General features: G+C 27.7%; 5 protein-coding genes, 1 long non-coding RNA gene and 1 pseudogene across 7 annotated transcripts; 5 read left to right on the plus strand and 2 right to left on the minus strand.

Annotated features, from left to right (window-relative positions):
• The first annotated feature begins 13,177 nt into the window (after positions 1-13,177).
• LOC112601162 (cellular nucleic acid-binding protein-like) lies at positions 13,178-17,429 on the plus strand. Its single transcript, XM_025348621.1, has 4 exons — positions 13,178-13,300; positions 13,652-13,868; positions 16,388-16,603; positions 16,872-17,429. Exons 2-4 carry the CDS (start codon positions 13,654-13,656, stop codon positions 17,017-17,019), a joined length of 579 nt encoding a protein of 192 aa, XP_025204406.1. The 5' UTR covers positions 13,178-13,300; positions 13,652-13,653; the 3' UTR covers positions 17,020-17,429.
• A 3,403-nt stretch (positions 17,430-20,832) lies between these two features.
• LOC112601164 lies at positions 20,833-22,897 on the minus strand. Its single transcript, XM_025348623.1, has 2 exons — positions 22,742-22,897; positions 20,833-21,167 (listed from the first exon to the last, which is right to left on the minus strand). The coding sequence occupies exons 1-2, from the start codon at positions 22,782-22,784 to the stop codon at positions 21,004-21,006; spliced, it is 207 nt and encodes a 68-aa protein (XP_025204408.1). The 5' UTR covers positions 22,785-22,897; the 3' UTR covers positions 20,833-21,003.
• A 3,746-nt stretch (positions 22,898-26,643) lies between these two features.
• LOC112601163 lies at positions 26,644-29,572 on the plus strand. Of its 2 annotated transcripts, none has more exons than XR_003115035.1 (3): positions 26,644-26,949; positions 27,715-27,895; positions 28,786-29,572. It is a non-coding gene; the product is annotated as an uncharacterized LOC112601163 (long non-coding RNA). The 2 variants fall into 2 exon arrangements; XR_003115036.1 differs by lacking the exon at positions 26,644-26,949 and adding an exon at positions 27,596-27,637.
• Positions 29,573-31,805: 2,233 nt separating this feature from the next.
• LOC112601172 (lysosomal Pro-X carboxypeptidase-like) lies at positions 31,806-37,532 on the plus strand. Its single transcript, XM_025348640.1, has 9 exons — positions 31,806-31,886; positions 32,203-32,440; positions 34,287-34,427; positions 34,661-35,010; positions 35,719-35,876; positions 36,044-36,216; positions 36,423-36,587; positions 36,661-36,848; positions 37,179-37,532. Exons 2-9 carry the CDS (start codon positions 32,348-32,350, stop codon positions 37,432-37,434), a joined length of 1,524 nt encoding a protein of 507 aa, XP_025204425.1. The 5' UTR covers positions 31,806-31,886; positions 32,203-32,347; the 3' UTR covers positions 37,435-37,532.
• Positions 37,533-38,032: 500 nt separating this feature from the next.
• Positions 38,033-47,510, plus strand: LOC112601173 (lysosomal Pro-X carboxypeptidase-like). Its single transcript, XM_025348641.1, has 8 exons — positions 38,033-38,348; positions 39,552-39,692; positions 43,284-43,573; positions 43,886-44,043; positions 44,625-44,797; positions 45,177-45,338; positions 45,938-46,128; positions 47,120-47,510. The coding sequence occupies exons 1-8, from the start codon at positions 38,259-38,261 to the stop codon at positions 47,322-47,324; spliced, it is 1,410 nt and encodes a 469-aa protein (XP_025204426.1). The 5' UTR covers positions 38,033-38,258; the 3' UTR covers positions 47,325-47,510.
• Positions 47,511-49,202: 1,692 nt separating this feature from the next.
• LOC112601154 (serine/threonine-protein kinase GM11705) lies at positions 49,203-56,055 on the minus strand. Its single transcript, XM_025348607.1, has 4 exons — positions 55,855-56,055; positions 52,131-52,348; positions 51,198-51,951; positions 49,203-50,085 (listed from the first exon to the last, which is right to left on the minus strand). Exons 2-4 carry the CDS (start codon positions 52,309-52,311, stop codon positions 49,290-49,292), a joined length of 1,731 nt encoding a protein of 576 aa, XP_025204392.1. The 5' UTR covers positions 52,312-52,348; positions 55,855-56,055; the 3' UTR covers positions 49,203-49,289.
• A 205-nt stretch (positions 56,056-56,260) lies between these two features.
• Positions 56,261-59,568, plus strand: LOC112601156 (annotated as a pseudogene).
• The last annotated feature ends 12,521 nt before the right edge of the window (positions 59,569-72,089 follow it).

Raw genomic sequence — 72,089 nt, forward strand, 5'->3', positions numbered from 1 at the left:
TTAAAAGTGACGAAACGATGTAGTGTACTACGCACTTGTATACCTACGTGTACTTTAATATGCCAATAATTTCGTCCGATTTACATAATATTATAATATAATATACTAATAAACCATCAAGTCATCCAAAATTTCGGTCGCCAAACTAATAATTATTGGGTAAAAATGGCTAACAGGTGAAATCGTAATATTAAAAAAGTGTCCACGTGTCATCGTCGAGCAGGACAGAGCCGGTTTAAACGCGAAAGTATCAATTTTTGCACATTTTTATTATAATTGTTTTGGCAACATTTTTAGTCATGTGCGGAAAGAAAACATTCGTGACGGGAAGTGACGAGATCTACCGTATGCGTGTGACGAATAACCCTTTAGCCGGATATACAGTACATACAGCAATAATGTATAATATAATAATATGCACGCGACGGTGGGCGACAATGTGACGCCAACGCGTGCAGTTAGTACGAAAATAACTTAAACCGAAATAATTCGTGAGATTCTGCGAAAGAGAGATAGACGATTCGACTACATAAACCACTCATAGACTACATAGAGAACGAACCACTAGCAATAAAAGTAACGGATTATTAACCAAAATGCGAGTGAGAACTAAAAAGAGAGAGAGAGTGATAGGATATAGAAGAAACTGTACTTCAAAGAGTTGTTAATTTATTCATTTTAACACGTTTAATCGATTATTATTAAAACCTTCGTGACGCCCAATAATTATTAAATGCATATTTATAGTATTATAAACGCCAATTCACGTGCATTTCCGGATCCAGAAGTGCGGTTCCGCTATCCTCTCTCTACAAAAGTACACTCGCGATTATGACATAAAATATTAAAATATACTTTTTTATTATATTGTATGTTACTATTATTTAGTCAGTGATGTACGTGGTTTTTGATTAAAGCAATGTAGTTTAATGCATACGGTATAATATGTGTATTTATAAATTTAATATTCGATACATTCCTATAATAGTTGTGTATGAAGGAAAATTAAAAGTTCACGAGAATTCATTTTACACGGATTATTTTTTATATTCAAGTGAATTATTGATCTATTATCAAATTTAAAGGTAAGAATATTATCCAGGACACCTCGAAAGGTTTTTTTTATGATTTATTCTTTAGTAAACCCTTGGATTATTTACTAATCATATATACTGTATTTGCATTCGTATGATGTTTTTCGTATATAGATATTCGATTATCATATATTATCGTATATACATACGAATTTATGATGTACGTATTATATTACAATTATTTTGAATATTTTCTTTTAACATCACACACAAATAAATGATAATACCAATGAGTGGATGTACCTCAGTACCTCACTATATTTATATATCGTGTTGGATTGCACACATTCGTTGTACCTATGTATTGTTAAATTTCAAGCCTGGTCGTATTGTGTATGATATATTACTGCACACCTGTGAAGTATGAGATCGTGAATTACATATTATGTATATGTCTATGTAGCAGTGGTTGCATCAAATTTTGTTTCGTAGAATATTATATACCTTTTGGCTACAATTAATTTCATACTCCATACACGTGTGATGTGTGAATCGTGAATGTGTGGTTTTCGGCAGGTTGACGTCCACTCGTACAAAACTCCGTATATATTTTAACAGTAAATATATAGTTGGTTACCTATACTTAAAATGATTTGCATAAACTAAATAAAAACTCGCAGACGTGCAGCAGATGCGATAGAGATATTCGCTTTGTAAATATTTTCAATACGAGATGTGTGCGTGCGTTTATTAAAAAGAAACTTAATCCTTTAGATAACCGTTTGACAATGTTTAATGGATCATAACAACTATTTATACTTGATTTATTATTTTAAATCCTTCCCAGAAACTTATTACAGATTCAAATAAAAATAATAGAATAAATAACATAAAAATATTCAATGATTACGCCTATGCACTTAGTTATTTTTTTGTTATCGGTGACTGGTAAGTGGTGAACTGAAATAAATAATAATGACATGGACACAAAAATTTAATGATATATAGATACATGATACATTCGACGATTATTAACCACTTTAGAAGCTTAGATATAATCACTTATTCGTTACTATATAAGTTCTATATGTACCAATATGGCAATATGTATAGTATTTATAACAAATGTTAGTATTTAAAAAAAATTTGTTTAATAATTATTATTATTTGTTATAGATAAAAATATGTGACGTGATTTTAAATAGTTTGCTATGAATTGAAATCACTACTAGTATAAGCATCGATAATTACACATTTTATTTAAATTGTATTCTTACAGAATGATTAATAATTATTGTATCATTTTAAAAAGTAAAAATAATAAATAAATTTCATTATAATTAAATAATGAAGTAATACTTAATTAGCAACTATAAACTTTTATACATAGAAACAACCATGAAAATAATATTATAACTAATATTATATGAGTATATTCATATAATTACGTATCATTGTACTTGGTATACTCAATCTATTATCCATACTTCATAGTACCTACCAACTGGCTTCTAATCAGTTCTATCTATATAAATATTATGAATTAAAAAGTATAAGATAATAGTTTAAGAATTATAGAGCTTAAACCTTAAAACTTTTAAATGATAGAACGCATTTTTGTTTCTACTGTATAAAAGTTAATGTTAAAACATTTTAAGACAAAATATTTAATCCTATATTTCATATTATTATACTGTGTTATTAATTATTCCGCTGCAGTAAAACAGATTTACCACTTACGGTATATTAATTAATATTTTGCAATTTATTTTTTTGTTTCATCGTTATTTTAATGACAATTATAAACTTATAATATTATTAATATTATACAATTAAACTTTACTACAGTTTAATTATTGTACGTCAAGGACAGTTTATAGACACATGTACTATAATACTGCTATGCAGGACAATTCATAACCCCTCTCATTCTTATAAATTAATGTTGACTACTAATTATTAATAAGTAAATTATTCTTATTGAAAATTTTGATCCATCCAAATCGAAATTCTAATACAAGCAGATTTTGAGTCACTAAACTTGTATACTAAGGATAACATTCCAAGTTGTCTTTTTGATTATAGTATTGAATATATGGGGCTATGATAATTTAAAAATTATAAAAACTAAACGTATAAAAATATTGTAAAAATTTCCAAGTATGATATAGGTACTAAATATGTAAGTCTAGTTACATTTATGTTTAGAAACTATGTCTATATACCTATATTCTGTTTTTATTTGAAAAGAATTAAATTATTTTGCCAATCACCATCATCACAGGACATTCTATAAATGGTACAAAAATCTAAGTGATTGAAAATTTGGGTCTCTTTAGTTTATTAAAAAAATTTAAGAATCATAATTTAAATAAATGCATTATTAAAATTAATATATGAGTAATTAATGAGTCATTGTGTATTACATTATAATAATGCAAAACGTAAAAGAAATTCTTTATAAACCATAATAGTTTATATTTATTATTAATACTGTTTAATTTGTTCGATATATATAATGTTTTTATTAATAATTTTAATAATTGCAATTTAATATTCACTATTTATAACTGCATTAACATTAAATAGATAGTATACATAAATTATAACAACAATTTAAATAACGATTGTTTATGATTTGTGATGCTTATACTTACATAGCTAAAATTTAATTTAAGAAAAATGCATTTAAATTTTAAATTTTTGTAATTATTAATTAGTAATTACCTATTTAAAAAAATTACAATAGTTCTATATTTTTACATTAGTTTTCTAATAATTTGTTAATTACTATACCATAAATCAATGTATTTGTTATTATACAATAATTTTACATGGTGCATAAACCACATAAAGTATGTGCACAATTATACATTATATAATATATAATATATTAAATGTACCATAATATACCAAACTGTAAGCTGTAAGCACCTGTTTCCTTGTAGTTTGTAACATTTTACGTGAATATTTATATAATTATAAATAATTCATAGTTTATCCACAGGTGTGATGTGTAAAGGAACTGCTATCGTCCTTCAAATTTCAAAATATGTATTGTTTATTGTACAGGTAGTATTGTTAAGTATTTGAATACTTTTATTTTGTAAGTATTTGAACGGTATTTTAAATACTTTGTTTTATTACAGAATAACTACTATTTTATTATATTTATATATTTTTTTTATTCCTGATAGATTTTAAAATTGTTTTTATTAATTTGTAATCCATGATAAATAAAAATACACTGCCGCCATGTCTCTAAATACAAAGGTTAAAGTGATTATATATATATATATTTAACGGACTAATAAGATAATGACAATTTATTGCAACCTTTTGAGTAATACCTACAATTCACATCATTGATTGAAAATCCTCTGGTTTGAAACAGTGCAAGTAAGTCATTAGAGTACCTAAATAATACAATATAACCATTATATTGCTATCTCCAAAATTTGTGGTGCTCAATACAAATTGTCAATTAAGATGTTTTATATTATGTTTATACTATACTAGCTGTCCCGAAACGGCGTTGCCCGTGTTTTAGTTTCTTTTTTGGCATTTTCTAAGGCCGTGTGTTAGTGTTTTATAAAATTGTATTGATAGTGCTAATATTTCGTGGAATTCAGTATTTAATTGTGTGTGTGTATTAATTGTTATAGCACTATTAGATTAGGGCCGACGATCGACTGTAGATTGAGGCATGGACCAATTGCGCCTTAAACAAAGCTTTTGTTTAGGGTCAGTGTACTAATTGCGCTCCTTATATTTTTAAGGGTCAGTGTACCAATTGCGCTAGTAAATTCTATCTTCAAATATGAAAATATTGTTGTTCAATCTAATTCCATCAACATCAACATAAACAATCTACTCAAAAGAATGCTTAAAAATTAATTTATTGATCAATTGATTACTGGTTCGAGTGACTGGTTATAATATACTTTAAAACAGTATCGGGAATTTTATGAAACATTATTATTATTAGTTATTACGCATATTTGATCGTACAAGTATGAATTTGAGTGATAGACGAATATAAGTTTCCATTATCGTTGGATATTTACCAGCTTAATATTGTTTTGTTGCACAATATATAGGAAGTGTACTATATAGGATAACACATTGAAGACAGCCGTTACCTATATTTTGTTATTTAGTATTGGTTTGAATTGTAATATAGTTTAAATTTGAATTATTATGTAAATAATATAACTTTAATTTTGAATAATTAACTATATTTATTTATTTTTATTTTATCATGTATTTATACTCGCAAAACAATCGATGTGTGTATTAATTTATTGTATAATTATAACTAAATAATAAGTTTTTATTGAGTGTTTTATAATGTTTAAAGTGCAATTGATCTATCGACTCAAAAATGTATAGAGTGCAATTATTGATCTATTGGCCCTAAAATATTTAGAGTGCAAATTGGTACTTATATAAAATAGTAATTTTAGGCGCAATTGACAAACTCCCAACAGATGAACGTAACACGTTATTATTATTTCACATTATCTTTGGACTTAGACCTCCACCGCCAGTACCTGTTGTGTGTTGCAATTGCGGGTTGTCGATTACCTGCAACTGGTTTTATTACATATATAGCTAAAATAAAATCTATACAAACTTTTAAAAACCCCCCTTTTACCCCCTTAGAGATCGAATTTTGAAAAATTCTTTCTTAGCAGTGCGCCCTTACAATGCTTAAGGAACCTTTTTACAAAATTTCAAGTCTCTATAGACCCAGTAGTTTGGTCTGGGCGTTGATGAGTGAATAGGGGCGGTTTCATATATGTATATAGATTATGAAATGTTTGTTTTACATTTTTTCGCAGTACTATAATAAATAATAATAAGCATTAAGTTCAATATAATTTTTATTAAATACTCAATATAGTTTATCAAATTTATGTACACATAACAAAGCAGATACCAATTTTTCATTAAGCGTATTTATTTGATTGAGACACACTGATAGTTTAGTTTGTTACGTGAATGTCGTGGTACCTATTATATACTTATAATAATATAATAATACATATAATACATAATAAAATATATTTAAAATTAAAATTATATGAAAATAAGTAAATAAATAAAACGAAATACTAATTACGAAAACTAATAATCAATTTTATCTTATTTATTTTAAAACTATATCTATTATTTTAATAAAACACTGACATCCTATTGAAAGCATATTTTGTAAAATAATGTATGATTCTAGTGTTTCAATAAAGATACTATTACTATTACTACGATTGCTTTAAAACTACTACAGAAATGGTATTTCTAATAGGTTTCATTAACTTCACCCTGTTGGTTAGTATGCTATTATACAGTTGACAATCAGTCATTCCATTATCATTTTTAGTTTTATTAAACAATTACTTGTATTACTGTATTTGTTGACGTTCAACTTATCACTATAATCTCCATCGATAAAAGTCACAAATCTAACGATGATCGTGGAACTAGTTATAACTTATAAATTGATTTAAACAATTTACGATGGATTATATCAAATGCCCTCGTGTTAAAGACACAAGGTTATATTACTATTGGTATATAATAATTAATAAATAATGAATAATGATATATACCACTTATATTAAAATAAATTTTAATCTAAAAAACTGTTTTTAAAATATTACTGTAAAAAACCACGCAAGCTACTGCTATAGAGACCAAGTGTTGTGATATTTACCTCATTTTGATTATAGCGGTCCAGAAAATATTTTGAAAACATTAATAAATCATTATATTGAATAGACGATTTCGACTAAAACTGTATGTTTTATTCTAATGTTTATCATTTTGTTATGTATAAGATTAAGACGTTAGTACAGACAATTAACAAATAATTAGGTACCTAGATAGTAACTGTACCTCGTATAATACATAATATATTGGTAAATACTTCAATACTCCAATACATAATAATGTGGCTATATAAACGTAATACGTAGTATATTATTAATCACCTATTATATTATGTAAATATAATTTTATTTACAATACTGCGTTTCAATTAAAACCCAAACGTTTTTCATTTCATAAAAATAATTTAATGGATATTATAAGAAATTGATTAGGTAATATCTAATAGTGAAGTGCCAATACGAGTTCGTAAAATAGTTATTTTCGATGAAATTTCTTTTCGATTTGAATTTAAAACATAATTTACTTGAAGGCATTATTAAAAATAAATATTTACCGAATAAATATAGGTAACACTAAAATTGAACCCTAGCTAAATATCAATAATGTATTACAAAAATGAATAAAGGTTAAAACCTACCTAGATATGTGTAATTTGTGTAATAATTTATTATATGTATGTTTGAAAAATCAATCATTTAGCAAGTAGGTAATGTATAATTGAAAAGAGTACAATCATACGCACATAATATTATATTATATTCTTATACACTTAAGTATTTAATATTTAACATAGGTAAATAGATACTACGGTTTAGAACGGAAAAAAAAGTAAATAGATACTATAATATTTAATTAATTAAAAGATAATATTTATCTTTTTGAAATTATTTTACTTACAAAGTTTTTTCCGCAGAAATTATTATATGATATAATATTTTTATATGTTATTTTATGTGTTTGTGGTTATTACTAATAGGCTACAAGACAGCATTTTTGAAAAATTATATCTATCAATTTTGTACTTTTTTGATTGATAACATACATTGTAATTTATTATTCCAGAACAGAATATTTTTTGGAATGTTTTTCATATATACAAATCGAACTTTTGACGAGTAAATTATGAGTTATAAACTTATAACTGTTATAACTTATAAGTGTTTCAAGTTTTGATAAGAGGAGTAGAGGATTAATATTTAGCGGAGATTTTGGGTTGTCCTGTACTTCTTAAAAGTTTCAATTCTTTACAATTATTTGAAGTTTATATTACAATAAAATAATTAAAATCAAACGAGGGAAATCGTTATTTTTACATTTAAGTACCTATCTAATTTTATAAAAATATGTATTTCAGTTTTAAATTATCTATTTGAAAGTTATTTAAATTGTTCTTAATATTTTTAAAATGCTTTAAGACTAACTTGACTTATATATTACATTTTAAAGTTTTAACTTTTTAAATTAAAAAATGCAGAAAATTATAATCTATACAAAATAATTTTCAATTTTTAACGAATTTTAATTTCAAATGCGCATATAAAAACAAACGTGACTATGTATTTCGTTATTTTTAAATTTTTATAAGTGTAACTTATGAAAATCTTTATATTTAATTTTCAAACTATTTGACCCATATCTAACCAACATTTTATTAAACATAAATCAAAAAACTAAGTTAACATTTTAAATCTTTAAAAATAGCTTAAAAAGAGCAAAATATTTAATATTATAAAATTATTTAAGGAAAACTTATTATTTATTTTGAATAACTTAACAAAAACCTAAAATTAATTTTGTTGAAAAATGCTTTTTGAAATACAAATAGCTTTACCATTTTTTTTTTTCAATGAGATAATAAAAATACACTATTGATTTATTTATAATGCAAATACTAAAATACTTGGTATATGAAATATGGATATATCAAAGAATAGAGATGGTTTTAAGCATATGCCTCAATTTTGAAGGTTTATCTTTGTCCAAGTTTTGTAGTATAAATAGAATAATGTGATTCATATAGACATCCTTGACCTTCGTCTATAACTTGACCATCGCAAAACGAAAAAAAACACTTAAAATTATATCGGTTTATGGACTATTCAAACATTGAATACCTATTGATTTTGCTGTTTGTGAGCATTTTATAAAATATTTTTTTTATTGATTCGTTTTAAGTTTTAAGAATACATCTTATCAGCTAATCAAAATATTTTAAAAATAATTAGAAGGCAATAGTATAAACATTTGGTGAAAATTTTAAGTATCTGCGGCTATGCGTTTTCAAGTTACATCAAAAAATAAAATCGTTTTTGTAGAAAATTGGATTGACGTGAACATTTTTGTTTTTTCCAATTGTGAAGATAAATACCTCGAATTTTTGAGTATGACATCTCCAAAATAAAAATAAGATTCAATTTTTAAATTAAGCTCCCTTTTTTTGTATGAATTTCTAATTTTTATTTTCATATACATCTCTTATACATTCATTATCATACGCTATTATATATTCTATATTACAACTATTTGTAAAAAAAGCTTCAAATACGTATTCTTTTATATTTTTTCTGTTGGTTTTTCGTAACTGCATAAAAATGTTAAATACTTTTACATTATCATACAAATTGTGATTAATTAATAGAAATTAACAATGCATATTTTAAAATACAACTATAGAGTATTGTTTATACTCTATAGTAGTTATAGTACTAACAACAATATTATTTGTTGTAAATACATATTATATAATAATTGAATACTAATAATATAAAAATGCAATGTTTTCCGAAAAAAAAAAACAACCAAACGTATTATAATACTAAAAGTAAAATAAATGACTTAAATAACTATATCAAAAAACAATATTGTGGACTATAGTATATACTATATAGGTGATATAGTATATATTATATAATATAAGCTGAATGATGATAGACGTCTCCGTTCAGAACCTTTTTCGTATACAATTAATAATATTACTATGATATATTAAACCTATCATTTAATTTAAATTTAACGCATTCATTACAGTGATTTACTCGACACCTATACCGTACAATAGAGCGGTACTCACTTTGTTTCTCCACCTTTTTTTTTATATATTTTATTCCTATAAGCGTGGATACAATTGTTTTAGCTAGTCAAAAAAATCTTGAAAATTTAATATAATATCTCACACAAATTGTTTTATAGACTTATAAAAATATCTAAAATACATAGATTACATTTAAAGTTAAAATATTGACAAAATCAGGAATATTTACAAATTGTTTTTAGTTTGAAAATTTATAAAATGTTATATAATTATACATAACAATAAATAAAAAAAATAATAAATATTTACATACAAGCATAATTTTGTTTCTTTTAGACGTTTGGATTAGGATGAAATAACATTTTGTAACTGTATGGATAAGAATATTTATTATTTTGCTTTAATGCAAAAACATTGTTTTTGGGGACTGCAAACTTTTACATCTATGATTATTTTTTCTATGCACAATGAAATTTTTAAAATATGTAGATAGTTTCATAGATAATAATACATTTACACCGATTTATTTGTATTTATACTATACTTTAAAGGTATGAACCTATTTATACTGTTATGTAGTAAAGTGGTCTGTAGTATTGATTTAGAAATTATAATAGTATTATATCATGCCATGATAATCATGGTATTAATTTATATATTATTATAGTTAGTAAATACTAATAAGTATAATAATATAACAATTGTAATATTTTCGAAAAAAAAAAATTAATCTACTGCGTAATACTTAAAGTTGAATAAATGATTTTAATAGAAATTTGAAAAAAAGACATATAATGAAATACCTATAGTCCTATACTATAGTTATACAGGCCGACAGACCGTCTCTTCTCAGAATTGTTTTTTGTTTATGATGAAGTATCATTGTTTTTAAATTTAATACATCTATGACCCACTAGACACCTACTGTACGTGTCTGTTGTACACCAGAGCGATACCCTCTTACTTGAAAGACTTTTCTTTGTTGATTATGAATTTTCTATTAGACGCCAAGATTATATTTTCATTATTTATTATTCGTTATTATTTATTTGCCATATCAACGATGGTTTTCTTTGTTTTGTTTTTTTTCATTTAATGAGATTTTAACCATAAATTATCTATTATTATTATTATGCTTACTATATAGGTAACATCGGAATAATTCTTCAGTCATTTTTCATAAAAAAAACTTATTTTATATTAAATTAGCTGATACCTACCTATTGCGTACCTATTTAATAATATTGACAAAAATAAATAAATATTATATGCCATCAGGAAATCGATTAATCATCCGAAAACAAACTCCAATTTGGATGTATAACTTTTATTTTAATTGAATTTAAAACTTATTATTACTGCAGTGCTACGTGCAAATACCTAACCCTTTTCAGTTTATTTTTTTTCGGCAACGTTTTAACGCTGTACAATTTATCATTTAGTCTCGTCCCGCACACTCGACAATTTCCCTACAGGTATGTAACACGTTTATAATTAATTTTCAATATGTTCAATATTATTTTATCAAGCGTTATAGGTAATGGTTGTATACACATCACACATACCTGTGATGTACCTGTGACACTAGCTGGGATGTTCGGCAGACAACATACTATTATAATAATAATATTACACTACCAATATTAGACCATCGCGATGGGTATTGCACATAATTATTATGACTCATTGACAGTACTCAGTAGTATCTACTGACAATAACCGAATACCTAATTTCTCGTCGTGTCACAGTCACACAATCGAGTCATCAACGTACAGTCTATAAAACTACGGTTTTTCGATGACGTAGTCGGACGTCATAGCCGCTGTTAATGTCGGTAGACGTAAGACTATATTATTATGGAGTGGTGTACAGACTTGACACAATATCGCGTACGAGAAAAGACGAAGCGTTACGCGTGTACCTTTTGAGGGCTTAACAGCTAATTTGCGATGTATTTGTGTCAGATTCGGTAGCGTTCAAAATAGGTACATATTCAGAGGCGAACTGGTCAGGTGGGACAGTAGGAAAAGTCGTAGTGGGCCGCAGGCTTTCTAAGGCCGCCGGTCCAAACCGTGTAAATTCAAATTTTTAATCTTTAAACTAAAATAAAATAAAATAATAATGATTATCAAAATTAGCCGATCATATTTATCTTATATTATAAAATGGTTGTAAATACAAGTTTTTATTAATACAAAATAAAGACAATTTATATTTAATTCAGCTTGGTATACATTATACAGCAATACTTTTATTTATAACTTTTAATAAACAATAATATAATAATATGAATAATAATTCCATTTAAATGCGGGTGTCATCGTTTGGTCGCCGAGTGATGGCTGACGGGTCGGTTTTTTGTTGGTATTGTGTAATGGTTCATTGTACATTTGTGTAAAATCATATGAGTGTGGGTGAGCATATGATATACGTTCAAAAATTACTCGACAAAATTAAAATTGAAAATATTATCGATTAATGATTACCTAAAAGCCAGATCAACTGTAATGACAAAAATGTTTTCATTGTAAAAAAAAAATGACATTTGATTTTTATTAAATACAATTTAACATAATGTCTTTTCTCAACTTTATTGGTATAAATTTATTATAATGCATAGTATGAATTATGATTACACGAACAACATTTATTTGAGCCTAATATCGACTATTTGTTGATTAGCATGTTACAGCATAGGTATTTGCCTTCTAATATAAATAAAACGTTTAGTCACGAGATATTAGCAATAAATTTATCATAATATTATACGAGTGATTTAAAATTTAAAGAAAACACCTATATATACTTTATTTGAAAAGTGGGCCGGTAACCCCGTATTTTCACCTGGCTGGACACCTCTCAGTACGCCTCTGTACAGACTGTACATAATGATAATATTATTATCACGATGTCAAGACGCCGGGTCAACCGGAATTCAAAACTACGATAGGTATTTTAAAAACCCAAAACGGAACGAGATTTTGTCCACAGACGGCAGACGCGACAATCGCGAGGAGTCCAGAACCGTTCCGGCGATCCGCCGATAAAAATCGTTATCAGGGAAGCCGGAAGAACGAGATTATCCCGGGTCACGGGTACACAGCTGCTGGATCGCTGGAAGTAATCAGAATTTCAGGTTCCAGGCCGCCGAGGCGCCGAGCGCGCCGACACCGCCACACGATAGTTTTTACGGTAGGACGGTAAAATATTATATTGTCGGTCGTGCATCGTGTTTAATGAATATAACGATAAAATATTATATAACGTGCCATTATTATTGTGCGCACGAGTATCTACAATCAAACGTATTCAAAACCCGGCCGGCTCGCGCGAAAAACTATTGTCTTTGGCACACGCGTTAAATCCCCGGAACCGGTCACACTGACCAACCGTAAAAATCACGTTTCTCTTCCTTTTTTTTTTTTCTCATCATACTTGTTCGTTGATGAAATATTCTTTCTTTTCGACCCGGTGTCCGCCAGCGTTCTTTTCACGTTTTTTAAAATTAAATTTTTTTTACATTTTTTCGTTTGTTTTTTACGAATAACCTACCGAATTCAGGTATTTATGCTCGTCTTTCGTTTTTTCACCGCCTTTTGACGGTACGACGGCTGTGACGGCTACTATTGAGTCCTTTTTAAACGTTTTTCTCGTACCGCAAATGGCCGAGATGCAAGATACATGTCACAATAGCCACTTTTGTTCCACATGGATTTCCATTACACTTGTGTTTTCTATTTTCCCGTCACGGTTGTTAATCCGCCCAAAATTGTGACTCGTCAAACCTTGCCCCATATCACATATTATGTTTAAATTTCAGTTTTTTTTTTTTTTTTTATTTGTTTGATGTCCCAACAGTATTTTTTTGAAAATATTAGTTGTTTAATAATTGTTTTTGTTTTTTTCCTTTAGTCATGAGTGCTGGAGTTATGTGCTATCGGTGTAACCGGTCTGGTCATTTTGCCAGGGATTGTCGTGACAGTGGTTCTGTAAGCAGTGCTACATTTAGCAGAGGCGGCAGAGGAGGCGGAATTGGTGGCGGAAGTAGTGATCGTGAAACAAATTGTTACAAATGTAATCGCAGTGGTCATATTGCCCGTGACTGCAAAGACAAAGACAGATGTTACAGGTAATATTATTTAAAATATTTATAGTTGAGTCAAAGCTCAATCTATGTTTTACCCATTTTTTGCCCCTTTCCATAATCTACATTATGTTGTGCAATGTAATATCAACAAAATAATTTTTAATACAGAATCATCATATTATGTGCTTCTTTACCACAGTGTAGAAAAGTTGATCAATATATATTTTTGTATTAGTTTTTATTTTGATTAAAGTTTTAAAACATACTTACTGTTAGTTTAATAATTCTGATCTAGGTACCTGTCTTTTTGTTTACTATTATTTTTTTTTTTTACATATTACCTTAACTGTTTTGAATTCATCTTAAATTTATGCTTGATATATATATGTATATATATGTCCATAACAGAAATAAATTTAAAAACGTTTCCATTTGTTGCTATATTCATTATATTATATTTCATAATTGAGGTTATGTGGTCATATTCTTTTGAATGGGTGTGTAATCAATCAGGTTTTTAAAATTTAACATAATCTCTATTGTTGTAGGTTGGTTATATAACTTTTCGTTTTACATTGTATTGTTTTTTCTCTAATAATTTTAAACTGTATTTTGTTATACAATTTTATTTATATAAATTTCTAACTAAATAATAAGTAATATGAAAATACATTAAGTAAATATTTGATCTTGATATTTTAAAAACCTGTTAACTTTAGATAAATTAATAATATAATTAATGTACTTTAATATCTATAATTAATATGACAGTTGATCATAAATTCATGTCAGAATAATAATTATTTTAATGTTAGAAATGTAACATACAATACTATTGTAATTATTTTTCTACTATAGCATTATCTTTAAGAATTAATTATTTTAAACAATTGTTATACAAAATAATAAGTTTTAACTAAACCAAGTACCACGGTAAATCATAATTTTAATCTATTACTTTTATAAATTGAATATTATATACATAAAATAGTAATTATAAAGTGTATCTACTATGATCTGTTTGCAAAAGAATTTTTTTTGAAATAATTTATCTATAATTTGATTATGTCTTGTCTTGTCATATATTTTCCAAACAAGAAATTTTAAAATTATGTAAAGTTTTTGCTGAAGTTTAAAAACATTTTTATTATTCTTGAAATTGATATGGATATGATTTCATATTTTTAAAGTTTACCCTTGGCTTTAAATTTCTTAGCTAGTATTTTCATTCATGACAAGTATTAAAAAAAGGTCCAATTTAATCAAGTCATATGTGTAATGTTTTAGAATTAATATGCAAGGAAACAATTTTATTTTAAATTAATGATTTGTAAATTTTGAATAAAAATCATAATAGTTGGTACCTATTTTCACAAAAAATATAAGCTGTATAATCTAGCTACCTATGAAAAATGAATAATAATTAATAAAATATGTCGTGGTAGGTACATCTTGGTTTTAAATTGTAATTTACCTCAGTTTACAGGTAAATTGACATCTATGGTACCCCGTTTTGTTAACTATTCAATCAAGCTACATTCTATAACTCATTGTTTATTTTCAAATGGGGTTCAAACTAGACTTACAAGTTTTACAATATCTTTAAAAAATTTTTGATTTTTTTTTTAAAACCTGTCAAGTAGTTTTTGAATATTTAAGTTACAAACAAATTCATTTTTATACAATTGGATAATCTTGAAGTTTTATTTTTGTTATGAATGGCAACCCTATATTTAAACAAAATATATTTAATTTTTGTGAGCTATCATTTTATAGTTATCTATATTTGTAGAGAAGTAAAGCTTTATATATTTCCAGAGTCTCAAGAAATTTGAGTGCTATTTGGCGGTTTAGTAGTTTCTAAGTTTCTAAGTCCTATATTAATTTATATTAATTCATTTATAAATAACTACAATAAAAAATTTCATATGATACTTTTGTAAGTCACTTGCAAAATAATAATAATTTATTTTTATTTTTACAAGTAATATACAATCTCTATTATTAATACAATAAGAATATATGCTAAAAGTACATTCACATTAAATAGTTTGATAGAAGGAGCCACCTATTGATGACACTTTCTATGGTTATTAATTATTTACTTAATACATTTTTTTTTTTAATATAACAAATCACGACACCACTTGTGCTTTAGGCATAGAATCGTTTATAGAAACAAAATAATAATTGTACATTTATAATATTAAACTCATTAATGACCCTTGGATATAATGATTTTTAAAAAGTATGATCAAAGCAACAAGTAATTTTATAATATTCTATAACATGTAATTTTATGTTACGTATAGTAATGGAAATGCTGGTAAGAATAATTTAAGTATTGCTTAAATAAGTCAATTAATGTTAAACAGTCATTAAACCTGTGCTTACTTATTAATAATAATATTATATTATAAACCTATATAAATATGTATGCATTATAGTTAAAATCAGATGTTGTTGTTAAATATGATATCCAATAAAGTGTTTTATCATTTGTATTTTCTTATTAAAAATAAATATTAAAGTTAAAATTAAATTTACTATTACAATTTTAGATGTGATGGCGTTGGTCATATAGCTCGTGACTGTTCTCAATCTGCTAGTGAACCATCATGTTACAACTGTCGTAAAACAGGACATTTGGCTCGCGAATGCCCAGATGAACGCGCAGAACGTGGTATGGGCGGTGGAATGGGTGGTGGTGGTAGCAGTTCAACTTGTTACAACTGTAACAAAATAGGACATTTTTCCAGAGACTGCATGGAAAGCAGGTAATTATCATATACAACTAGTAAATAATAACTAAATTTTTACTATTGAATGAATATTTAATTTAAACTTGCCTTTAAAAATTATATATAATTTACAATTTATTCCTTAAAAATTATATTCATATTAAATATCTTATATTATAAAACATTAAGTTAAAAATGATAATATTTTTATTATTATTACATTTATAGACATATTTAAATCTAAATATGTTTTTATAATTCTGTATATTAACATTTATTTATTTTAATGATAATCTTGTTTTAGAAATGGTTCTGGAAACTATTCGGCCCTTTGTCGTAACTGCAATCTTTCTGGACATATGGCTCGTGATTGCCCAGAGGGTAACAAACAAAGTTGTTACAACTGTGGTGAACAGGGACATTTAAGTCGTGAATGCCGCAAGCGTAACTAGTTCCAGAGTTTTTACATCTATTATAATTATCACAATTTTCAAATTCGAAGCCAGGAAAAAAACAAGGATAAACATATATCAAGAAAAATTATAACAAAATCTTCTTGTTTAACATTCTTCTATTAATAGTGGCAGCATTTTTTTTTTTATAAACAATCATATTATTCACAATATATTTGTGAGAATTAAGTTTCTAAGTATGATTTTAAATTGAACAAAAAAAAATGTATATTAATAACAAACAAAAAATTAGAAAATTGTGAAAACAGTACATCTCAATGCTTATGTTTGTTCTCTGTCAGTGGGCCTGTTTTCTATATATAAATCAAACATTTATTGTATGTAAGGGATTTGTTATTGTGTATTGGTCTTATTTTTTTATTCAATAAAACCTGGCTACACCGAGTTTATATCATAGTGTTATCTTTAAGTTACATTTTTATGTAACCCACCAAGCATTTGTTAAGTCTTCTCCATATAATAGTATATACTTTTAGCCTTATTTTACTATTTCCTTACAAATTACAACAGTATGTTTATTACATATGGTGGTAAAATATCGGTCAAATTACTGAAAAACTAATAACAAAAAAAGATTAAATTTCAATTTTCAAAATTCCTAATAAAATATTAAAAAAATTTTATGAAATAATCTAATTTTATATTTTAACACAAATTAACAAAATACATTTAAAGTTCACATTTTAAATCTTGATGAAATAATAGTACTTGACTAACTTTTTATGGTTCTGTTGTTTTGCTTATTTTAAATATTATTACTTTGGTTAAGTATAATTTTGTAACATACATACAGAATATTAAATTAATATTTATTATTATGCAAGCATCATTACTATTTGATTAATTAATAATGAAATATTATTTTAATTTTGTTATAATTATTTATCATACACATATTAAACTACTTTGATGTCTGATTGTACCTTCAAAATATTTTGTTACTATAATACATATAAACAATAATATCTAATGATAATTGCCTTTTAATATGGTTATTAAGTTTGTTACAACTAATTATTTAAAATTCTATGTTATATCAATAATTACAAATTTAATTAACTAATCTAAAGGTAGAAGGTTAGAATTATATTTTGATATAAAAAAAAAATAATAATACTCTAAATACAAGTTTATTTTTATTTATTGAGAATATTATGTTAAAGTTAAAATATTGGTGATTGTTATTATTTTTATTTAAGTTAACAGATACAACTTACAAGTTGTTTATAAGGAAATAAAAATTATTAAGATATTAATTAATTTTCACACTTTTATAATCTAACTTTCTTTTACGTTTAGTTTTTTCATTTTATTCTTCAAATATGTTTATTTTATACCAAATGAAAAAAAATCAATTTGAACAAATAATTTTTGTTTTTATTTTAAATTTTAAATCATCTTAGTTAAAAATATAGATATGTGATTATGATAGTATTGATATTAAAATTAATGCGTATTTAGAAATCTGAGAATTCTTAAATTTTATAATTTTATAGAACTTAGTTATATTGTTTATCACACATTTTTCTATTCAAATATATATATTTTTTTACCTTAGATATTTATTATTTTTATAGTTAACTGAATTCATTACTGTATGTATTAGTAAACCAATGGTTAAAGATATCAAAATAGTATGTCGTGTACTCGTGTGTCAATCATGTTTTGTCCTTAACTCTGGGATAAATAATTTATTATTTGAAAATTTAAGTAACTCCTAAGTCATAATCTATATTTTGTGAAAAAAAAAACACTGACATTTCTTTTTATATCTTAAACAAAATTTAAATATTATAAATCTATTTCCATTTAATCAGGCGAAGACTGGCTATGTTAATAATTAACTCTGAGACCTTCACAAATAGTTTTATAAACTGCTTAATAACGTATCAAAACAAGAATGTGTCCAAAACTAATGGTTTAACAATTATTTTGCTAAATCCTATATGCTTTAACAAAAACTTGTAAGCTTTCCAACAATCTGACAAAATTATTAACCCTAGTCTTGTATATTTCTATGTTATATAAGGTAATTTAGGTAATAAAATTATTCGTATTGGTTTGAAGTTGGTACAGCAACGTACTAATATAGGTATTATGATATAAAATGTAGTTTTCCCATTTTTTAAAATAGATCTCCATCACGAGCTAAATACGATGATTGTAGGAACACGACTAGGAACTATAACGGTAAACTTTATGGAGGGGTGATAACAAACTAAACTAACGAGTACCTACCAAATGTTTTTAAACATAGTAGTTGGTACTTATTATATATTTTGTGTAAGATACTCGTAAGTTCAAACTTGATTTACCATTTGTCATTGCAATTAAGACTTTCTAAACAGTTTTACAATAAAATTAAAAAATCTATTGAAATTCATAAAATACCAGTAAGAGTTGATACAGCTTTTCGAAATAGTTTTAGTTAGCAATGTTGTTACGTAACGCATTTTTATATAACTTCATATAAAGTTAATTTTTACTCGGTTAACTAAACTTTAAAAATGATTAAAACTTGCATCAGATTTGTCAGTTTAGTACATTAAACAGTTTTTAGGGTTACATTTTTAAAGATTTTGGCTCGTCCATGTAAATTTATTACTGTTGTCAGTAATATTATAGTTTTATACATCAAAATACTATCACGACAGAGATATGAGCATTGTTCTTAGGTAACTGATATTTATTTGTTAATACATTTACTAATTCATAATCACTTGACGGAATTTAAGATGTTTTAAAAGTAATTATTTCAGGTATACAATACCTACCTAAATGTGTAATCACAGACCATAAATTTATTTTTATCATTTTACTATACCTATAACTATACAACTTTAAATGGAAGATGCCTATAGATTAATGTACATGTTAAGAAATTATTATTCGTGATAAAATAATTTAAGTTGTACAATATTAAATATTATTATCTAGCTGGTACTTACAGATTACAATTTAATTTGTATTTACTAATTTAAGATTTTTTTACACTGTAGTCTGTGTTAAAAAGTTTTCAAATTTAATACAAAGTTATCACAGTATCACCCATAAGTGGTTCATACTGAAATTAAAATATCTAAACAGTTTATAGGCATAGTCTTTTTTTTTTAAAACACCAGAAATTCAATTTTAAACGAAATTACATAGTTAAACAAATAATAACTATGTTAATTTTTTTTGTCGTCAATCGTCATTCATACATTTTATTCTTAAAATGTTTAACTTTATTCTGAATCTTACTGTGCACAATCAAATTTTCAAAATATCATGTAAATTAATTTTTAGTTATTACTACGGCTGACATTTTAATGCTCTAAAAAATCTCAAAAATGCTTTTAAAGAAATATGCAAAAATGACTTAAAAAACTTTAAAAAAAACTAGAGTAGTGTTTTTTTTTTTTTTTATGTTTCTATGTGTAGGCTATATTTAATACGAAACTGATACATTACGGTATCTCGTAGTTTATTTTTATTATTTCATCATTTATTTTGTCATTTAAAAATGATTGATTTTTTTTTTTTGATATTATTAAGAATAATTTAAGAGCATCACCAACATATTTAACAACAATTTATCACCCTTTAAAAAACTCTAGTTTTACCACGGGGTAAATTATAATCCTTACACTGTAGTTACACCACAATGTATTTCAATTAGAAACCACTAGAATGGTATAATTATTGTATAAATATTATATTATTATTATATTCGTTATTGGTACAAAAACTGAAAAACATAATTCGTGTTTATATAAAGTAGTTTTTATTGATTTTTTATTATTACAATTAGAAAAAAAAAAAAATTAAATGTTTTCGACACGATAATAATAATTCAATGATTGTTATTAATAGTATAATAGGTACATGTAAGCTTGGTAAGCGCGTCTTACTAAAAATCTTCGGTACAAAGTCAAAATGTATTAAAAAGAAAGATTGAGTTCAGCTATTGATGTGATTGCGTTATTTGCAGCACTGTTCGGATTTTCCCAACAATCCGTTACAACGACGCCAAGTTTTGACTCTCCAACCGGGTCCAAGTATGTTGCACCAGTCGCCAGATGAATGTGCGTGACAGTCCAACCAGCGGCACTCGGCATCGATCATTGTGGTTACGACCAGCAAAACTATAAGTCGAAAAGCATACGTGTTAGATAAGTATATAGGTACCTACTTTATGTTTTACTCTCACATTGTACGGAGAAAGTGTAAATAATTTTAAGTCTGATAAAATAATAGTTTGGCTTTTACTGATAAATGATAATACATCAGGCGTACATGCGTATATTATCATCGGCGCAAACGAGAGGGGCTAGAGAGGCCAGAGGGCCACCGAACTACGCGTATTTATTATTTATTAATTGTTAATTGGTATTATTGAGAGAAAAGTTCATTGAAATCAAATATTAATAAAAATCAATGTAGTTTGTATTATACATAATATCATCAAAACGTCTTGTCCACGTCATAGATATTATAATTCCTTTGTAATAGGGACAAAAAATTAAAACTCATAAAAATATTTAGCTATAGCATGCCCGTTTTGTCGTTAAGTATAACAAATTCATAAAACCCATAATATTTTATGATAATATGTATTGATTTGAAATTGTATTTTTTTTTTAATTATATTTAATTTAAAAAAAAAAATAATCTCATACTTTGAGTTTGGCGGTTTTTATTATAACGTACCTACTGAAAACAGCTTAACATATTTAAATGTTAAAGTTTTTGGATACGATTTAAATTTATACTGATGTGATGCCGTAAGAACTTTAGATGAACTTATAATCGAGTTGTGCACATGTTATTTCATAGTTTTAAATGTATAATCTTTAAAATGTTTCTATAATAGTCAAGAAGTAGCGAGCTGAAACGAACATTTTATTTATTACGATACCTATGTATTACCCTTACTTGAGTAAAGAAATTCCTAGGCCCCCAATGCTTAACTACACTTAACATATCTCAGATTAGTTATTTTTGAAATACTTATTGACTCGAATTTATTAATGTTGGATAGACAGATTTCTTAAAATGGTTTTTAAAATTAATATGGTCAAATTGTATTCAGTAGAATATTCATATATTTAAATATAATTTTTTTCATAAAAACAATGAAAAATATAACCACAGTACTAAATATTAAAATAAATTATAAATTTCCATTAATATTTCTAAAGCTTTAATTGATGTTTTTTAATCATAAATATTTATATTGTTGAAGTTATGTAAGTATAGTATTATTCTTTTATTTATAATTATAAATTCAACTATTTTGCAAGACAAATTTTAGATAATTATCGGATTATCTATCTACCTAATATATATAATAATTCTAATTTTCATAATTAAGTATAATTCTTTTTTTAAAAACCAAGTTCCTAATCGAGGGTCATTCTACTGTACCTATTGGTCTTAATGTAAAACTTAAAAAATAACTGCTGGCTATACCTAATTATTACTTTTTGAGCATTTATTAGTTACAATATGTGTGACATTAAAATGATTACATTTTTAATAAAAGTTAGATGTTAAAATTTATGATATGCTTATATTATATTATACACGATACACACTATAGTCATCTACGCATTAAAGTGGATATATGTATATATATATATGTTTAACTGTATAAGTACTTATAAAGTAAGAAAATTTACAAATTGATTTATATATTTTGTATTTAGTTTGTACTTACCCAACGCGACGGCCAAAAGAATTAAAGACAAGTTGCGATTCATGTTGATATTTGAGTTGAGTTTCAAGTGGTTAATCTTGGATTGTAAGTTTCAAGAGCTCTGTCGACAGTCGGCAGTTGGCAGTTGGAAGGTGGATTGTTTTTCGTAGTGTTAGACTTGGGTCTTATATAGTACTAGTACCTATAGATATTTGATTATTCATATCAGGCGTTGGTGGTAGGTAGTGAAATATTACCGGTTGTTAATCAACGATAATAATCATTTTTGACTTATGGTAATCGTAATAATTTATATGATTCTTGCGTCGCGTGTAGTTAAACGTCTAGGGAATCCCGATAAAAAAATTAATGATATGTAAACAGAATATTAAACGTTATTATTAATCAATTGAGATACTAAAACTACGTAACAAATTCCAAAGATCGCAGTATAGTAAATATTAACACGCATTCACGTGTTTATATCAATAATATTAATATTGTAGGTAAAACCCATAAGTAATGGTACTATTGACCTAATAGTATTTGAAAGTTATTATTTATAATTATTTTTAGTTAATAAGGTTAAACATCTACAGATTATGAGAAAAAAAACCATACAAAAAAACAGGATCATATAATTACCTATGCGATTTTCCATTATTTATTATAATATTATTATTATTAATAAGTAAGTACATATATATATATATATATATTTAATATTGTATTATAAGTTAAAATAATATTTAATAAAAATATGTTATTGTTTTATACATTTTTATTTTAATCAAAACAATACAAATATTTGAAGTATTGAAATATGCATAATACATTACATCTGTTTAAAAACATAATAAGATATTTAATAATTAGATAATTATTAATTTTTACAATTGATATTGCCATATAGTCATACTTAAATTATTATTTAATAGATACTCCGATATCTGTTGTAGCTGTTTTCTTAAAGTATTCCAGAGATGGGACAATAGAAGTGTATTTTATTAATATTAGGTATATATTATATATATATATATGTACATAAAATACTTTTTTTTATGTCTAAAGACACTTTTTGCAGCAAAAACAAAGATTAAATCTAAAATACTTAGATTGAGTTAGATTGGTTTCTAGTTGAAATTGAATTTAGCTTATACTTTTCATAATAATCATTTAAAAACTAAAAAAAGTTGAGGAAAGATGGGGACTTTTTGTTAACATTTATTTTAAATTAAATCGTATTTATTTTTTCATAGTAAAATGAATAACACTAGAGACTCGGATATTTGTAGGTAATTAAAATTTATATTATCGTTTTCTAAATCCCATTTTCAAAATATTTTTTAACTATTTACAGACATTTTTGACATTTTTGATTTTTATTAATTTTTTTCGATTTATGTAACTATTGGTAATATTTTCCATTCTAAATAAAACACTTGAAAATGCAATACTAGGTTTTACATAAGTTATTCTTGTAAGTTGTAACATTTGGAAAATGTCGAGAATTGATAGTCATAATTTTAATTTTTTTTATGCTTTAAAACATTTGACAAATTTCGTCAACACCACGTGAATTTGCATATTATTTTACTCTCAAAATTCATATATATGAATGTATATTAATACATTAGGTTTAAAAATTTAATACATGATTCCTCATAAGTTTTTCCTTCTACATTTTAACAGTATCAAAAATACATGTTATGTTTATTATATTGAAAATAATGTTTATAAAGGTTAGAAGTTAAATGTGTATTTAATTTATTATTTTGTAATTATAAACAGATTAGGAAATATATTGTACATAATTAGATATTTGAATAAAAAATAACTATTTTATTGTACTCGTAGTTAAAAGAATAGACTTGAAACTTTTCACCATTACATGTATTATTATTTTCTACGCATATTTTGTTAATTTTAAAATATGATATAGATAATAAATCATTTTATTTGTTATGGGTTGGTGGGTGGGTGTCGGGTGAGTGTCGGGTGAGTAGTAAATTAGAATACTGAACTTTTCAGTTCCTTTACTAAATGTTAGGAATAATAAGAATATAAATATTTTTTAAGAGTCTAAAGTAGGTTCAATCGAAATAAGTTTTATTTTGTAAACCATTTATTTATTTTTTATTTGATAAAATATAATAATAAACTACAAATAATTATCTAAATGTAATGTATAGGCGTATAACTAATACCTATTAGCGTTTAAGTTGATGAAGATGTGGATATAGAAATTTGTGGTTTATTGAATATTTTAAAATGTCATGGTGTTTAATAAAATAATAATATACATGCTACTACGTTACTAATGGAAAAAAGTTTCAAATTTCAATACGATTAGTATTTTTTGAATTCCAGTAAAATATCTAAAGCCTTTTTCGAAAAACTGTTATTTTCCGTTTAAATATTACAGTATTATACGTTTTCCTAAAAACATAAATTTCAAATTCAATTGCTTGGAAACAAAAAAATATTCCTATATATTTTGATATATTACTACCTAAATATTCCGACAAGAATAACTAATGAGTTGTTAAATTCAAGTTTGAAATAGAGTATTATATTTAATTAGATTATCAATGACTTATGAAATAATCGTCAAGTACATAATTACTTATTTCTTATATTTTAAATAAATCAGAGTGATTTAAATAATTAAAAAAAAAAAAAAATTAAACGTTTTTCCTTTTTTACAAATAAAATATAATTAATTTATCTTCATCAAGTTATCATATTAATGTTTGACATTGATTTTAATATAAAAATCATTGGTGTCACAATTTCAATAAAAAGTTTGAGAGTGTTGAAGTCACTTATTTTTTTCAGTTTTTTTATAAGAGTCATACATAATGATGATTATGTTATTGTAAAAACGAGGCATGCGCGCCAAACTGCGTTTTTGGAAATCACAAAAATCTACGTTAATAACATATTATTAATGTCTATGTGAAATATTTTTTTTTTGAAATTATTTTAAAACTTTTGATAGAGCTTTTTATTCATAGTTTTAGCGTATTATATCAAATAGGTAATATTTATACGTTATAAGTGACATGACCGTTTTAAATTTCCAAGCAAAATATGTCATTGTTTATTCTGTTTAAGGACATTTACTTATATTTATATTTTGAAATAACAATTAATGTATGTTTATCAAAGTTACCATTTAATGATTGGTCACATTTATTTACTTTACAGGTAGCATAAGTAAAAGCTTAGGTAAATTTAAACATCGGTATCTTCGTAATAAATAATTATTATTCCTTAGACAAGTGTTAAGTAATAACTAATAATTAATGATGTTAAACTTATGGAAGTAGTATTGTAGACAAACCTGTAAGCCTACACAAGTTTTGTTACTTAGAAATGATAAACTCGTTTTTGTACATGGTAATTATACTTATTATTTATAATTTATAACTACGTTTATTCATATATTGTATGGCGCGTGCCCTTCCGATGGATTTTTATGTAATATAAATTATAATAATATATAGTGGCGTAAATTCAATGAAAATCTGGGGGAGCTTTCAACCCTTCTATTTTTTTCATGTTATCTAGTAGTTATGAATACCGGAACCTTTAAAATTTCATATTTAATATTGACTATGATGTAAAGACTAAAGTGTAGGATAAGTATATTATAATTTAATTAATTAATTAGCGCAATAACTAACACACGAACGTTTATTTTTATATTATAATTTGAATTTATAGGTCACTCTAATATTATTCTCCTTCCAGTTTTAGCAAAAATATATATCGCTTCACTTTTTAATTGTATTTGTTAGGCAATTATTTATTATCATTATCTATAATAAAATTATACTAATAATATAGTGCATTGGGTTTTTCACATTGCAAATGCGCACTTCGATGTTTTTGCCGAATGGCAGTCCGAACGGGTGCTTATCGCCACCTCTACGTTAACATCAAATAATCTAAACTCAAATTGTTCAATTTTATTTTTTATTTTTATAAAAAGTGATTGCAGTATTACACGTTATTCTATTACCGTTTGCATACAGTATACACAAACGTTTCATCACACAATCAAATAAAATAATACGATAAAAACCCTGTTTTTCTATACAGATCAACTGACAACTACTTATTAAAATTAACATGAACAAATTTGGACGTGCTAACGCAGTTCAACATTAATCATCAACGCGAGCGAATTCAAGTATACAAATATTAACAGTCATCTTCATGTAGTTAAGTATTATTTTAAATAAATTGATAATTATTTTAGATATACAAACCAAACGTGTCTTTTTTATTGATATAAAAACTTTTTGCGCAAGCGCTCACACCTCCAGCTAGGGAAAACTTATCCGTAAGGAATAGAAATCCTCCCCTAGATAACTAATATCGTAATAAGGTTACTCAATAACGTTACAGTACCCATAAATAATATTGGTTCTATATTATTTTATTTATATATTGTATATTATTCTAGTCAGATAACTTATTTGAGATAAGTGAGGTAACCACTTAGGGTAGGCATCTTTGTCGTGGTTACCGCCATTAAATTCTACCCCATTAAACTGTTGTGTAATTAGTAAATGAATAAATTTAGATTTTAGCGAGAGTGTTTACTGGCAATATCATTAAACGTCATCGATTTCGAATCCATCATGATTCATGATAATATATTCACATGCAGTGTTAGAGTTTTACTGTAATACATCAAGACCATCGAACGTAGAGTACAATCTATAAAATATAAACTTAGGTACACCGTACATAATAAAAAAATAAAATAATACTATTTTACATTTATTTATGTATTAACACTAACGACAGTGATTCAAATATGGAAAATATATAAGGAAAATAGTTTTCAAGGACGCCTATATAACAATATTAGGTGTGTAAAAAAACTAAATGTTAATGAACCAAGTTAGTACGCAGTAAAAACTTTTATTATTAAAATATTAAAAACAAATAAAAAAATATTAAATTGTTTTTATTTGCAGTAGTTGGTTTTTCCAAATGATCCTAATGACGTACTCAATGAAAACGAGTTACTCCATTGATTATGCGCAAGTCGTCGAACTAGTGGCTTTCGATGTTTCTTGCGGCGACTACAACCTGCTAAATTGCATATTACGTGAATAGAATTTTTATCATTTGAGACCAACGATTTACTGCTTTAAGGTTTGTAATATTATAAATTATTATACTAAATTAACCAAAATTTTATTTTTATTCTATTTCTAAGAATTTTTCTTTTTTTAAGTAAATTACTTTAAATTTATCGGGCCATTATAAATATCAAAAGCTGCATAAATAATTAAACCAAGCGGAGTCTATAAATTGCATCTCCCAAAAAAGTTCATAGTCATATACTATTATGTAAATTGTGGCCCATGTACTTTTAAAACATATGCAAATTGCGGCTCGTGTATTTTTATGACATACGTAAATTGCGACCCGGGATATACCAATTTTCGGTCGGCTGCACAATTTAAAGATTGGTAATAACTAATAACTAATAATCTACGATGTAGATATCAGCTTTAGAAGTCAGGGAACAAAAAGCAAAAAAATGACTGAAAAGAAACATTTATACATGAAAAAATGTATGAATTGCAATAATAAAAAAAAAAAAAAAATTACTTGGTTAGACTAAGCGCGGAAATTATCTTACAAATTTTTACTAGTTTCTTAATTACAATTTTTTTTTAATATTATATATTTTAATGATACACATTTTTACCTAATAATCTATTAGTAATTGTTAATGATACATTTTTTGATTATAAACAAAAACAGCAAAACTAATATTACCATATCAATACTTAAACAATTATATTGTCAGTCCTAAGTCTGAAAAATGGGAAGGAAAATATTGATTTTAATAAATAAATTGACTTCGTACAAATTATACCTCGGCCGCAATTTACATTTACGTATGTATAAAATATACCCGCGTCGCAATTTACACAAAAAATTAAAAATGGAACGCAATTTACACTATTTACAGTGACCCAAATCAAGCTACACATCATACATTTTATTTTTACGTTTATTGTTTCTTTTTTCAGTAAAAAATATTACTGACCATGGGCATAATGAGCCATCCAAACGTAATTTTATAACATAACTGTTACATTTCATACACAGCTAGTTAACTTTTTTGGTACAGTTGCCGTTGAATGAAGTTTTTGATGATGGAACAATTGGAACATATTGTATTGTTAATTATGATGTAATAGCGAGTATAATAAGCGAAGTAACAACAAAGTTTAAATAATAAACATAAAATAGTAGGTATCAAAGTGGATAACGTATTTTACAGATACAACCCGTGCTAACGGCATAATATGCTTATGGTGAATAAAATAAATAGGTATTGCATTTCGGTCGAGTGTAAAGTAATCGTATTCGTTCTGTGTCAACTAAAATTAGTCACGGAACAAATTTTAAAACAAAACAATTAAAAACCGAATTTAACAACGCGGCCGTGCGACCTGTGAACATGACCGTTAAATTACAATTTGCTCCGTTATTACATTATAATATAATACTATATGTATATGTATGATATTATACACACAATCTCACACAGGAATACAGATTAATTAAGATGTTAGAGTAAATTTTTAAATTTTGTGTATAAAAAAAAAAAATAAAAAATAAAAATTTTATCGTACGTATGCTAAAATCATAATATAGCTTACAATTATTAGCTAAACGGGATGAATATATGAACATTAAAATAATAGATAATAAGGAAAAAACGATTTCTATTTTTACACGAGTACGATTACTACCACATATTATATTATATGAACATGTAGCGTTTAGGTTATATTATAACAGCCCAATACTTTTCAAGATCTTAATTTATTACAATAATTTATTCAAATAAATATTTGTATTTCTATTCACACGCAGGGCCGTTATTAGTTATTATTTATTTATTGTATACATATAAAACAAAACAATATTTTCGTATTAAAATTTGATAAGTAATTGTTATTCTATAATATATGGCTATCAAATATTATAATTGCCTATGCACATAATATATATAGTGTATAATATGTACTCGGTGCATAACTTATTAAATTTAAATTTAAATGTAATTATTCTAATTTATGTGCTGTTTGTTTTTAATGAAATTAATATTTTTATACCTTGTTTTGAAATTGATCATAATTATAGTAATTAGGAGGTAGACATATACTACTATTGCCGTAGATACCTGTTGGCATTTACTATAAATTAACTTTTAAACGTTTATTTTATTTATAAATACATAAACAAACAACTATGCCATGGCATTGTTTTTACTTCTAACACGAATTCAATGTAACATAGCAAAAATTATACTATGGTAAAAAAAACCTTTGCATAAACGTATGTTGACGATGATCACGGGTATCCGGCGTGTCAAAGACAATTTATTTACTTGACGGTACAGAGCTTCTGAATACCAGCGTAATCGACGCTTTTTTTTTCAGGCTATTATAACATTATTCGCATATTCATATAACAATAAAGTTTATTATAATTTATTGCTCTCTGGTTATAATATGTAAACGTGTCGTACAATATAAATTCTTAACAATAAAAAATGAATTTTAAATTGACAAATTGAATATAGAATCATATTTGTAGAAGATACTCGTATTTTTCAAGACCGCGATTATAGTTGTAAATATCTTCTGATTTCTTATGAAAATATACGCCAAGTAAAAAAACACTATCACTTTTGGATAAGTTCATCAAGTTGTTGTTATACTCGTGATGCCAGTCACAGTTAATTAATAATATCCTCCGTTTTATTTTGAAACAGCGCGTCAAACAAATCGATAATCTATTCCAAATACAATGTCCATGCTGAACTCGAGACAACAGTAAGCTGCGTCCAGCTTGGAACAAAAATTTAACAAAGTTCATTACTACAAAATGTCCATAGTTTCGAAATTAAGACCATACGATAAATTCCATTTTAATCGTCGTTTTAATCTCAGGTAGTTTTAAACTACCTACATTAGCTAGTATGTTTGGTAAAGTATAAAATGTACATCTCGTGATTTTTTGAACTAATTTTTTTTTTTTTATCAGAAATAAGCCTAAACAGCAATAGCTATTGGCTGACATTTAACATTTTTTTTTTTTTTACGTAATATTAGTTATCATAGTTATAATTTTTTTTTTTTACTGATGTAATGATATTGTACTTAATGCGTAATTATTTAATTAATTATTTAATTAAATTATTTTATGTAAAGGCATCAGTTTATTACCTATAAATACGGAAAAACTAATCAAAGTTGAAACGAGAATGTCAATTTAAAACCTCGGCCGGAGAACAGGATACACGAAAATCGGAAGATATTACAAGTCATCAGCTATTAGACTACCTATTTATACCAATATTTTATTATTAATAAATATTGCTGAGTGCTGACATTTTTGTTTATCCATTTGATATGCCGTATTTATCAATCTGTTATAATCAACTTTTACCAGTGTTATCACATTTGTTGAATATATACAGAGTGATCTATTTGAAACGTATATTATTTCAGAAAACAATGACATTTTTGAAAATAAAAATATCAAAAAAATATACTTTAGTGAACAAAATACATTTTTAATTTTATTCTCCTGAGCAGAATATTATTCTGAGTATTAATTCTATAAAAAATTTGGTCTTATTATAAAAAGTAATTAAAAAAAAAAAGTAATAAAGATTAAAATATTAAAATTTATTTTTTTATAATAATGTTATTTTTAACGACTTAAGATTTGGTAAAATAGATATATTTAAAAACTTTAATAGTTTTACACTGAATAGATTATCTGGTATAATATTATTATTATACATAGGTACATAATATATAAAAAAGAAAATAGCTCCAGTAATCCCGTATATCTGCCGATAAAATGTTATTATTAATTGATAAGTCACTGTTATCCAACAAACTATGATTCAATGATTCAAACCAATTATTTTCGTATTGATTAGAGTCTACAGCGAGATTAAAAATAATTTTGGAGAGGAAAATTGTTCATTGGTTTATTACCCTTTCTCTACATACAATTCGATTCACAGTGACCTACCGGCTATTACCGGAATAATATTTAGTACACAACCGTTTTTCAGTTTGGATGTAATGCAACTATAATACTAGTACGTATGACTTACACCAGTAAAATAATGATAATATTTGTATAATGCATGTACGTTCATGCATTACGATGTCAAAGTGCAAACTACGGACGATTTACAACATCGCACCGAGAAAGGCATTTGTGTCGGTACCTACCTATCAAATGTGACCGAGTCGGTTATACTAATATGTTATCTTATTATTATTTGTTATTACATTAATTTAATACGGACCGTGTGCGTCTCTATACGATTATTATTATTATTATTATTATTATTAATTGAGTTTAATCGGAATGGATATAATATTATTATTGTGCAACTATTTCGTTACCAGACGTGAGATGCGCTCGTCTCGAGATGGACTTTTAATATTGTGTACACATTATTAGTCTACCATTAAAGTGAAATCGACACGGAGAAAAAGCTCGTTTCACTTACAACATCTTATATAAATCAGAAGAAGTTCAGTTTTGTCCGGGATGTCGTTTACGGCGTATGTATCATGTTTGGCGATAGCTTTGCACTTGGCTAATGGAGGATACGTGTACAAAACTGAATATTTTACAGTACCGGTGAGTGTATATCATACGATTTTTACACGGCGATTGATGATTAATACAATTATGTAGTTGAAATCGTTATTGGTAAACACTTGATCAAGAGCAATGAATCAAAAACACAATAAATGGTCAAGAGTAACTGCGTGTTCCGTTTAAATACCTATTACATTAACACACGGCTTTGTATAAGTAGTGTTGTAAAGTAATAGGTAATTTAATATTCATTTATTACTTTCCACAGGTATTTCGGTATGATTTAAATACAAAAGCACTTGTGGAAAGTAATTTCTAAACACTCGTGAAAAGAAAAAAATTATAAAATACTATAATTGTTGTTATTTTTTCAAAATTATCATCACCTACTGACAACCATTAATCTGTCATATCTATTATGTGTTTGGTACTTTTATATTATTAATTTTGTATAGAATTTGTAGATCTTTCAAAAAAGTATTAACACAAATACACTTGTACGTACATTTATTATGTGTATGTCAGTGAGAAACAAAGTAGTTACAGGAACATGACATGTATATAAATTAAAATTCACATTTAATAAGAGCTAAATATTTGGTATAGCTTGTAAAATATTTAAATTTATAAAAAATAAAATATGAAAGTCAAAATACATAATAACAAAATTATTTGAAAAACTATTCAATATTTTTAACATTGAATATACGGTAAATACCTATATTGGCTAATTTACTTTAGGTACTTACATACGTTATAGGTAAGTCCACAATATCGTCGATAACTGGAAACGTACCATATATCGATGAAGTGTTATTTAATTTTAACCATTTAATTCTTTGTTCGTCTAGATTTTGATGTCTTTCAATTACAATCTAATATTCAAAATATACAGAAGTTTTTCCCTTTAATTGATAAAGATTTTAAATGTTTTCAACGTTAAAATTCATAAAAAAAAAAAAAAAAATACTAGAAAAATAAATGGTGAAAATAGTTAATATATATATTTTAAAAGAAAGTAGTACTGTATGTATATAAAACTTAAGTAGGTACCTAAATAAAATAAAACCAATAACTTAAATAAGCTATATTATGTTCCTTGTAGAATAAATCATTGCTAAAACTGATCCATTCTATAATTGTTTTCATTTATCACGAACAGTACAACTCCACTATTTTAAAGACGAAGATAAATAATGATTTGAGTTCCAGTTGTTGAAAATTATTCTTAAAAAAATAATAATTGTAATGAATAGTGTTATTGTATATTTCAGAGTTAAATGATTGACATTGAATAATATTTAAATGATAAATGAATAACCTTTTAAATGTTTGGTTTTCTTCGTTATCTTGAATAAATAATTAAAGTTTGGATAAATTGTCTAAACATTCTATTTTTTTTTTTTTTTTTATCAACGGCGTTAAAATGTAAGCAATCTAAAATTGTTCTGTTATGTAAATAAATACCTTTTGTACAATAAAATTGAAACCATTTAAACAGTTTTTATAATATATTTTGTATTGAATTACAAGCTTTAAATTTGCTTTAGATCACAAGATATTTATATTAGCATGAACTTTAAATGTAATTAACTAATGTATTTAATCATTGGAATGAATGTTATTTACTGTACTACCTACTGTAGTATAAATATAAATATTAACGTCGCGCGAATAGAAAATTAGAATGCATAATGCGTATAATAAGTAGGTACCAGCTATTATTATAAAACAACAAAACCTTTTTCGGATTCAAATGTGTTATACATTATTATTTTGGATAACAATATTTCGTGTAAACGTGTAATATAATAGTATGACATTTTTTTTGTGACTTTATTACAACTTTCGTGGATTCACACATTTTTAATTTTTTTTCTGACAGGTCGACCATTTTAGTTATACGAATAATGATACATTCCGTATGAAGTACCTCATCAACGACACGTATTGGGAACGAGAAAACGGACCGATATTTTTTTATGCCGGCAACGAAGGAGCTATTGAAATGTTTTGTGAAAATACGGTAAGCTTCGACGGGATCGATTCGTGTTTCAGACGAACGAAAGGAAAAGATAAAAAGTCATCAACAGACGATTATTTTTCACTCACGTTCCCCGCATGCAAATCTCCAAACGGTTTCAGACGCTCAATTTTTTTTTCTCTCGTTTAAAAAATGACGTACAGGCGCGTTTTGCGTTTTAGTAAAATAAATATATACGATGTATATTATACGCTCATCGCGATACCGTTTCGCAGGGTTTCATGTGGGAGATAGCCGCAGAGTTCCGGGCCCTGGTCGTCTTCGCTGAGCACCGTTACTACGGCGTTTCGATGCCTTATGGAAATAAATCGTACGACGACGCCAGTCGGCTGGGCTATCTGACCTCGCAACAGGCGCTCGCCGACTACGTGGACCTGATCACGTACTTGCGGCACAACGGGTCGTTTTCGAGCCGAGGCCTGGACGGGGCCGGCGATATCTACGACTTGGACGCCGATGACACGCAACCGTCAAGCAGCCCCAACCCCGTGATCGCTTTCGGCGGATCGTACGGTGGCATGTTGGCCGCCTGGTTCCGCATCAAGTATCCCGCCGTCGTCGAAGGGTTGGTCGTGGTTACATAATAATATAATAATATGGTTATGGTTATTTAAACGTCAGTATTGTCGTGGTGTTAAGTTCGGCTTGCGAGCAGCAGGAATGACCGGAACTTAAGTAAACTATATGTAACGACTCGTACCGTGTGCATTTACTCCCCGAAACTTCTACACAACTCACACTAAGTATTTTTTTTTTTTTTGAGAACTCATATTTTGAGGTTGATATTTTCGTTGGGTTAGGTAGGGTTTGATTTTTTTCAGTTTTCACGGGTTATCGTCGGTCTTATAATAATTCCTGTTTTCTGTGTGGAATGTATATAACTCCCTTATAGAGATGAATGAATATTAATATTAAATATTAATATATTTCTTCATGAATATCATCCATAGAAAAACTATTTAAAACATTTTCTTGATTAATTAACGCTGCAGTTATAGTGAAATTTCAGTTTAATCTTATATTCGATTTAATTTAATTTTAAATAGTTTTTAAGTTCTGATGAGCGCGCGATATACTGTAGAAGACGAAGATAATATATTTATCATACTTATTACTTCCTACAAAGTTTGTAAATAAATCATAACCGGAGGTTAATTGAGGAGTTATAACATACGTACACAAATTAAAAAATTTAATAACCAAAATATGTTATATATTATTAAGTTGGAAATTTAATAGTTGTTTCTTGTAACTTTGTCGTATGCTTTTATAGTGCCATTGCGTCGTCTGCGCCGATATGGCAATTCACTGGTATGACTCCGTGTAACGCATTCTACAGGGTCACGTCATCGGTGTATAAAAATGCAAGTGCCGAATGCGGTTTGACGATATTAGCGTCTTGGAAAGCTATTAACAATGTTACAAAAACGGGTAATGCATAATTTAATATTATAATAAAAAGATAGAGTTCAGCGTTAATTATTTAAATACGTATTTTACATTATATATGTTTTTTAATAAAAATGGATTTATTACGTGTTAATGTATACATGTAATGTAATACATTGTAATTTTGTTGAACGCATTTCTATTGCCAGTTGAAGGGAAGGCATGGCTGTCTCAGAAATGGAAACTGTGCTCACCGTTGACAAACGACAATGACGTTTTGACTTTGAAACAGTGGGTGTCTGAACTCTATGTGAACTTGGCCATGATAAATTACCCATATCCTGCAAATTTTTTAACACCACTGCCCGGAAATCCAGTTAAAGTAAGCGCTATACTTTTTAAATAATTATTTAACTTTGAATTACAATACTATTAAACCACCGGGGATACAAAAGGGAGAATTAAAAGCGTTGGGGGATTAAAAACTTATTTTAAATTGTTTAACAATGCTTAAATAGTACAAGGATTAAACTTTTTGTATATGTATATTAACTAGGTATTATTTATGTGTTCTAATGTATGTTACAGGAAGTTTGTAAGCCGATGAAAAACCATAAAGAAGACGACTTAACGCTTTTGGGATCAGTTTTTCAAGGGCTTAATGTATACTTTAACTACACCGGTACATCTCAGTGTTTGGACATTTTGACCTCTTCTGCTCCTACACTCGGTGAAAAAGGATGGGGCTATCAAGTAATATTTTAATTTTTAATACCTGTCCTATGAAAATACTACAATTAACTTAAGACGACAATCTATGTTTTAGAGCTGCACCGAAATGGTTATGCCAATGTGCTCTAATGGAGTTAAAGATATATTCGAAAAACAACCTTGGAATTATGAAGCTAATGCCAAATACTGTTTTGAAACTTATGGAGTCCTGCCGAGTATTTATGCAATCGAGAAGACATATGGTGGTAAAAACTTAAACGCTGCTTCTAATATAATATTCAGGTAATTATAAAAAAGTTGTAACGTTTAATGGTATTTTATTGTGCAAATCATAACATAATGAGTGCAAAATTGAAACTGAAAGTTTTATTTTAGATAGAAATATTATTGAAAGTTACAAACATTTCTATGATAATAATAAATTAAGTTGTTTTAATAAAACTTGAAAGATTAATTAAATTGTAATAAGTATTAGCGCTTAATTAGTCATCAGTAGATACTGATTTCAGAACTTCGCTTTCTCTCTTTTATGAGTATAACGTTATGTGAGCTTTGTATACAAAAGCATTTAGTCATAATAATAATAATAATCAATAATTATAATAATTACAGCAACGGTTTATTGGATCCGTGGTCGAGCGGTGGAGTGTTGCGAGATATATCGAAAACGGTGCTGGCTGTGGTAATACCAGAATCTGCACATCACTTGGACTTGAGAGCATCCCACCCTAAAGATCCAGAAAGTGTGGTTAAAGCCAGAAGATTCTATAAAAATTGGATCAAAAAATTGATATTTCACTATCAAAAACATCCAACACGAGAACCAAACAACTCGTTCGTCAAGCAACAAATAGTTCTAACTATTTAGAACGATGTTCATCGTAATAACAATATTGATTATGATTCACTATTATGTTGTGTTGTTTTTTAATGATCAACAAATTAAATACCTTAAATCGAAGTTTATACCTATGTGTTTATTTGACGTATTTAATTAAATATTAATAATTGTTTTAAGACAATATTTTACACAATTTTTTTGAGAGTTCAATGCGTATGATTGTGTGTTTAAGTACACAACATGCACTATAATAGTATAATCTAATTATTAAATATTCAATGTATTATCTTGAATTTGTTTTTTTTTTTTTTTTTTGGTTCAAAAATTGAAAATGTCTCAGTAAGACGTCTAAGATGAAATGCCTGACTTGGGATTATGTAATGGATTTATTTTTAGTGTTTTATTAGTAGCACATAATATGCAATTGTTAGAATAGGCCATCGAGTTGGATTTAACGTACTCACACAAAAAAGTAAATCTAATACATACATTGTTTATACGTCATATCATATTATTTTCGAGTGTTTCTATCTTGTCGTATAATATATTTACACAATTTAAAGAACTAATAACTAATCTAATCAGTTCTGTTATTTTTAAGTAATTGAAAAATACCAAACTTCTCGTTCAAATTTATATTGTAACTGTTCCGTGCATCACGAGTGAAGACAACTAGCTAGGACATAGACTTATAAGTACTCATATCTATACGTCGTCGAGCAAAACCACTATCAAATATATTATTATGGCTATTAGTTAATAACTCGAATTTAAATTTGATTTTCATTTGGTCCAAATTTGATTTTATATTTGTTAATTATTGCTGTAAGTTCATTTTTAACGATATCAATATGTTCATTCTTGCGTGTGCACAACTGTTGATGATAATTTTCCACGTCACCTGTGGCTATTATTACACGACTAATTATATAACCGTACCGGTAAGTAAAAACATAATAAATTAATAATAAGAATAAGAATAAAAATGAAAAATGATTGTCATATCTTAACAACAATTAAAATCAAAATTATTAATATTTTTTCATAATTATTATTTAGTGTTTAAAACGTTCTAGATAAGAAAAAAACACTCAACTTTTTTAAGATTTAAATCACATTGAATCTAAAAAATAAATAATAATATTTTTTGAAGTAGTTTATAATTTTTAATCATGCATGCGCATTGTAAATGTTGTACCATATAAAATTTTATTATGTTTGATTATTGATTATTTTTAAAGTATTTCTAAGAAATATTGATGTTTGAATAAACTTTTCAAGTTCAAAATGTGTTAAGTCGTAATATCTGTTTGAATTTTGATTTAATACGTCAACGTCATATATTTTATAGTTGAATGAGTGGTCTCTAATAAATTCTTTTCACTTATATTTTTAAATAAAGATCATCACCACATCCATATCAATCGATTTAGGAACAGAAATTCACTTTCTTAATTTTTTTATAACTAAAGGATTTTGTCTTAAAATAACGAACGAATGATAAATATGATAGAAAAAAACAAGGAATTATGGTATTAAGTAACTAATCTAACTAAAATCTCCCGAGTTCAATTACCTACTATTTAAACCACGAATAGTTGAATGTGTGTTAAAATAATCGATTATTTTTAAAATTTAAATAGATTAACTTTGTACTTTTATCAATAGTAACCTATATAAAATGGTGTAAAATTATACATAACCTATGTCCTAATTGATAGGTTATAACTAGGGCTCAGATTTTGTAGCAAAATAAATTAAATTTTCAAAAAAAATAAGTAAAAATTCAGAAAAAAGAAGTAAATAGGGGTAAAAACAATAAAAAACAAGTTTTGTGGAAAAAAGCAAAAAAAAAAAAAAGTAAAAAAAAAGTTTACTTCATTGAAATCAGAACGATTCAAAACGTATTTATATAATATAATAATTATCTTTCTATTACACTCCCCTCAAAAGAAGCATTTGTTACAAAATTCGTGCCTTAGTTATAACTAACATTATATTTTTAAATGTTATTAATAATTAAATAAAATACAGCAGTGTAAGAAAATAAAATACAAAGTATATAGAAATAGTTGAACTAGACACATAAATCATGATATGAATATATAATACATAATAATGTATTCTTTTTTTTTTTACCATAGGTTGACCATTTTAGCTATACCAACAATGATACATTTGAATTGAAGTATCTTATGAATGACACGTATTGGGATGTCATTAACGGTCCGATATTTTTTTATGCCGGCAACGAAGCACCAATTGAAAATTTTTCTGAAAATACTGTAAGCTTTTATTTTAACTCTTTTTAGAAACGATGCGGTACATGTTAATTTTTGATTTTAAGTGCATATATTATATTACTATACCCTCCTTTCTCTGGGTGTGCAAGTCGTGTGTTAACGCCCTATAACACTCGTGTGTGTTTAATACTTTTATGTATGTACATTATTTCATAATTTTATTTAAAAAATATCTTATTAGTTATCGTCTTAGAGATACTCTATTATCTATAAATACAATAATACAAATAATAAGCGGGTAAACTATTTTTAATTCAAAACGCGACCGTGCGCGCGCCGTCAACAGTTACGACCGACGTTAAACTTTTTCGACTCCGTTGCAAGGGCGGATCCAGCATGTATTTACAGTTGGGGCACTTTATAGGAAAATTTTTATGATATAGATAATATATCCCCCACAAAAAAAAAAATTTCGATACTAAAATTTTTATTTTTTTTTCCACCAGTGCCCCCCCCCCCGATCCGCCCAACGGAGTCCGTTGTGCCTAAAACTTAAATATCTGTAATCGTAATTTGTCGTGATATTGACGGTTAATTTCGGCGCGATGTTACAAGGTCTAAACGTTGATAATGAAATTAACGGGCAATACGGAATTGGTTCTCGGGTCAAATAAAAGTGTACGAATTGGTTCCCGAAAAAATTACATTAAAGTATACAACTGTTCGAATTGGTTCTCAAATAAAATTACTTATAAGTGGGGCCAGTATTTCATTGTAAAATGCATCTTTTTTTAGTTAATCTTAGATAATACTTTCTAACTTTATAATTTGATTCATGTAACAGAGACTTCAAAGGTGAAATTTTTATTTTGAATTTTTTTGCTTTTTTTTGCATATTTCAATATTTTTTCATTTTTAGAGCATATGTTTTAGCATTTTCGATCATTTTTTCTTTTTTAATGCATATTTGTACAATATACGAGTATAATAAATAGTATTTATACATATAACGGTCATAGATTAAATATACTTAGAATATTAAATCTATGATACGACTTATTTTTCTTATCATGAAAGCTTGCAGGAACCAATTCGTATGTTACCTGTAGATAACTCGGGAACCAACTCATAATATGTTACCTGTAGACAACCCGAGAACCAATTCGACAATTGGGAACCAACTCGTAGTCGTCCAAATTAACGAGTAGATAACGATTAGGTGTAGTGATTACTGATTAGGCACTATAATAATAATTAATAGCCATTAGCCGGCAGCCGATTGTCATCATTGTGCGCCCGTGTCAATCTATTTATAGATATTTATCAGTCCTTCTATACGTAATAATTGATAATTAAAAACTTATTTATTTTTGTATTTAAAAAACTATTATTATTGATGACAATACTATATTGCAGCGTAATGTATACAGCAGTATAATAAATAGTATAGGTATAAGTATTGTTTTTTTAAATTTTATATCGAGGTATTTTAATTAAAACTTAAAAGATAGGTAAGTATAATAAATAATTTTAGTAAAAAAATTAAGTATAAAATAAAAATATAAGTGTTGATATTGTATTATTATTTTCATAAACGATTTTCTAATGCAGCGGTTGTCAACCTTTTTTTCGTTCCGTACCCCTAAGTTTAATATTTTATTAGATTGTACCCCTCATTATAATTTTTAAACTTTTTCACATAGCTACTTTTAAAATATTTAAATAAAAAATAACAAAAAATTCTATGTTACATCCTATAATCCTTGTCTATTGGATAAGTTGACGGTTAAGTTTTAATTTTTGATACAAATTTTTATTTTTAATAACATATCATGAATATTTTCGAAATTAATTGTTTTAAATAAATATATTCAACATTTTCCGCCATTAGCCAATTTTTTTTTCACGTACCTCTTGAGATGATGTCGCGTACCCTAGGTTGAGAACCGTTGTTCTAATGCATCACACAATAACACTTAGTGTCTAGTTACCCAAGTCAGAAAACACCACTGCAGATATCTACTAATATTGAGTCATAGACTTGAGGGAACGTGTTACTTAAGGTATTGCTGTGAATCTAAAACAGATTTATTTAAATAACATTTTGAAATACGGCTTTACATTTATCTCGTATACAGAATTTACCAAATTTAATAAAATTAGTAAATAAGTTTTTGAGTCTTCTTATATAATAAAACACTTATAATTTCATATGCGAATTGCCTTACATGTAATTCGTATCTAACGATTTTCAACTTTTTAATTCTGGCAATTGTACCTCTTGTTGGAACCATCATTATTGCGATATCGACATATTATGGTATTTTGTATGTATGTACGTAATATGTATGAATTTGCGTATGTATTAATAATAAAATAATTGTAACACCCGGCGCCCTGAATAGGCAATTTAGTTTTAACAGTGCGGTCATGGATTCTTTTTACCGATAGTTGTCATAATATTATTATTAATTTCCTAATGCGTACAATAAAATAACTCAATATCATCGCTTAATTTACTGAGCGATTGTTTATTTTTATCGATTATTAACAATTTTCCGCACACCTACATAGTTCCACGATTTATTGAAATGGAATTGGTGTACGCAAATAGTTTGACGATTTCACACTCACACTTGTCATCTGACCGTCAGTCGCAATACGAACACAGACATAACCATCATTCTTTCATCGTTATTAAATACACAACTCATCAGTGTTATGTTACTCAATAGCTTTCGTTTATTATCATTATTACTACAACAATGAAGTTAAGTCTAAATGTTTTTTTTTTAGTTTTTCTTTTTTTGCTGAGGGATGAACATAAATCAAATTTTGTTAACCAACTGTATAAATGTATATCCTTATGATTCATAAAATTCAAACACAGGAATGTGATAAAGTTTAAGTTAAATTGATGCCATCGTAATATTTTGGAAACACTTACGACGTTTTATTGACTCTCGGTTGTAACACTCCGTGGCTGGCTGTCATAAGCCAAGAGTCTCCACCAAAGACTTCTAAGGATTTTTTAATCATATATGTATATATTTTAAATAATTATTGAAATCACAAGTACCTATTAGAGAATGAGGAAAAATAATAAAATTCGTAAGAGATAAAGAAAATAATTAATAATAAATTTAAAAAAAAAAAAAAAAAAAAACATTTAATAATGTTATTCAGATATCAGCAAAGCTATATTTAGTATCTTAATATTTTTCTGTAATTGTAGATAGGATAATAATAATAATAAAATTAATAATTAATGACAATAAACACGCATACCTATAGGTACATATTATGTAACATATTTTCGACTTAAGCATTCGTTACCACAGTGCAGATGTCGTGTCATCAGATTATTATTGACTTTAATATAGTTTTGGTGGGAATAGTTTACGATATGTCGTGATTAAACAGTAAATTATACTTCACAAATAAATCTACCTTACTAATTTAATATTCGATTATTTGGACGTACAGATAAATAACGATAATTGAACACATAAATACGATAAAATGTGCACAATAACGGAAAATATGTGGTCGTGATATTTTATCACATTGCATATTTAAATTTTTGTATAAATACTAAAAGCTTATAATTTATCTACACGATTAATAAAATAGGGCTTTATGTGGGAAATTTCAAAAGAATTAGAGGCATTGGTCGTGTTTGCCGAGCACCGTTACTATGGCGAGTCCATGCCCTACGGAAAGAATTCGTTCGATGACAAGGTGAAGTTGGGCTATCTGACCTCACAGCAAGCGTTGGCCGACTTCGTAGACCTGATAAAGTATCTGCGTAACGATCCACTGCGTATCGGTAGACGACCCAATCCGGTAATCGCTTTCGGAGGCTCATACGGAGGAATGTTGGCCGCTTGGTTCCGAATCAAGTATCCTGCCACCGTCGAAGGGTTAGTAAATACCAACATATATGCAGCCTGCAGATACAAACAGTGATAATAAAAGTTATGACAAGAACCACTTGTCTTGATTTTGATTTAAAAAATAAAATTTGATTGCACTATTGACTTCGAAATTTTAGAAAATCTAATAATAAGAAGTTATAATAACAAGTTAATGATATGTATTAACATTTATTACAATATTTGTATAATTTTTTTTTTTACACATTACATTTACATATTACTTTTAGTACTTATGACGTTATAATTTAAAAAAATATTTTTCATGGTTGTTTATTTTTTTTTTTATCAACAATTTAGAGCTATAGCCTCTTCAGCTCCAATATGGCAATTTACTGGAATGACACCGTGCAATGATTTCTACAAGGTGACATCGTCGGTTTACAAAAGTACTAGTGTCGAGTGCGGATTGACTATTTCAGCATCCTGGAAAGCCATAAATAACGTCACAGAATCTGGTAAACCATTTTCTAGCATGTCGAATTTTATAAATTAAAAACATCAATTCTATGAACATTAGTTTTAAAGTAAATAATACATCTCATTAAGACAACTACTAAACTGACATCAATTTTTCACTCTAATTTGTATAAATCTTTTAATCTGTATACAATATACATATAACACGTACAATCGACTCATTCTATTTTAGCCTCGTTGCTTTTTGGACTTATTCGATCTATAATTATTAAATTTGAATAAAATAAAAATAATTTAATGTTAAGAATTTTGTTAAAATTATAGCTTACATACTTACTTGTTTCATAAACTCACGAAAAAACAATACTTATATAAATATATTTATATATTAATTACGTACATAAACTTTTGTGATAGAGTCGATTTGCGCGATATACAAAACGACATGATATTTATTGTTCAGTAAAAACGATCAGATTCGTAAATACCAAACAATTTGAATCACACACGAATACACGATATACAAGTATAAATATATTTTGTTGGTTGTAGTACTCACTTTTATAATATTATGGTTTGTAAATTATAATAACCGAACTGCATATTCGGATTTTTGTAGATTCCGGGAAAGCGTGGTTAACGGACAACTGGAAACTATGTAAACCGTTAGAGAACACCGATGACGTAACACTGTTAAAATATTGGGCTGCTGATGTGTATATAGCACTGGCTATGGTTAACTATCCTTACGAGGCAGATTTTTTGGCTCCTTTGCCGGCGAATCCAGTCAAGGTATAGATATTTAATTATATTGTGTCTAAATAATACACGGTAAACCTTATGTCAAAGGCTTAAATCGAAACGCTAAATGAAGTTGAAAATGTATGTTAATTTGATTCGAGTGGCTAGATAGAGTAGTTGATAGTAGCTAGAATTACTGTGTATAAGTTATAACTTATAGGTATGTACCTATAGTTGTATGACGAGTTACTTATTTTTGTTACATTATAAGCTTTAAAAATGAATGCTATACATTTTTTGATTGTAACATGTTCATTAACTCGACGACTTCACAAATATTGTTTTACGTGCATAGTTTTGAATCCATGTTAGCTTCTCGGCTAGGGCGATATGGGATATTAATAAAAATATGAAAAAATTCTGTCGTCAGGAAGTCTGCAAGTCGATGACAAACCACACGGAAGACGACGCGACGCTCCTGATGTCGGTGTTTCACGGGCTGAGCGTCTATTTCAATTACACCGGGTCGGCCAGCTGTTTAGACTTGTCGTCGGCATTTGCCGACGATATGATGAACGGATGGAATTATCAGGTGAATATAGACGCTTGTAAATTATTCTGCTAAATTAGTAAATAAATAAATTGTATGCCACAAAAATGTCGCATTCTTTATAACTGTATACGAAAACCAATCGTTTAAATCGGTGTACAGTTCTAAAATATTATAATTTACAACAAACATCTGTTGAACAGTTGGGGGAAAAAAAGATCATATAATGATGATATGTACACAGTTGTATTATTTGTTGTTGACCATCGGTATATAGATAACTGTCTTCACACATATTTTCCTGGAAACTGTTATGGAATAATGAAAGTCTCCGAGCCGTTTTCCTCATCATGTCATATATCAATATAATAATAATATGTGCATTGTAATCGGTAGATAATAATTATCCGCATAAATCATTATGATAATAATATTATGTTGTATGGAACTCTAAGGTTTAGCAGATACTTATTTTTTTTAGTTAAGAATTGATACTACCATCATAAATCATAACAGCTAATGTATTAATAATAGTAAGACTCTGCATTGCAGCAGTTTTTGTACGATTATATCGTGATTATTCGAAATGAAACGTGAACGTTGTTTTACGATCACCCCCCCGACAAGGGGGTTTTTTTCAGGCCTGCACGGAAATGATAATGCCGTTTTGTGCTAACGGTGGCGAGGACGACATATTCGAAGCGTACCCGTGGGATTTCGAAAGATACGCGCAGTACTGTGAATATCAATATGGCGTCAAACCGACTACGGACGACGTCGAAAAACAGTACGGCGGAAAAAATCTCAAAGCTGCGTCCAACATAATATTCAGGTAATAATAATGTCGTATCTATAAATGGATGTTGGTGTATCCCAGATTAATAGATTCAAAAACTATCGTAACGATTTGTACGTGGTTTTTTTTTTCAAAATGGGGTCCGCATTGTCCGTAGAAGGTTTATAACCATTGAAATCTTTCGATGACTCCAACACCGCCTTCCCCAAAAACTGGTTTTTAAGTGTTAAAATATAAAAAATGTAAAAAACATTACGTTTATTTTGTGCGTTCAAATTCATTTTTGTTTATTTTTAGGCTTTTTTTTTAATATGTGTTGTATAGATAATCTCAATTACCTACTCCAGTCCATTATTTCATTGAAGAATTATTATGATTAATTGTTTACTCAAATTTGAATATATTTGTTTAATTTACTTCTTCAAACAAATTTTTACCTATTTTCAGTATTTTGTATAATATAAAAATGAACAAATAATAATTAAAATAATTAAAATAATTAAAATAATTTTTAAATTACATTTTTTCGCTTATTCAAGTATATGTTTTGATCATTTTTTTAGAGTTTTTAGATAATTTTGTATTTTTTTTTTTTAGTGAAATTTCGTGTATTTTTTAGATCATTAAAATCCTAGCTCTGTAATAATGAATATATATACGTAGGTTGACTAACAACACAGATGTGTCGACCGCCGTGTATACCTAAGTATTCTAGACCTCTCCTCCTAAGTCGGAAGTATAATAATATGGGAAAGAAACAGTTGTCGGTCGATAATGTTTAAAACTATTTAGTCGGAAAGTTAATTTTTTAACATAATTTTAAAATACCCGCAGTATATTTTATATCATAAAAATGAAAGTCTGTTCCGATCGATTTATCCGTAAGTCGTAAGTATAGGTACCTACGTTACTTAGACGGACTTCCCAGAAACCAATTCGTTAATCGTTGAAAACCACTTACGGGCATCCGTCCGCCAGCAGACTATATACCTAATTACTCGATTACGTTATTTTGTTCTCTGATCAGCAACGGTTTATTGGACCCGTGGTCCAGCGGCGGCGTGTTGAAGAGTATTTCGTCGACCGTCAGGGCGTTACTGATACCAGACGGTGCTCATCACTTGGACTTGAGGGCGTCGCATCCCAACGACACGTCATCCGTGATCCGTGCGAGGAAAACCATCAAACACTGGATCATGAAGTGGATTTTCGATTACAGGCATCGGAAGTAAACGGACTAGCACGGTCTTCAACATTCTTCGACGTTAAATACCTGCATTTCGTGAAGTCTTGAACGCACACGAGTTAAATTATTATCAACCAGTATGTGCTTACTTACGATGTGTTTAGTTAAAATATACACGTAGCGTTGTAGATTCGTGTACACAGAATAATATTTTTTTTCGCATATTTTTAAATTCGCGTTTGAGTTATAAAAAAAAAAAAATCGTGACGTGACCGTTCGCCGTCGTCCGTCGAATGTGCCACGAGGTGATATTAGGTACAAGCCGTCTGGTATTCGGTCGAGCGGTGATAATGGATAGGTACCTCCTAGGTACTCACAAGTCGCACCTGTGTGCGAAACCATTTTTCATTTCAAAATATCATCTTCATATCCGGATTATCGTACCATTGAAATTGGCAATGTCAGGTACTGCACGTGCGATTTAAAACCGACGAAATGTCCAAACACGAGATCGTTATAACCGGAATAGTTCTCGTTATAACTGGAATAGGTTCTCGTATGGTCTAGGGTTCATCCTGATTTCAAATTTTTAAGTGTAAGTAAAATATGCATTTTAAAATTAAAATGAAGAATTTTATTTATTTATTTTAGATACTGAACAGAACAATCTGTGTACGTACTAAGAAGTCGTTAAAAAAAAAAAAATGCTTCAATTTTTAACTTTGAAGAAAGGTCGTTTAAGATAATAAATTGAACTAAAAATGTATATTTATTCCATTTTATAATCGTGAAAATAAACAAAAAGTAAGGGAAAAACGGAAACCTTTTAGGTACGCTAAATCAGTTTTTGACAAAATTTATTTCTTTATTTTATTGTAATTCAAAACTAAAGAACCGCAAAAACGTGAAATTTTAACCAAATGTTTATATTATCATTGTCTGTATAATATGGTGTAACCTTAAAAATATTTTAACATACTTTTACTTATTTATAAGAAATTTTAATTTTTCATTATTCAAATAATCTACGATTCGTTTTTTCCGGGTTTTCAGTATTAATGACTTATCATTGAATTAAAAGAAATAAAACTGACATAAACTACATACATTACAGTGATTTACGAGAGAATCCATTGTAGATTTTAATCTTTAGTAATTTGACAAATGGTGCAATTCCACCCTTTTTCATGGCTTATGAGCACACTCGGTGCTCAGTATTGCTGTCAAAAAGTGGATGACCTTAATGATTTATCATTGAATTCAAATTTAACATAATTTTCCATTACAGCAACTTACTCAATAATGTAGTACACTCGACGTCTACTATACAAAAGCCGAATGGTTATATTTTCCCTTACTTATATTTGTTTTATTACTTTAATGCATATTAGAAATTATGGTTTTTTTTTTGAAAGTAAATTAAAACAATATTATATTTAACAAATAAATTATTTTTGAGTGTCTTCACAACTATGAAACGTTTACAGTATAAATAATAAATTAATATTATTTAACTATTTATTTAAAATTTGAATAATCAATGACCCAATTTATAATTTAATTTAGAAAATATCCATCAACACTTCAATAAAGTTTGATGAATAAACATTAAACATATTCAAAAAATAAGAACAACTTTATCAGCTAAAATTCAGTTTATATGTTATTTATTAAAAAAAGAAAATAATTATAATAGTATCACTTTAATTTTTAATTGTAATACCAAATAGGAAGAGTCTAATTATTTTGGCTTCATTTATATACTATTAATTAATACAAACAAATAGTTGATCAATGTCTAAATACATTGCCTTAAAATTGCTTAATATTAAATCACTAAACAAAATAAAATAACTATGCTTTAAAAATAAAAATAATGATAATAATTCAAATATTGAAACAGTTACATAAGTCTAATTGCATTTTATTATTATCAAAATGGAACAATGATAATTTTAATTAGCCAGTTACATATAATGGCAACGAAAAAAAAAATGTTTGGAAGTATTCATCACAGTTCAAATTCATCGCACCATGGATGATCGAGAACATCTTCAGCAGAAAATCTCAAACTGGGATTAGACTGTAACATTGAGCAAACTAAATCTTTGGCTTCTTCAGACACATTATCCCAATAAGGTTCTGGAAAACCATATACCCCACTAAGTATGTCATTAAACAAATCTTCTTGAACGTTGTTTTCACTGACAAATGGTGGAAATCCACACAAAAGTATATATAAAATCACTCCGGCAGCCCAAATATCGATTTTCACGCCATAACCATCTTGAGTAAGAATCTCTGGGGATACATAAGTAGGAGTACCACATACCATGTAAAGTGGTTCGGTAACTTTTTGAGATAAACCAAAATCTGCCAGTTTTAAGTGCAATACATGGCCATTAATATCATATTCAACTAGAAGATTTTCTGGTTTTACATCTCTATGTACAATGTCTAATCCGTGGAGATATGCTAATGCTGAAGCCAAATTTCTTGTCATTAATCGAATATCACGTTCAGAAAAGTCAGTGCACCTGGCAATAGCTTCAAATAGGTCACCACCACTAACTAATTCTGTGATGAGGTAAACATCAGTATTCGTAACTAGATCAGATATTAAATTGATTATATTTGGGTGGCTTATACTTTTCAATATAGAGAGCTCATTTTCAATCATTTGACCCATTTGTGGAACATCTGTTTTTTTAATTACTTTCAATGCATATTCAGCATTATTACGTTTGTCAAAACATCGATATACTACAGCGAAATTACCATCACCAAGTCGATCACCAATGGTATACCTATTTAAAAAATAAAAAAGATAACATTAATGTACATATAAAATAAATTCATATTTATAAGCTTATTACATAATTAATATTTTGTAAACAATGAGTTGTTTGATTTACATACAATTAGAAACTTTTGAATATGTATGTTATAGAAAAAGACTGCAATGTGGGAAATGATGTTAAGGCAAGTAACGACAATATTGATGTTATTCATCAATTGACTAATATGATTGAATCAAATAAATATTTTTAATTTAAGGTTTCAAATTTTAACTGTACAAATGTCAACTAATTAGAGTGGCAGTATTTTTCCTCATCGTTATTGCATCATTTTGATGAGTTTGGATAGTGGTTATCTTAAATACTACTACCATGAATTGTATCGCTTGTTGCAACTATAAAATTTTTTAATAGCTATAAGACTATAAATAATAATAAAAATAGTTTTTTTGGTACCTTCAAATACTAAATTTATTTGATATTATATTATAGATTTAACCCAAGGTACTTGTATTTATTTAATAAAAAAGGTAGTATTAATTACTATGAGCTTATAGTACATATCAAAGATTATGAAAAGCTACTAAGAATACACAGTAGCAATACTAACTAATAAAAGTAAATAAAAAAAAATTCATAACACATGGAAATCAACCAAACAAATTGAAGAAGTGAAATTAAGTGACTGATGTTCAAATATGATTTATTATGTAATTTAAAGTGTCATTATAGAACTCTGCAGGTTAAAATGATTAATAAAATGATTAATCTAATAAAAACTAATGAGAATAGTCATTAACTGTAACATTAACAATCTAAAAATTCATCAACCTAAATTGGAATAATTTATTTTGAGAAAGTTTATGTTGACAAAAATTGAATCTTTTTTAAATTTAACTAGATGAAATAATGTAAATTTAAAATAAAAATATATTTGGGTGAACTGAGGTTTTATAAACATTTTGGATAAGTGTAAATACAATTGTTTGTATAGAAAAAATAACAATTTTTAAATTTATTTTTAAGAATTGTAGTAATATTAGAAAATTAAAAATATATATATTTTTTTTTACCCTAATTTTTTATAAATAACCCATTCACAGTTTGATAAAATTATATACCTGTTTAGAACTTTGTTAGGTATAGAACTAGTTATATTCCGATTGGCTTTGGTGGTTTTTGGTAACTGAGGTACTCTTTTACCACTTTCGTCCATACAATGTGTACCATTTTTCAATTCATTAGCTGGTCTTCTTAGTCCACGTTTGTGGGATTGTACAGTTTTCATTTCTTCGAAGTCTAATTTCAAATCATCTGGAGATATTCGTTCAGAACCGTATACAAAAAACAAATCATCTGATTCAAAAAACTGTTCTAGTTGTGTTATTTGACATCCAGATGATACATATACTTTACGGACGGCACCAGTATCTAATTTTATAGATTCTGTTATTAATGTAAGAATGTGTTCAAATGAAGGAGAATTGCGTTTGTTCAATAACATTCTGATAATTTTTCTTGGTCGTGTACCACTTCTTACAACAAATATAATTTTAGGCCTTATATTAAGATGCGGTTGTTTACTTGGGCTGCTTAAGACTGTATGGGTAGATTGAAGTTTGGTCAAAGACCGAGATGGTTTGACATTGTTCAGGACGGCATAATCTAATTTTTTTATGGCATTATTGCCACCAGAACAAATATAAAATTTTCCATCTTCAAGATCATCTAGTTGAGATATTTTATGACCATCTGTTGAAAATAATGCCCGTACACCACTAGGAAGGTGTTTGTTCTCAGATAGCATGTTTGATAATTCTGCTAATAGACTGTCAAATGAACGATATCGTTCATGAGTTACTGCTACCACAACACCTAAAACCAACAGAAACGATAATATTAATAAATAATAAGTTATTAATTTAAATATTTTAAATATCAAACAATTATAATAATAAATTTAATTCTTTATTATTATACCACAACAGTTCTTAAGTAATATTTAAATAATTGATATGTTTATGATATATGAAAATATTAATTTTAAAAATTACCTTTACAAAATCGATCACCGTTAACTAGGAAACGTATACGTTTAGCTTTACGAGCAGCTCTTCCGACATCGGATTTTTGTCTTGGTGTGCATTCCTCATTTGAAATTGATCTTGATGTTCTGAGGGCTACAGCTTGCATTTTTATTGATTTCTTATTTTTTAAACATTCTTCTTCAACCATTATGATATAATTTTCATAATTATATTGTCATTCTCATCTAAAATATAAATATTAAAGTCAGTATAGAATAATTAACTACCACATGCAATTTGACCTTGAATTTAGCTTTTTATATAAATTAATTATCATATACTTTTAATAAAATATTATACCTATATTTAGCGTATGTAGTATGTACTAACTCATATTAATATTATTGTTAAATGTTATGATACTGTCACAAATTATAGTGTAATTATGCAATATAGTAAATGTTTTATTTACAATAGTTTTTAATTTTTAATAATAAATTAGTATACTTGATTAAAATGTTTTTATGTTTAGTTAATAAATGTGGGAAATTGCTGTCAATGCACAATATAGATAACCTATCTATGTTATTAATATAATCGAGGGCATATGCATGTATATATACATAAACAAATTATCAAAAGGAATAATAAAAAAAAAATTGTTTTGATTAACTAATATAAAATTTTTTGTTTTAAATAAAGGACAATTAATTCATGTATAACATAAAAAAATAGTGTTGAAATCAGATTAATAGTACATAATTACATCAAGACAGATCTTTGAACATCTATATTTTTAAACTATTACTCCTTTCAAATTTCAAACAAAAATCTACAAAATCTACAGGATCTATGTTACTCAAAGATTAAAAGTAAATAATACTGTAATATTTTTAGTTTTTTAATTATCATTAAGTTAATTATTTAATGTTAAATAATTTAATTACAAATATATAATAAGAACATTTATATAAAATAGTAAAAGTGACACATGATATATTTTACAAGCAACAATTGAATATAATTAAAAGTATACTGTACCTATGTATAGTAAAGTATTATACAGTAGGTAAAATAGTAACACTCAATTATGGATTCAATATATTTAATTTATCAGTTCCTAGAAAGAATTAAAAATTAGAGAAAATTGGGTTTAATTTAAAGCTGTGTGTAAAAAAAAAAAATAATAATATATCTATCAATATTAAAAGTCTTGATAGTGCCAATTTCAATTTCAAATGTATTATTTAAAATAAATACATTTTATTTCAAGATACTTTTAATCTAATAATGGTTAGTATTTAAAAATTAAAAAGATTCATTAGGTTAAAGTTTTAATTGCGACTAAAGATAACCATTAATAATTAGAATAATTAATTGTTAAATTAACTTGGAAGATAGAGTATATGATTTTGAAACAATTAATTCTAAAGTAGTAACAATCTAAAAATTATACAAATAAAAGTGAAATGTATAAAAAGAAATTCTGAATAGGTATACAAAATAATGGCCTCATTTCTTGGTTTCAAATGTATGTACAATTAGGTGTAAATCACCTAACTGTAACATTTAATTATGATAAAGAGAAAGAATACACACATACAATATGATAGTAATATATATAAATATATTTTTAGATGTTGGGTAGATATAATATAAATAAACTCTGAGCAAAAAAAATTGTTTTTATTTATAATTAGTCAATTTTAAGCATTAAGTATATTTAAACAATATATATTAAGAATTTCAGATCAGTATAACATGTCTTATGTTACAGTAGGTTATAATACAATATTTATATTTGCTATTTTAATAAGAGATAATAGAATTTACCTTTGAACTGAATAAAATACTGATACATTTTGAAATAAATAATAGTAAGAGATAAGCATTTGACTACTAAACTTACAATTGGCATAATATAGGTATACGATGTGATTTCAATGAACAGTGAAATAATAATTTTGTTAAGATGGTCAAGGTTACAGAAAATAATAGTTTACATATACAGATGTTGACATTTCAAACATTACCAAAATAGGAGAAAAGTTTTAATATTATTTAAATCTTTATAGTATAGAATAGTTCAAAATGTTAAAATAATGTATAGTAAGCAAGGTTTTCGAGTAATGATTAATTTAAAAATCATAAAATACTTATAGGTTATAATTATATAAAGACTACCTTATTTATCATTTTTTTTCCTAAAAATGAATACCTACAATCTGTATATAATTAATATAAAAGGTAATACATAATATAACAAAGATAAAAAAGGCTTGAGTAAAAGTGATGGATGTATTAGTAGGAAGGGTTTCATAGACAAAACTTCAAACTCATATTTCAAATTTTTTTTTTGTAGAACTTATTTTTAGAAAGGATGGTTTAATTTATTTATGTTTTATAGATTGTTTACACTCAAGCCAACAAGTTGGATTATCAGAGTGACTATAATTTTAATAATCTTACCTATTTGAATATAAAAGGTTGGAATACAAATAGTTTCCTTCTTAAGAATAGTTTAATAAATGTAATAACACTTAAGTTGAGAGAACCCAAAAACCTTCATAACTAAAATTATTTAAGTTCTCATTGAGACTTGAGCAATTAAGACTCAAGTGTTGAACTAGATTTATAGGTACCTAAAAATAAAGAAAGATATGGGTATCATGAAAATAATACTTGAACTTGAAACAACATACTTGATTACAAATGTTGGAGTTAACGTAAAATCTCATTATAGCTTTTAGTATAAATATATAAATAGTACCATCTTATCAATATAATTTAACACATGTCAACATATTATTATATTAGTAGGTATTGTATAAAATACTTTTCTTACTCGATAATAAATTAATATAAAAACATATTTATTATTAAATTGATTTCATAAACATTGTAGTTCTATAACAGGTGTAGACACAAGGACTTTTAATTTGAGGAATAGTGTAATAATAGATGTGTTTTGCATGACAAATGTTCTAAAAATCAAGTAAGAAAAAAAATATATACTTTTTGTTCTTAATATTTTGTTGGCTTAGTAAGAAAATAAAATGTGGTTGTTGGCAGATAAAAAATAAGATTAACACATACCTTGAAAGTGCTGATTATAAGGTTTGGTACAAAGATACCTAGTGCCAAAAATTGCAAGTTTTATTTTTTATTTTTTTTATTTTTACAAGATATTTACAATCTATTCAAAGAACAATAAGTAAATTTGATAAGAGTAATAAAACATGAAAAGTATGACGGAAGAAACCACTCATTGATGACACTACATTTTTGTTACAGTTTAATAAGGGGATTTTCTAGGATTCATGCATTTAACAGGTCACGAAACCAGTTACGTTTAAGACGTATAGCGAGATTACCTGGAATCGAAAAATTTGCAAAAGTAAAAAAAGAAATATCTGTTGGACGTTGTTGAGTTTCTACTTTCTATGATTATGAATTATGATATATGTCTGGATAATAGTTAGATTACAATAAAGCAGTGAGGTAGGTGGTAATTAAAAAAAAAAAAAAGACTTTATTCTGAATTCTGATATATTATTGAACACATCCCTTGAAAGTAGTATGAAATAATAATAAAAATAACAATCACTTAGTTGCAACGAGCCTAGTGACAATGTGACCTATCGTTGAACGTATCGTGTTATTATTGAATTCCAATTAAACGGAATATAGTTTAGCGGTCAGTCACGACGTCTACATGCACTAGCCGTACAAAATAAATGTGTCCACTTACATGAAATCATCGAGTACGTGATGGCATTATATCCGAAGTCTTACATTGAACAGGATAGTCTGTCGTTCGGAGACCAAGGTGCTAAATATAGAGCGACCGGTAAACGACTTTGGAACTATAACTTTGGACCTCCGAAGACTTTCCGCGTGAACGCCGCGAAAAGAAATAATAAGAACTATTAGAATGAGAAATGAGAATGAAAATAATAATAATAATAATAATAATTAAGAGGAGTGAAAAAAAAAAAACGATAAGGTAGAGATAGGATAAGCGGCGAGATAAGTCCGGTGCTACCAACGACGACACGTCAGTTGCGCCAACTCAGGGAAAACTACAGATTATCACCGAAGGAAGATAAAGAATCGTTGTGTATTGCCGTACAATAGTACAATCTCAATACACTTAAACATACTACTCTGAATATTCTGATTCTGTTTTAAATAAACAGATAGAATATTTCTGTGTATTAATCATCATGATCTACATGGCTAACGTTTCAGGCATCAGCGATCAGCCCATCGAAGACCGAACGAGTAGCTGGATTTCAGTGTCTCACCAACTAACTAATCGTAGTACCTATTTAATAATTATATATTGTAGCCGCGGCGGTGGAAGGACTGGCTATATAAACGGCAACCATTAACGGTAGTAAAACACAAAGGTAAAATCCTTAATGCCGTGGACAAGAACTACCTCTGCCTTTCCACCGTCGTCGTCGTTAAATATGAAATGTCGATAAAAATGATAACACATCACAGACCCACGTCCCACACACATGGCGTCGTGCGCCCATGGCCCGACGTCTGATAAATCTTTTATCTATGTAAAGACCGCCATCGTTTGCCAACTACCGAACGACCATTAAATTCGTCTTTATTTAATATTTAGTAGTTTTAGTACCTGCTTTGTCGTTGTTTGGTGAACACAATTGCATTTGAATGATTGTATTCTATTCTTTCGATCACTGTTGTTACTTTCGGATTTCGATTTACCGATTCGTTAATCCGATCTTTTGACTGGCGACGATGATTGCCGACGTGTTATGAAGCTGTCGCGCGGTTCGATTGTTTTTCACACGGTGACGAATTATCGCTCGCCCGCTACGATATGGACATCGACAATGACGATATGTTGTTCTGCAGATTCTGTCTGCGGCAGACCCAGTCGTCGTTTCCGATCTTCATGGCTTCCGACCCAGACTTGGCCAGTGACATAATGAATTGTCTGCAAATTAAGGTACCAAGTGGTTAGATGCATCGATAATTTAATGTCTGCTGTCGTTCTTATTCCTTTCCTTTTTTCTTATTTTCATTACCTTGATCGTGTCTTTGATTTTATTGCAGATCACAGAAGATTCTATCGGTCCAAAACACATTTGCAACGAGTGCTATGACCGCGTACAAGATTGGGTGATGTTCAAAAAACAGAGCGAAGATGCGCTCAAGGAAATCAATTTCAACTCAGGTTTTGTTGAAAAAGAGGTAAGTCGGATAATTTCCACCCCAGATTTATCTAACATAATATTTTTGACATACTATTTGATTTCTAGCCAGTATCAACTGTAAATCAAATGTTAGACCTAATCGATGAAGTGGACTACCATTGCTGTATATCTTGTGATAATATTTTTCCTAGTGAATATGAGTTGTCAATGCATGTCAGCGAAGTTCATCAAGATATTGTGGATGCAAATTCCAAATTTGGCAGAGATGAAACCATAGACATTCAGTCAATTATAATTGATAACAATGAATTTATACAGTGTGATGATTATTTGGAGGTATTTAACGACAAACCTTCATCTCTGAAAGTAAAATATTTATATTATTATTGATTTTTAAACTTAAGCTTAAAATACCTACTAATGTTTTGTGTTTTCTAAATAATATCATTCATAATCATTAGATTTTTAATGTTATATATTATTAACATATTATGTTATATTTTGCTAATAAGTAGGGGAGAATAGTCCATGTTGAGACAAAAACCCTATTATTTAATTAAATATAGGAGAGAGGTAAAGTATTTCTAACTATACTAACGAATCAGAAAGTATAGGGTTTATTATAGCGTATTTGATCATTATTGAAAACTATTTAAATTATTCAAAAAAAGTAGAAAGTGTCTCATTGTAGACCATCTATGGTCCACTATGAGATCTATATTATTCTTGGTATAGAATAAAATAATGAACACGAAAAACTCATATAATACATAGGAAAGATAAATTGTATAATATAACTTAAATTATATACATACACCATATGAACAATTTATTGAAGAAAAAAAAAACAAAAAACTACAGGTAAACACCACATGTATTTGTAACATCTCTTTATAATTTTTTGTCATTAATGACTTAATTTATAGCATCCTGCATGGCCTCTTTTTTAAAATTGCCTTTATTAGTTTTTTGTTTGTAAAATCGTCCCATTTTAACTTAATAAATAATTAAATTATTTAAATATACAATTTTTACTATAATATTTTAAATTTAATCATAACTTATTTCTATTTTTTTTTTTTTTTTTTTTTTGGTTTTATTTTTATGAAAAAAAGCCAGTTTTCATAGAAATTGCCATTATTATTAATTTTTTTTTTCAGGTCATCAATGATGAATTTAAAAATAAACAACCCATTGATGATGGGGAAGAAAAATTTCAATGTTATTATTGTAGTGCTAAATTTGATGAATTTGTACACTTAAAAGAACACTCAGTCGCTAGACATCGTGATTTGAATAAAAAAACTGAATGCAATCAATGCAACAAAATATTTTTAACTGTATCTGATCTGCAGCGACATGTAAAGCAAACACATCCAACTAAAAAAGATAAAGAATTATTGGAGCCTACACCGTTGCGAACATCAAAGAGGTCACCTTACACATGCCACTTGTGTGATAAGACATTCTCAAGGTTCTGTGATCTGTTAGACCACGATGAAATACAACACGATGATTTACCAAAAAAATATAGGTGTGGCGTATGCAGCAAGATGTTTTTGATGGAAGACAGGGCTAAAGTCCATTTTAATTTTTATCATACTAAAACAAAAGGTTCAGTAAATTTTCAGTGTAGCTATTGTGGGATGGAATTGAAAAGTGCTTCAGCTGTTGCTAACCATGAACGAATGCATATGACTCATAAATCTTCCAGAATAAAATATAACATAATTAGAGACTGATAGACGCACATAGTTGTTGCATATAGAATATGATACCTTATAGTTAATCTATATATTTAATTCTTATATTATCCTTGAATATAAGGTGTCTATTGATTTTAATGTGGCTAATGGTTATAAACAATAATCATAATTTTTTGTCAATACTTAGTGAACTTTCATAATGTTTGTTATAATATTACTAGATAGTTATAATGTAATAAATTTATATTAATTTTGGTTAATGATTATCTCTTATGTATTCACAACTAAATGCAATTGAGTCATTAGTTATGTGAATTATTATTAAACTATATTTCAGCAGAATGTTTGGTTCAGGTTGAATGCATTTTTATCATATTCTGCCTGTGTTATAGTGGTTTTATCATTTAATCGGCTGTAAAAATAATTGAGCTTGTTTGTACATAAAAAAAAAAAATTGTAAATTTATTCATTATCATATATATTAGTTATAGAAATTTCTAAGAACTTCTGTACTTACTGTTCATAAGTAATATTTTTCTATGTGTGTAATATGTTAAATATATTTTTTAAAATAAATAATGTGCAAGATAAAACTAGAATTTTTATTTAATTATGTAAAAATAAGTAATTGTAAATAAAGTTTTACTTAGGAAATGATGAGTTTAACATGGTTGCTTGCAAAATTCACAAATTTTCAAGTACAATTTATACTAAATATATTGTAATACTTGGTTGATATTTTTTTGTTTAACATTCTCAAGTAAGTTGTTACATGGGGCTTATTAGGTAATAGGTATACCATGCAAATCACATATTATTCAAGTTTCTACAAGTAAAAATTAGATATGATAATATGTTAATTTTTAGTTCCTTTACCATACAGAAGCCACTGCACGGTAGTAAAATCTCCAATTATGACAAAGTCTAAAACTGTTGTCACAATGAGTCATTTTATGACTTTTGGTGAAAACAATTTTGGGATATAGATTTAGTAATGTATTTCGTCCAGCGTTTATATTGTATACAGAGTGGTTTACAAAGCATGATCATCTCTCTCTTTTTAATAATTTAGTTACTCAGTATCTGATTTTTGAACTTTTAAGTACCTATACTAAAATATATTTTAAATAAAAATTCTAAGGTTTGATTTAATTTATTGTGTGTGTTTCACGATTAAAGGTCTATGATGATGGGTTTGAAAGATATGCGCGTGATTTGAAAATGTTGTAGTAATTAATATTAATTTATCAACATTTCTAATTTTTTTAAATGTAATGTTAAGTAAAAAAAAAAAAGTGACCAGATCCAATATTACAATACCTAATTCATGTACCTATTTGTAAAACCATTTTTAAGGACTATGTTATTTTTACTATGTAAATATTTCAATAATTGAAAAATTACTTATTTGAATTTTGATTTGGGGTACATGTACCTACATCTAAATTTTCAAAATAATTATCCGTTAAAAAATTTATCGTAAAATTTTGGGAAGAAGGACAATCAAATGAAAAATAAAAAGTTTGTGTCAACACGGGACACTCGCTAAGTAGTATCTACAAAAATTCTCAAGAATTTGAAAATGTAGTCTTTAAGAATATTTAAGAATTTCAAATTTGTTTGAATCCGTTATTAAAGAAGAAAAATGGGAACGAGGAACGAGCATGTTCGATGAATCTACTGTTTAATATTAGACAGTTTGCGTCCGCTCATGGCAATATCGACACATCGTTCTGAAATTTTCGGTTTTCATAGAAATTCTGTGTCAACACGTGACACATCTGAGACGACGGCGGTGGGTTAACAATAACGAATAAAAATAATCTACTGTCTTCTACTGTTTTGTATTTATTTTGTTCAAAAGTCTATTTGGATCAGAATATTAGATCAATAGACAGATACTTGTACTTGTAGACACTTGTAGTACGGTAGTACGGTACGTATAGTACAGACTCTTAACATTTAATAATAATTTTTGAAGATTAATTATTGGTAACTATTATATTATTCACAGTTTTTTTATTTTTATTTTTTGAACGTCATAAATCACAGTTAAGTATTTTATTGTTTTATGTCGTATTTAAAGAAAAAAAATTGTACAATGGTTATAATATTCAATTAGCATTACGATGTATGCAGGGTTAATGGTTATTCAAAATCATTCATTCGATTTAAAATGCTTACTTATATATTTTGAGACTTCATAGAAATATAATGCCATACATTAAATAAAATATCAACATTTAAAATTAATTTAAATGCACCTAAATAATTTCAACTCAGTTTCCTGTATTTGGACAGGTGTCAAGCACTGGATATTATAGGTACTATTATAGTTTTAATTATTACCTAATACCTACATAAATAAGTTTCTAGCGTGTAAATAGCTATTTGAATTATATTTGCTCGTAAATAAAAATAAAAAAAAGAAATAAATGATAGGTACCAACGTGGCATATGAGTCTACTCGTATGCTATATTCAAATTTTGCTGTAACAATAAAAATACGTTGTCAATAGTTAAAATTTTAATTAAATTATTAATCGGTTGATAACAGTACAAAATACCTTTGATTAGAAATTATGAATACATATTACCGATAGTAAAATTATAAAAATAATAAACTTTTTTTTTTTTTTATAATTTTAGAATTCGTAAAATGTATTAATATCTTTTTACAACGAGCACAAACAATGTTTATAGTGTTAATATAATATGATAAGATAAAAATCTGTTAGTTACATTTAAAAAAAGTCTGAGGATTTGAACGGAGGAACTATCCAGTGTTGGGACTTTGTGACGTGGAGTGAGAGGGTAGTCAATCAGAAGGCCATGACATTCAAATCCGTTTTAAGCGATTTTTGGGGTTACCTGCAGGAATAATGGGGATGAACAGTTTTGATATCAGGGTGTTAGAATGTTATTCCTAACCACTTATTGATCGATGTATGTGTACTTTACTCGGTAAGCCAGCTTTAGTACAAGTTTGCTTTATTTTCGATCAAATAACATTGGATTGATTCGTTTAATTAGAATACATTTATTATACGTCTAAAATTATAGTGCTGGACACGAATATCGCTGTGGTGGACGGACAGATTTTTTTCGGTCAATCACAGTAATGATAATATTTGTGACTTTGAACAACTTAATCGTGAACGGCGCATTGTAAAGGCAAAATCGCTACATTGCTGTTACTGGATCCAAAATTCAGGTATCTCGTAGCCCGTAGGTATGTGAAATACCTAACTGAACATGTGGTGATCGATAGACAATATTATTATTATTACGATAATAATGTAATGCAAGTAATGTTAACCAAATAGCAATATACATGTAACTATTATTATTTTACGGAATATTTATAACATTTCCAACAAGACGTATTGTTTATTTTTGTCAACTGAATAAACTAATAAACGATAATTTAACTATAAATGATGATGCATCGACAAACACGTTAAATTTGTATATGAAATATATATATATATACATACATTATATGATAATGAAAATAAATTTCCTAAGAGTATAACGATTAAATATTAAAAAAATAAATGTGTATAATAAAAGTTCGGTAATTTATTAAAATATACATAATAATATTATGTAGTATAAACATACGTTATGTTATTTTCTAGAAGCCCGTATAATCAACAGTTCCTTGTAATTAAATTCTAGAGTATACCATTATTGTAATAATAAAATATCATACAGTCATTCATTGTGTATGTATTTTTTTTTTTTAATTTTTTTAACGGGTAAGTAATAGTGTAGTATTTATAATAAAACTATGCTAAAATGACAAAACGCAAATACGGAGTAACGAATTACTTAAAAAAAGTAAATTAATGTAAAACCAAAGTTACAAAATACAGAATAATTTACGAGAGTACAATTTTGATTCAAACTTGGAAACATTATAGATGTTACATAATGTACGCTATATGAATAGCATTCATTGAAATACGTAGTTCTACTCTATTGGTAGTCTAAAAAAAAAAAAATAAAAAAAAATAAAATAAATTAAAAACATTATAAGGAAATTACATTTTACTGAATAATTATTTTATGCTGATACAGCGTATTTGTCTAGACTCACGTCAGATTATTTTGTACGATGTTATAATAATATATAGATGTGCCCCACTAGGAGACGAGTTTTATAAAAGTATTCCATTTCTATTGTAATAATATAATGTATTAAGCATCTGAACGTGTACATTAATAAGTCATAGTTTCATAAAAAATAGTTTTACACCAAAAAATATAAAATAAGACTTATACTGCAATTTTTAGTTAGCCAACATACATTCTTTTATATTACAGCTGATATTTTTGGAGAAAAAACAATTTTTATAATAATTGCGATTCTTTACACGTATCCTATGTTATAGTATCTATTCACAAGAAATAATATCGTGTTTTAAGTATATTGTATAACTACTTATAAGTATTTTAATTTTTATACATTTTTTTGCTTGAACAATGTTATTACCTGTTTAGAGTAGGTACTTAATTGATTTTAGGACGAATTCTCGCCAAACGGGATTAATAACACTTAATAAAATTAATCAAGTATTGCACACTTGATACCAAGTTTCAATCAATAAAGAGTAATTTTAGTTTACCGGATCAATGGATAAAATCTATAGTTACTGTACCTAAAGCCATATTAACTGTATCTAATATTGTTTTAAATTAAATTTGCGTTTATAATTTTGTGTTATTAGTTAATACGATAATTAAAAGAATTCACAGTAATTAGGTTTATTTAATTTATTTATCAAAATAAAGGCACAAAGTTTAAAGTTGTAAAATATATTCATAATATCTAGTGTAAATAAAAAATATGTTATCTATAATTTACAATTATGTAATATTCAAGTATACCTATAATAATTCGACATCAATACGCTTAACCATACTAGAGTTTTGAATGTTTGATTAGATAGGTCTCGTCGAATAGGTAAAAATATGTATTTATTACTGATAATACCTCATCAACAGGGATTAAGCTTATTAAAGTTATTATTTTTAAATTCAGGTGTTAATTATTTGATGACAGTTGGTTTTGTTTGATCTGAATGAAAATGCACTGTAATAACACAAAAATAAGAGAAATTAAAATAAAAAGAAGTAAAATATTCAAAATTATTATAAAAGGGTATTTGTTATGAGTATGACGTGGCCGGACTGACACAAGGGACACAAGCCTTATATGTAAGTCCGGTATTAATAAATATTGAATGTACTTGTTCTTGCGCTATTACCTTCCTCCTGTTCTTCGGAGGGTTCTCGAGATCGTGTTTCGAGAATATGATCAAATACACCGTATGTAAATTAAATAGTAAAATATTTCGTACGGACAATAAGTATGTAGGGCATGCACCTTACCTGGTTCGCCGCGGTGTATACCTGTAGTACGATCCTCAGAGAAAGATATAAGATAATACAAGTTGCGATATGACTTAAGGAAAACTTAAATTTAAATAAGAAAAAACAACACTGATTTTATCTTAGAAAAAGAAAGAAGTCCAGCTGTCGCCCGCAGTCTTGAGTTGTAGGGTGTGTGATGGGTCTTGGGAAGAGCTCCTGCTCGTTTGTATAATGCGCCTGCACTGCAATTTTGTCGGTGCTCATGCACTCGATAGTTTGGCTGGTGCTCATGCACTCGATGGTTTGGCTAGTGCTCATGCACTGACTAGAGAAGACGACGTGATCAAGACAGCCAGGGTCCCCGATGACAGAGAGCCTCATTGGACCATCCCTTGTCTTTGGCGGCACACGAAAATAGGTCAAACGCTTTGTGCCATATGGTCACAATAGCGTTTGGGTTCCCACGTGGCCAAACAATGTAGATCGTCTCTCTCGTCAGTGATCAATAGGGATTATAGGTTTTTATTGAAGGCTATCTGCGTGCGACAACTTGACCGTTACTTTATTTAACGAAATGATAAAATATACAATAAATTATGATGTGTGAGCATATCATTACAGCACTATTATGTGATTCAAGTGATGGAAATTCGTGGAATTAATTAATGGAATAAACCCAGCTACGGAGTTTAAAAATTAATCATTTTAACATATTTGTGTAAATTGCTTTAGTAAAAAATCGAAAAATTTTTGATCAATAATTAAAGCAACTGATCAAAATTACTCTATCGTCATTTGCATAGTATACTTATATATGCTATGATAAATATTGTTAATTATGTTTAAAATAATTTTATTATTTATACTACACATTTGAGTAACTATTTAAATAATAATTATTGACATTGTTATTCATATTTAAAGACTAATATACTTAATATCAACTTGAAAAATTGAGTAATTGGTCAAAAAAGTGAAAAAAATGTGAATTGAAAAAAAACGAATTAAAAATATCGAAAATAAAAATAAAGAAACTGAATTATAGCGAAAAATAATATATCAAATGTTTAGGGGAAAATTGTTGTTTATATAGTGAATAGTGAATAGGGAAACTATAAATAATAATATAATCTTTATTAGCCTGTCATTATTATTGTGACTCAAAGTAATATCCGTCATCACTTTTATTATGAATAGTGTACACCGTGTGTACTATATGAACATAAAATCGTTTCGTACGACTTTCGACGACGAGACGATCAAGTGTAGTGCTTATTATTCTATTTGAATTATATTTTTTAAATTTGATTTTTGAGTTGAGGAATTTATTAGATCTAATAAAAATAAGCTTTTATTCGTGTATAATAGTTATATTTATGGATAAGAAAATATGTACAAGGAATAAAAGTATTGGAAATGTATGGATGTGCAATATAAAATTCGATTAACGACTACAAATAATAATAAAATTAAAAAAGAGCCTTCAGAGCATAACCACGTCCCAGACTTATGCAAATGAAGTAAAAAAAAAAAAGAAAAAAAATAAGTCGAGAGAATAAAATCCCAAGCACTATCGTCACAAGATAACCCTCAGCAAATAATCGCTTCATCACAATTAAATCCATTTATATCAGGTGCATTACCCGAAGTATCTAATTTAAGACACACTTTAAGAAAAGTACGCGAACGTAATGATCGCGCACCGTCGAATCCTCAGTCACTTTTTAACCTCGAAATACCTGAAAAGTGTACTTAAACTAAAGATGGGAGGCAATTCATGCAGCACGATAGCGGACTATCAGATGATCGTATATTAATATTTTCTATTAAAGAAAATCTAGAATTAATGGAAAAATGTAATAATTGGTTTGTTGATGGTACATTTAGCTATTTAAGTACTCTCCGACACTTTTCACTAAAATGTATACCATACATGCATTGACAACCAATTCGTTGATACCTGCTGTTTACGTCGTATTATCAAACAAATCACAAAAAAAACATATGTACACCTCCTTAGTAAATTAAAAAAAATTAAATCAAAAATCACCAAAATTAATTTCGTTAGATTTTAAAATGGTATCAATTAGTGTATTTTAAGAAGTATTTACGAGTTTAAAACAAAAAGTACACCATTTCCATTTTTCCCAATTTATTTGGCGTAAATTACAACAAATTCAATACACGACCCGAAAATATATATCACTATCAGATTCGAAATTTTTATTAAAGATACAACTCATATTAGCATTAGCTAATATAAAGTTTTTATAGTATCTCCTAGAAAATCATGTGATAGATGCGTTTGATGAATTAATAGATTTACAATACTACACAGATAACGAAAATATTTTACAATCATTTATTGACTACTTTGAAGACACTTGGAATATGCCGCTCGATGTGTCGAAGAAAAGGTCGTAGATTACCAAAGTATTCAATTAGTTCGTGGAATTGTTATGAATAGGTAGGTAAGTATTACAAATAATATCTTATTACCAAGGACTTGGCCAAGATAATTGGAATAGAGGTTTTAGTTCATTAACTTGATTAGTTTTTTAAAATTTATTGTAAAAAATATTTTGTTTAATTCATATTTTAATTCAATATAATTAGAGTGTCTAATCGTAAGCTAAAACCTTTTGTTTGGAACTACTTTCGTAGTCTCTATGTTCTGCTTATTGTTCAACTTGATGGAAAATTGATCGATACTAAAACGACAGTCATTAGCACACATATCAATAAGATAAAAATATAATACAAACTTTAATAAAGATAAATTGATATTTATAAATTGTAAAATCTACAATTCTAGCGAAACTTGAAATTATTGTTATACGTAGAGGTATTAAATAAAATATTACTTAGACATTTATAGATATTCTGTTAAAACTATTTTCATGTACATTTTAATTAAAGGTCGCGATTGGCCACCCATAAAAAAATATTTCATGACCCAATTTTGGGTCGCGGCCTATATATTGGAAAACACTGATTTAGAGCCTTAGAGGACAAAATTAAATAGGAGCAGTTCATTCCTAGTGCAAAATAGTAATAATAATAAAAAAAAAAGTATAAAAATTGTTCAGAAAAAATATGTAACCTAATCATTACCTTATAATTATACTAACGACAATATTGTAATTATTTAAAAGGTATCGCTTATAACTTACCCCTATAAAAATGTAATACTCGTATTATGATTTTGTTGATATTTTTATTTTTATACTTTTATACTTATTATAATAATATTTTTTCGTTATTTTAGATTTCGTAACAATGTAAAATTTGCTTTTATTTTTTTTCGCTGTTTTGGTTTCGCTTTTTTTCCCCTCTAAAATAATCAAAAGTTTTTGACGGCAATACCGCGTTTCAAGGTTTCATGCATTACACACAATACGCAAAACAAACATTTTGAAATCTTCACACTTGAATAATACGTATAATATTATGATGATCATTGAAATACACGTGCCACTGATCGATTTCGATTAAATACACACTGACGTAGCCATTTCCTCCAGAGATCGCACCGTCGATATTTGAATTCCCGTGTTATTCGCCCCGGGATTCAATAATACACTATATTGTGGCAAAAATTCACAGCAAAACTTGTCGCACGCGCTTCTCGTTCGATTCGACGGCTCTCGTATCGTAATAACTCACTCACGAGTCGTTGTATCTGCACCCCAGACTCCCGGAGACGAAAATAATGATAACAATATAACAATAATACGTTTCGCCGCGACGTTACCGGAGACGAAAGCGTATCCGCAAGAAAAACAACAAAAGGTCGCGTGTAAAACATAATAATATTACAATAATAATAATAATAATAATAATAATAATGTACAACACAAAACGAAAACCGGACAACGCGCATGACAAAAGCCGCGCGTGCAATAATTATATTGTTTCCGTATGAGTATATATACCTACCGTGTACACACACACACATATATATATATAAACACACACACACATATATACATATATATAAACACACACACACACATATATACATATATATATATAAATACGCAGCGTGCGCTATAATATAATATAATGATACGTGTATTGTATATAGTAATACAACGCACGGTGCGACCGGGCCAAAAGTTTTACGCGCATCGCATCCCCTGCGAATAATCGTCGCGCGCGAAAAATATAGCGTGAAAAATAAATGAAACTCGCGTTACCCCGTTCCGACGGTCCGCCGCACGAGCACGCTCCGTCTTCCTCTAGACGAAAAAAAAAAAAAACCCATTCCGGCGAGTAATACGTTTCGAAATGCGATTGTCGACCGTTGCGAAACGACCGTATATTATATTATTTTATACAGAGCGATTCACCAAACACGCGCTCACCTTCTTCGGTTTTTTTCCCCCCGTTAACAAAGCGTAGGTATCTATGATGCACAATTTTTATTCGCCAGATTTCTAAACACACCGCTAAACGCCAGGTTTTCAAAATTTTTGAGATTTTTTGTACTTTGCTCGACGTCGCTGCTGACGTCCCGCCCGTGGCGATATACAAACTCCTGTTTTTTTTTTTTTTAAACTAGAACGCACTAGGTCTCGCCTAGGATCTCACTCTCGCCCGTTTTTTTTTTTTTTTTTTTTTTTAGTAATTATTTAGTAGGCATATAGGTATGAGTTTTTTGAAAATTTTGATGTACGTATCTAATTCAAAATTCCAAAACAGTCGTTGTCAGTAAGTTGTTTTTATAGAAATATATTATGTTTATACTATGGATAATATCGTCCTGTGAAAATGGTTTTGATTAAGTATAAAATAAACAATATTGAATCTATGCTATATTAAAATCTTTAAATCACCATAATACACATATCATTCATATATACTATGTTATGGACTTATTGTCCTTAACGCATAAAGTTATAACTTAAAAACTATTCGTTCACAATTTGATTTTGAAACGCTTAAATTTTCAGAAAAATTTCCTTTTAAAAATATACAGTATAAAATGAGGTTTCTCCATTTTGTATTTCATACGCAGGACACTTCTTAAGTAATATAAGAAAATCTTAAAGACTTGATAGGACGGTATCAAATAATATTTAAAATTTCCAAAAATTAGAATTAAAATAATTGCGTTATTGAAGATAAAAAAAAAGGGGTGATAATGCTTGGTGAATCATTCTGTATACATATAGTACGTGTTGTAAGTACAGAGATGAATTATTATATTATTATTATTATTACACTTTTCCAAATGGTCTAAACGCGCACGAGGTCAAAGTTGAGCGCGCGCCTAAGGGGATTTTTTTTTTTTTTTTGATGCGATTGCAACGCGAAACATTTTGGCGGATGCGTCTAGGGGTAAGTTGGTTGCGGTTAGGTGTATTATTATTGTTGTTATGAGAAAAGTTGACTGAGGTATTTTTTTATTTTTAGAGATTATATCTCAGAAAACCGAAATCATCAGTCACGAGACAGAAAACGTCGAGTTTAAGTACAGTATAGCTTACTTTTTACTCGCTATGCGTCTATATAACGTGGAGGTAAACATATTTATTTTTGAAATCTAGTCTCAGCGGTACCATTCGAGTTTTTTTTTTCAATAAGGGACGTAGGTACCAACATTAATTAAGCATGTTGTTATTTTTTTTTTTTTTATCATAAAAACTATATATGTATTTTTTTTTTTTTATTTGAATAAATCCACAGCAGCAGTAATAATCATTGCGTGACGTCGACAAAATAATTAAATTAAATATCTATAGATAACGTGGTAGCGTTTCACAAACAATATTAAGACTGCTTGAGTACTAAAAGATATGTCGGGGACAGTTATATCTCGTCGAGTAGATTGACGGCGATGTCGAATTCGATTGAGGCGGAAATAGAGTTAAGGTCCTATAGTTGAGTGATGAAGTTTAACGATTACACGTATTACGCGCATATTAATAGGAGTAAAAAAATAATGACCGCGGCCATACCGGTATTTATACTGTCTTAATAATGAATTAAAAAATTGGAAAGTCAATTATTGATTTTTCGCGGATTCCATTTCGATATAAATTATTAGTTAATACTTCCATACGCGTATTACATATAGTACTACGCATAATAGTTTTCATAGTATATTTTAACTCTTATGCATCAGCCATTAGCGCATTTGCATGTGCGACAAGGAGGGCTAGTAAGACGCAGCTGACAAAATAGTGGTACATAAGTACAGCACCCTGCCGGCACGCCATTTCCCAATAATGGCGCCTCTGCAGGATTTAGCACACGCTGTACTTACTTACATATTAAGAGCATGTTATTCTATCTCAGGAATTTTTTTAGTGCGGTGCGAATACGAATAAAAGCGGAAAAATATTATACGCGTAGGTATACCTATACTATACCGTCGGCGCGGTATAGTCACACACATTTCACTCGAGTGCGCCGGCCGCCGACCTACACGCGCGTAATATGTTATTACGCGGTCAATATTATCGACTTTGAAACACACCGAGGTGTACCCGTACTTAGCCGTGTAATATGGAAACACGAATAAGTATTAAAAATATATATTTATATAAATAAAAAAATAAAACAAAATTACGACCCACTACCGTGCACTCGTAAAGTTGGAGTAGAAATCGTTTACTGCACTTTATACACGAGCGGCACATCGCGTAACAATTTACTGGTGTAATAATATAATAGTATATAGGTACGCCGATTATATTAGTGGCAAAAGTATGTAAATTTTCAGGTGTACATGTATAATATATTATACAATAAACGTAGAGCGGGTAATAGTATACAATTTTTGCGAAATATAATACGTTTGCGCGTCGAGAATTATTTCACGTGTAGTACGCATGTATAATGTATAGTTGTTTATTTACGCTTTCATTGTGTAATATAAGTCGCACACGACGGTTAAGAGGTGTTTTTTTTTTTTTTTAGCGTCGAGAAAACGCGTCAAAGGACATCCGTTCGATCCAGAAACGATAATAATAAAAGAAAAAAAAATATTCCAAAACGTATATAGGCAAACCGTCACCCGTCTTCTGACGGAGAATTGTCGTCAGACGTACGCTATCAGCAGAGGATCCAATCTTCATAAATCTCAAATGAGAGGAGATAATAGGCATTGAGACGTGTGCAGGCATAATATTTTAAACTATTTATAGTAATCCGTTCGAGAAAACCGTAAAATGTGTCGGAAAAAAATTTGAAATTCAATAATCAACGACCGATCAATAATTATAGTTGAATGATAGGAAGTCTCATGATATATATTTAATTTATTTTTGCTAGTTGAGATTTTCTATTCGTTCAAATTATATAGAACATTGAGATAAATTAAGAAACATATTAATAGCTTTACAGCATAGTACTTAATCTTATTGCATTGTCGTCGGCAATCCTTTATTTTATAACATAGCTGCTATGACAGGATTACCAATTAAACCACATTACCGGATGTCCTAATAAAATACATTTTTTATAAATTTTTATCCAACTTCGGCATAACGAATAATACGATGACAAAAACGGGACGTAGACAAATATCTGAGTAAATACATTTGATAAGTTTTTGCTTTTCGTCTTTTATAAAATAAATGTCATTCATAAATTGTAATATAATAGTAATATTGTCGACATTGTTGTTGATTATGATTTATCTTGCCTTAAGGTTCTTATAGATTTAGTCGATGACGTAAGATTGAATTTTTAAAAAA

The sequence above is a fragment of the Melanaphis sacchari genome, unplaced genomic scaffold (assembly GCF_002803265.2).
Source record: "Melanaphis sacchari strain LSU unplaced genomic scaffold, SCAv2.0 Contig75_pilon_pilon, whole genome shotgun sequence".
In the NCBI taxonomy this organism is placed as follows: domain Eukaryota; kingdom Metazoa; phylum Arthropoda; class Insecta; order Hemiptera; family Aphididae; genus Melanaphis; species Melanaphis sacchari.

Excerpts from the sequence above, each read along its gene's own strand:
- LOC112601154 (XM_025348607.1), bottom strand. The coding sequence starts at position 52,311 with ATGGTTGAAGAAGAATGTTTAAAAAATAAGAAATCAATAAAAATGCAA. Across the intron at positions 51,952-52,130 it reads CGGTGATCGATTTTGTAAAG|GTGTTGTGGTAGCAGTAACT; the intron begins GTAATTTTTAAA and ends TGTTGGTTTTAG. Across the intron at positions 50,086-51,197 it reads CCTAACAAAGTTCTAAACAG|GTATACCATTGGTGATCGAC; the intron begins GTATATAATTTT and ends TTTTTTAAATAG.
- LOC112601172 (XM_025348640.1), top strand. The coding sequence starts at position 32,348 with ATGTCGTTTACGGCGTATGTATCATGTTTGGCGATAGCTTTGCACTTG. Across the intron at positions 36,217-36,422 it reads TGCCCGGAAATCCAGTTAAA|GAAGTTTGTAAGCCGATGAA; the intron begins GTAAGCGCTATA and ends TGTATGTTACAG. Across the intron at positions 36,849-37,178 it reads GCTTCTAATATAATATTCAG|CAACGGTTTATTGGATCCGT; the intron begins GTAATTATAAAA and ends TAATAATTACAG.
- LOC112601173 (XM_025348641.1), top strand. The coding sequence starts at position 38,259 with ATGTTCATTCTTGCGTGTGCACAACTGTTGATGATAATTTTCCACGTC. Across the intron at positions 38,349-39,551 it reads CTAATTATATAACCGTACCG|GTTGACCATTTTAGCTATAC; the intron begins GTAAGTAAAAAC and ends TTTTTACCATAG. Across the intron at positions 44,798-45,176 it reads TGCCGGCGAATCCAGTCAAG|GAAGTCTGCAAGTCGATGAC; the intron begins GTATAGATATTT and ends TTCTGTCGTCAG.
- LOC112601162 (XM_025348621.1), top strand. The coding sequence starts at position 13,654 with ATGAGTGCTGGAGTTATGTGCTATCGGTGTAACCGGTCTGGTCATTTT. Across the intron at positions 13,869-16,387 it reads GACAAAGACAGATGTTACAG|ATGTGATGGCGTTGGTCATA; the intron begins GTAATATTATTT and ends TTACAATTTTAG. Across the intron at positions 16,604-16,871 it reads AGAGACTGCATGGAAAGCAG|AAATGGTTCTGGAAACTATT; the intron begins GTAATTATCATA and ends ATCTTGTTTTAG.
- LOC112601164 (XM_025348623.1), bottom strand. The coding sequence starts at position 22,784 with ATGAATCGCAACTTGTCTTTAATTCTTTTGGCCGTCGCGTTGG. Across the intron at positions 21,168-22,741 it reads TCTTTTGGCCGTCGCGTTGG|TTTTGCTGGTCGTAACCACA; the intron begins GTAAGTACAAAC and ends TTCGACTTATAG.